The sequence below is a fragment of the Triticum dicoccoides genome, chromosome 1B (assembly GCF_002162155.2).
Source record: "Triticum dicoccoides isolate Atlit2015 ecotype Zavitan chromosome 1B, WEW_v2.0, whole genome shotgun sequence".
Classification (NCBI taxonomy): domain Eukaryota; kingdom Viridiplantae; phylum Streptophyta; class Magnoliopsida; order Poales; family Poaceae; genus Triticum; species Triticum dicoccoides.
In genome coordinates, this window is record NC_041381.1 from 237,525,204 (window position 1) to 237,578,765 (window position 53,562).

A 53,562-nucleotide genomic window follows, 5' to 3' on the forward strand; every position below is an offset into this window, starting at 1 on the left:
TCACGTGCCCCTCCTATGCTCCCCGCTGCACCGCTGCGCTGCTGCCCCGGCCTCCTCCACCCATGCGACCCTGCTCCGGTGCCCGCCCATGCGGCCCGGCTGCGGCCAGCGCCCGCCAGCTAGCCGCGTCCGCTCGCCCCACCGCCTGCTATCCTGCTCGCCGTGCCGCCTTGCTCCGGTTGTGGCCATGGCCGTTGGCGCCAGCCCGCAGCACCCGTCGCCGGTGGCGCCCGCTACCCCGTTTCGCCCATGCCCCGTTAAGGCCCCACTGGGCCAATGACAAGGGGGCCCACCCCCCTAAACATTTTTTTAATAAAGAAAGAATTAAAAAGGAATATTAAATGAAAATATTAATTAATTAATTAATTAAATTAACTTAATTAATCCTGATTAGACTAACCTAATCACTAATTAAACTAATTAATCTATTTTAGTTAATCATAGTCAATGACAGTGGGACCCACGTGTCAGGTTGACCAGATCAACTGTCAGAGTTGACCGCTGACGTCATACTGACATCTTGATGACATCATAAATGGAATTTTGTATTAAATTAATTTTGTTAATTCCAAAAATGATTTAAAACTTTGAAATTTGAAATAAGTTAAATCGTAGCTCGGATGAAAAAACTAAAACTTTGTACATGGGTGTTGCTCAGAACGACGAGACGAATCTGAAGGCGCAACCCATTCGTCAGCCACGCGTCCCTAGCATAGCGAACCTGCAATATTTCACCTCCGATTCATCTGTCCGAGAACGCGAAACATCGGGGATACTTCCCCGGATGTTTACCTCCTTCGCTGGTACCACCTACTGTCGCGTTAGGGCACACCTAGCACCGCTCATTGTCATATCATGCATCGTCATGCTTATGTTTGCATTGTATTTATTGTTTCTTCCCCCTCTTCTCTCCGGTAGACTATAAGACCGACGTCGCTGCTGCCCCGTTCGACTATGGAGTTGACGACCCTCCTTCTTGCCAGAGCAACCAGGCAAGCCCCCCCTGATCACCAGATATCGCCTATTCTTCCCTCTACTGCTTGCATTAGAGTAGTGTAGCATGTTAATGTTCGGTTTATCCTATTCTGTTGCATAGCCTATCATTGTTGCTACAGTTGTTGATACCTTACCTGCAATCCTAAATGCTTAGTATAGGATGCTAGTTTATCATATGTGGCCCTTCATTCTTGTCCGCCTACCTTGCTATACTATCGGGTCTTGATCACTCAGGAGGTGATCATGGGTATATACTTACATACATACATACTATTCAGATGGTGAGTAAAGTCAGGTCAGCTTGTTGAGTACCCGCGGTTGATTCACGAATTGGGGGCTGAAAGGACATACTTTCCTGACGGCCCTCTGTGCGAATCTTTGTGGCGGAGCAACAGGGCAGGTTGAGACCACCTAGGTGAGAGGTGGGCTTGGCCCTGGTCGCCGTCCATGGTTACTTCAAAATAACACGCTTAAGGAGATCTTGGTATTTGATCTGAGTCTGGCCACTGGCTGATACGCACTAACCAACTACGTGGGAACAATTATGGGCACTCGACGTCGTGGTATCAGCCGAAGCCTTCTAGATATCCGCGACTGAGCGGTGCGCGCCGGATTGGTCTAGAACGCATGCTCTTGTATTAGGGAGGCTAGGTCTGTTTCCGGCCGCCCACGCAACATGCAGGTGTGCAATGGGCGATGGGCTCAGACCCCTGCGCGCTCAGGATTTAGACCGGCGTGCTGACCTCTATTAGGCCTAGGTAGGGCTGCGACGTGTTGATCTTCCGAGGCCGGGCATGACCCAGGAAAGTGTGTCCGGCCAGAGGGATCGAGTGTGTTGGGAAATGTGGTGCACCCCTGCAAGGAAGTTTATCTATTCGAATAGTCGTGTCCCTCAGTAAAAGGACGACCCAGAGTTGTACCTTGACCTTATGACAACTAGAACCGGACACTTAATAAAACACACCCAGACAAGTTCCAGAGACAACCCGGTGATCGCTTTCCCAAAGGGCGATGAGGGGAGGATCACCGGGTAGGATTATGCTATGCGATGCTACTTGGAGGACTTCAATCTACTCTTTTCTACATGCTGCAAGATGGAGGCTGCCAGAAGCATAGTCTTTGATAGGACTAGCTATCCCCTCTTATTCTGGCATTCTGCAATTCAGTCCACCGATATTGTCTCTTTAAACATATACCGATGCATATGTAGTGTAGATCCTTGCTTGCGAGTACTTTGGATGAGTACTCATAGTTGCTTTGCTCCCTCTTTTCCCCCTTTTTCCTCTTCTTTTCGGATGCCGCAACCAGAGTTGGAGCCCAGGAGCCAGGCGCCACCGTCGATGATGACTCCTACTACACTTGGGGTGCCTACTACTACGTGCAGGCCGCTGACAACGACCAGGAGTAGTTTAGGAGGATCCCAAGCATGAGGCTTGCGCCTCTTTCGATCTGTATCCCAGTTTGTGCTAGCCATCTTATGGCAACTTGTTTAACTTATGTCTGTACTCAGATATTGTTGCTTCTGCTGACTCGTTTATGTTCGAGCACTTGTATTCGAGCCCTCGAGGCCCCTGGCATGTAATATGATGATTGTATGACTTATTTTACTTTTAGAGTTGTGTTGTAATATCTTTCCGTGAGTCCCTAATCTTGATCGTACATATCTGCATGCATGATTAGTGTACGATTGAATCGGGGGCGTCACAGTCGCGCTTGTGCATCGTCGTCCGTGTGGTGCGTGGAGTGTGTGCGCGCCATTGCTTGAGCCTCGAGGCTAGGCCATCATGGAGGGTCGTGGTTGTTGTCTGTAATGTGTTGTGGAGGACCGTTGTGCTCGTGTGTCGTTGTCCGCAGTGTGCGTGCGCGCCGTCTTGGAGGGCCACCAGCATGAAGTGCGTGTGTGCCATTGTTCGAGGCCAGGCCATCATGGAGGGTCGTGCTATTGTCCGTGATGTGTTATGGAGGACATCGCGCTCGTGCGTCGTCGTCCGGGGTGTGCGAGGAATGTGTGTGTGTCGTCTTGGAGGCCCCCACAAGCATGGAACGTATGTGCACCATTGTTCGAGGCTTGGGCGTCATGGAGGGCCTCCGCACGCGTGGATTGTGTGCGCGCCGACTGCGGTAGAGCGCTGAGAGCCAAGCACAACAATTGCTGCGGCGGAGGGGAAGCGACGACCACCACGGGGACAGGGCGGCCTGGGGGCGGCTAGAGATAAGGTGGGTGGTGACGGCCAGGGACCCAATTATAATTTAGTTTTCGTTTTGAAGGTGCTTTGTGCAGGACCCTGTTGTAAATTAAACTATTGACAAATGAGCTTCACATCTGACCTGAAAGGATTTTTACGGAATGTGTTCTGGCGACACAAATGCCATATTGTAGAAACGTGTTAATACATTTTGCAGTATACTGTAAACCACACTCAAAAAAAGGTATATTGTAAAGTGATTTTGTGGTATGAGAATATTCTTTTTAACTGGCACGAGAGTTTAAGATATGGTCTACAGATAATTTTAGGGAAATTTTTGTTTTTGTCACTCTAGATTTTGCCAATTTTCCTTATGCCACTCTAGATTTTGACATTTCACTTTTGTTACTCTTAGCTTTTGATAGTTAACAATTACCATTCCTGTGGCAAAATGGAAATTTTCGAAGTGACAGTTATGATAATTGTCAAAAGCTAAGAGTGGAAAAAATGAAATAAAATTATTTTTCTTTTGCCACAGAATGACAATTGTGACAATTATCAAAAACTAAGAGTGGCAAAAGTGAAATGTCAAAATCTAGAGTGTCATAATTTTTCGGAAACACTAACGCCCACACATGTGGGCGTTAGCCAACTCGCCCACACGCGTCGATCATCGTCGATTCCCTTTGGCACGAATCTTGGCATGAAGCTGTTGATTTTGTGTGCCACGTAGGATAAGTCGCATGTGTGGCATGTAAGAGAGTTCGCCCACACGCCATTTTCGTTCCGAAGTCAGCGGTTGCGAGTCGGGGCATGCGGTGGAACTTACGTCGCGCCCGCACGCCACGCCCGTCTTCGGTTGTCGTCTCCCATGTGTCGCCACTTCGCTCTCCCCTCGCGGTTTAGTTTACTCCCCTCCCCATTCATTACTCCCCAACCCACCCCTTTCACACCAGTTGCATTTGATTGCGAGGAGAAACCGAGAGGAGAATGCGACGGCGGCGGCGGCGGAAGATTCGACCGCATTCGCGGCCGTTGGTGGGGCTCGCCAGAACGGAGCGTCGTCACCGAAGAGCCGCAGATTGAAGGTAAGGCTCCCTCTCATGCTCACATTTCATGTCTGCGATTTTGCACCCCCCCTCCCTTTTTGGTCAATTTTCGCTCAAGTTTCATCGAGATTCCGGCCGATTCGCGGTGCTCCGGCGTCCCCGTCGGCGGTGGAGTCGCGTGCTTGCCATCTAGGGTGGCATTGCGCAGTTTTGTCACCGCCGCATCGGCAGTCATGCCGATGTGGGCCAAATCCATCCCCGTCCCCGTCTGCAGCCTAATCCGTTGTTTACCTTGCGATTGAGCGGGCGATTTTTCCAGATGTTAGTTATGATTTGCCTCAAAATGCTATGGCCATCAGTGTAGGGAGTATTTTGTTTGTTAAATTTCAAGGTGTGATAGTTGTGAATGAACCCTAGATCTAGGTAGTTGCATTTAAAAGTGTAGGATAAAGGCAGCCATGGCATTTTCAACAACTGTCATCATTGATGGCAACTAATTTCCTGATCAACTGTGTCAATTGCCACGAATATGCTTTCCATGTGGCAACTAATTTTGTGAACACACTATGTTGTTGCCATGCCACTATCATCACTGATGGCGACTAATTTCGTGATCAAGTGTGTTAGTTGCCATGAATATGCTTTACATGTGGCAACTAATATTTGTGAGCACACTATGTCTATTGCCATGGCACTATCATCACTGATGGCGACTAATTTCCTGAACAATCGTGTCATTTTTGCTGCATGGCAACTCCTGTTTGTTCTCCATGGCAATTGCTAACTATGCCACATGGCAATTCTTATTTCGCTCATATGGCAACTAGTAGCTCTCCACTGGCTTCCATCCCCTACATTTTTGTCTTGTGTGCTCATCCATACCTTGTTCTCAAATGGCAGCTCTGACACATCACACATTTTTTCATTTTTAAAGATGACTACCATGGCAAGTTTTTTGTTCAAATTTTCATACTCTTCATGTGCTTTCTTGTAGGGTGAAGAAGACTACTACACGCATGACCAAGCAGAACCATAGATATCCACTCGAACGCATTCATTCAAAGTTGTCGACAAGTGGCAACTCAGATGCTCATGAGGCGCTAGCCGAGAAAACTGCTGCTGCACCGTCCACTGTTCCCACTAGCTCTAATGCAAGCGGACGATCATCTCCGCCGGTTGCAGATGTGCAGGCTACAACAACAGGCATCCGTACATCTGGGAGTGATGAGTTAGTATCTGCCAGGACTGCTAAGATATTGCCCACTCTGCTGCCAATGAGGGATGCTGCTGTGACCCATGCCACCCGATCAGCAAGTGCTGAAGTGGATGCTCCCGATATCAATCTAGGCAAGGAAGATTCCCGCTCATCTGATAGGGATTCCAAGCGCGTGGCTGCTGGTACTTATGCGTCCACAAAAGAAGGGGTTGCAGCGACAATTCAGAATGAGATGCCATCCACAGGTGAGACTCATGGCACAACAACTCCAGCTTCTGGTGGCCCAGAGGATACTACGGTGACCGTTGCGCGAGCTGGTCTTCCACCTAGGTGTTGTAGCCCCCGCAAGCAACCTGCAGACATAAGTAGAAATGCACCAGATGTAGCTAGGAGCAGTAGAGATGACTCTGGTTATGTGCCTGCTTCCACACTGTTTCCACCACCTGCCAGAAGCAATGTTACGGAGAAAATGGAAGTCTGGAGTACAACTGATGCATGCAACAAGCCGGGCATGACTGACGGAGGTGAACGTCCGGAGCAGACTACGTCTCTCACCACCGTGGAGAACCCCAGCTTAAATCTGCGCACTTCTAAGCTCCCAGTCAACATTGGTGTCCCGTACAGCCCAAACAAGAAGATTGGCAAGAAAGCTGTGGATGATATCACTGGCAGCGCGCCCTGCCCTACTAATAAGCCTGATGATACTACAACAGATGAGGCAGAAATGTTTGTTAATCTGTCACCCCTGGATTCTGCCGGACAACTCGTTCGCGATCCAGCTGGTAGGGAGGAGAGGCACCCAATGGCCTTCACCCCACCGAGCTATAGCCTTGGCATTGATCGTTGTCAAGATGAACCAGTGGCGCAAGATCCTCTGCCATTTGCCTTTGCTTTCCCAGCAGGCATGGCCCCAATGATGGCGCAGCCAATGGCTGACGGCAGGAAGGCTGTGAAGTTTGCAGATAGTGCAAGGTACATTTGTTTGCTTGTTTACCATTTTGGTTTCTACATTTTTTTAGTCTGACATTTGTCACAAGCTTTTTTTGGTTTGACACTGGTGATGGCAAAATCTGATCTGATGCGCATGGCAGCTGGAGTTGCTGCAACATGGCACCTATAGTTTGTTGCCATGTTGCAATTCCATTCGCCAAGCACATGGCAACTGGAGTTGTTGCAACATGGCAACTTCATTTCAATGCACTTGGCAACTGTAGTTGTTGCCACATGGCAACTGTAGTTGTTGCCACATGGCAACTGAAGTGCACTACACAAGGCAACTGGAGTTGTCTCCACATGGCAACTCACTATTTTTGCACCTACATTTCATATTATGTATCCTTTTTTCACAATAACCTATTTGTTTCCAAGTATCCTAAACCATTGTCTTGATCCTTGCAGCCACCCCTGAGGAGATTTTGGCGTCACTTGATGCTTCTTACCGTAGGATTGAGGATGAAGCATTGAATAGGAGATCCTCATGGGGTCAGGGGCAATCAAGTTCTAACGTGCCTGCTGAGTTGGTATCCGAGGATAAAATTAGAAGTGCCACCCCTGGATCTATGAGGCTGCATAGGGTAGTTCACGCACCCCCCGCGTATGACTATGATCCCGAAGTCAAGGCCACAAAGGAGCAGAACCAGTTGTATGATATTGTCAAGCGTTTTGGAAACGGGAGGTCCAGCAGCAAGCACATGAAGGAGCTGAAAGCGTAACGTCCACACCACATAACCCCTCACTTGCGTTTCTCTTATTTTTTTCCTCTTGCTATTTCCAGCCATGCTTTGTTTACGTTTTATTTTTTATTTTTAATTAGTAGACATGATTCTTTCATGTTATATCATTATCATATAGCTCATGTTCGAACAGAACCAAAGTCATACAATGTGATGCGACGTACGTCGACCTGGGTGATCTGGCCGAGTCTGTGAGGCCACTTGGCAAAATGTCGAAGAATGTAGTTGCGTGTGGGATTGACTTCATCAACAGGCATATGGATATTTGTCCCGACAAAATGATCATGCAGTACAGTGTGACCTACAAAATATGGGATGGTGACTTCCACCATAAAATCCTGAGGAAGAATTTTGCCACGCATGGTGACTTCAAGCTCACACTGAAGAAATGCGTGAGTGTTCCTTCTTGTTCGCACATCTTTTTTCCCATGATATGTTTTGTTAGTAGCTATGCTTCACACTTTGGGCTACATACTGTTTTTGTGACAGATGTTTCATGTGGCAACAGCTGCCATGTAAATTAAGTTTGACTATTTTTTAAATGCAGCTTACTTGGCAACTTGAATTAAAATTCTGTGTAACTTTGTTCATACGTGGGTGGCAACTTCTTTTAATTACACATGGCAAATAAACATTCTCTGTGGGCGTATTTTTTGGTCACTTGCTGCTTTGTCATTCATGTACTTCTTACTGCATCCGGCAATATCTTTACATATCATTTTTCCAACTACATCATTGTTGTTTTTGATGTGAAATCTGCCTTTTCTTTTCCTGTTATTTTACTTGCAGGTATTGTTTCCCATGTTCCAGGAGCTTGCACCACATGACCCACATGAGAAGTGTGGCCACCACTATGTGATTTGCCTTGACCTGAAGAACCAACGATTTGAGGTGCTCGATTCAATGCGTTCAGAAGCTGATACAGACCTTACTACACATGCTGAATTCTTCATCAACAACCTCAAAGAGACATGGACCCGTCACTACGAAAACTCAAGGGTCCAGATCAACCATTTTCCAATCGAGTATGTCGCGACTACGAAGCAAGGAAACCGGTAATTACTATCTTTTTTCATGTGTCCTCCACACCAATCCTAAACCTTTTGTCACCTGTGCATCAAAGTTTATGATTTTTTCTGTTCTATCGAGTTGACCTTATTATTTTGTTTTATAGGCATGACTGCGGGTTTCACACGTTGGCCCCTGGCATGTAATATGATGCTTGTATGACTTATTTTACTTTTATAGTTGTGTTGTGATATCTTTCCGTGAGTCCCTGATCTTGATCGTACACATTTGCGTGCATGATTAGTGTACGATTGAATCGGGCGTCACAGTCGCGCTTGTGCATCATCGTCCGCGGGGTGCGTGGAGTGTGTGCGCGCCATTGTCTGAGCTCCAGGCTAGGCCATCATGGAGGGTCGTGTCTGTTGTCTGTAATGTGTTGTGGAGGACCGTTGTGCTCGTGCGTCGTTTTCCGCAGTGTGCGTGCGCGCCGTCTTAGAGGGCCGCCACAAGCGTGGAGTGCGTGTGTGCCATTGTTCGAGGCCAGGCCATCATGGGGGGTCGTGTTGTTGTTCGTGATGTGTTATGGAGGACATCGCGCTCGTGCGTCGTCGTCCGGGGTGTGCGGGGAATGTGTGTGTGTCGTCTTGGAGGCCCCCCACAAGCATGGAGCGTGCGTGCACCATTGTTCGAGGCTTGGGCGTCATGGAGGGCCACCGCACGCGTGGATTGTGTGTGCGCCGACTGCGGTAGAGCGCTGAGAGCCGAGCGCCGCAATTGCTGCGGTGGAGGGGAAGCAACGACCACCACGGGGACAGGGCGGCCTGGGGGCGGCTAGAGATAAGGTGGGTGGTGACGGCCAGGGACCCAATTGTAATTTAGTTTTTGTTTTGAAGGTGCTTTGTGCAGGACCCCGTTGTAAATTAAACTATTGACAAATGAGCTTCACATCTGACCTGAAACTATTTTTACGGAATGTGTTCTAGCGACACAAATGCCATATTGTAGAAACGTGTAAATACATTTTGCAGTATACTGTAAACCACACTCAAAAAAAGGTATACTGTAAACTGATTTTGCGGTATGAGAATATTCTTTTTAACTGGCAGGAGAGTTTAAGATATGGTCTACAGATAATTTTAGGGGGAATTTTGTTTTTGCTACTCTAGATTTTGACAATTTTCCTTATGCCACTCTAGATTTTGACATTTCACTTTTGTCACTCTTAGCTTTTGACAGTTATCACAATTACCATTCCTGTGGCAAAAGGGAAATTTTTGAAGTGGCAATTATGATAATTGTCAAAAGCTAAGAGTGGCAAAAATGAAATGAAATTATTTTCATTTGCCACAGAATGACAATTGTGACAATTATCAAAAACTAAGAGTGGCAAAAGTGAAATGTCAAAATCTAGAGTGGCATAATTTTTCGGAAACACTAACGCCCACACGTGTGGGCGTTAGCCAACTTGCCCACACGCGTCGATCGTCGTCGATTCCCTTTTGCACGAATCTTGGCACGAAGCTGTTGATTTTGTGTGCCACGTAGGACAAGTCGCATGTATGGCATGTAAGAGAGTTCGCCCGCATGCCGTTTTCGTTCCGAAGTCAGCGGTTGCGAGTCGGGGCGTACGGTGGAACTGCCGTCACGCCCGCATGCCACGCCCGTCTTCGGTTGCCGTCTCCCACATCTCGCCACTTTGCTCTCCCCTCGCGGTTTAGTTTACTCCCCTCCCCATTCATTACTCCCCAACCCACCCCTTTCACACCAGTTGCATTCGATTGCGAGGAGAAACCGAGAGGAGAAGGCGGCGGCGGCGGAAGATTCGACTGTATTCGCGGCCGTTGGTGGGGCTCGCCGGACCGGAGCGTTGTCGCCGGAGAGCCGCAGATTGAAGGTAAGGCTCCCTCTCGTGCTCACATTTCCTGCCTGCGATTTTGCGCCCCCTCCCTTTTTTGTCAATTTCCGCTCGATTTTCGTCGAGATTCCGGCCGATTCGTGGTGCTCCGGCTTCCCCGTCAGCGTTGGAGTCGCATGCTTGCCATCTAGGGTGGCATTGCGCAGTTTTGTCGTCGCCGCCGCGACAGTCATGCCGGTGTCGGCCAAATCCGTCCCCGTCCCCGTCCACAGCCTAATCCGTTGTTTTGCCTTGCGATTGAGCGGGCGATTTTTCTAGATGTTAGTTATGATTTGCCTCGAAATGCTATGGCCATCAGTGTAGGGAGTATTTTGTTTGTTAAATTTCAAGGTATGATAGTTGCGAATGAACCCTAGATCTAGTTAGTTGCATTTCAAAGTGTAGGAAAATGGCAGCCATGGCATTTTCAACAACTGTCATCACTGATGGCAACTAATTTCCTGATCAACTGTGTCAATTGCCACGAATATGCTTTCCATGTGGCAACTAATTTTGTGAACACACTATGTTGTTGCCACGCCACTATCATCACTAATGGTGACTAGTTTCGTGATCAAGTGTGTTAGTTGCCATGAATATGCTTTACATGTGGCAACTAATATTTGTGAGCACACTATGTCTATTGCCATGACACTATCATCACTGATGGCGACTAATTTCCTGAAAAATCGTGTCAGTTTTGCCACGATTATGCTTTCCATGTGGCAACTAATTTTTGTGAGCACACTATGTGTGTTGCCATGCCATATCCAGGACAATGGCACATTCATTGTACAATAGACTCAGTTTGAGTTTGCCATGCTGGCTTGTGATACCTGAATGTTTCTTGACTGCACTACATGGCAACTCATTTTTATGTGAGGCCAGGGTGTGAGTTGCCACATTACATGTTGTGTAGTGGAAGTTGTTTGCCTTTTTTTCAAATGCCTTGTGTTTGACACGGCAACTTTGAACATAGTACATTTGCTGCTTGTGAATACATGGCAACTCATTTTTATGTGATGCCAGGGTGTGAGTGGCCTTATTACATGTTGTACAGTGGAAGTTGTGTGCCCTTTTTTGGAGTGCCTTGTGTTTAACATGGCAGCTCAAACCTAGAAGATGTGTTCTGTACATTTTTTATGAAGCCAATGTGTTAGTTGCCACATCTCTTGTTGGACAATCCTAGGGGGTGGGTGTTCCTATGCTCTGCCTCATTTTGCCACTTTAATTGGAGCCAAAATGGCAAGTAGATCATGCTAGCTAGCAACTGCTTCCTTGAGAAACACATACACGTCCAGTTGCCATGTTTCTACGATTGCTCTTCCATTTGACTACTTTTCTGCCTTTTTGTGCATGTTCAGCACATGGCAATTATTGCCCTCTTCAGATGCTTAAACTTTGGGGTAACCATGGAGCTTTCATTTTTGTTCATCGATGATATCCAGTGAATATTTTACTTTATGCATTTCTTTTCGTATCCGTCGGATGTGTTTTCATTTCATCCTAACGTGTGTTTTGTTCTTATCGTAGCACAATGGCTCATGGCGACCATCAAGATGATGATGATGACTTCATGGATGCACCGCAACAGAATCACGCGACTGGTCAGGCAAAAGATGGCGAAGAGCTAACTTTCCACCCCCATATGTTTTCAATGTCACATTGTGTTTTCAATCTTCGGTTAGAACTAAATTTTTCATGACATTGAACATGGCAACAAATGATCCATTTTTTGTTATGCAGAAGAAGAAACGTCATCACAATAGGGCTTCGCAAGAACGCCTGACCATTTTGAATGATGGATTTATTGATGAGCAGAAGGGAGCTGCCAGTGCCATGGGGATGTAGGCTCTGAAGGATATTTGCTGCAAGAACCTAGTGAACCCTGTATGCGACTGGCTCGGTGAGATTTATGATCCTGCCTCCAGATAATTTGTGATTCCGAGATGGGGAAGACTGCCTTTGGATGAGGATTCGGTGTTCTGCACTTTGGGTGTGCCCCATGGAGAAATCAAAGTCCCGTATGAGGTGATTGAGGAAGCCTTGTTCCCCTGTTTGTTTCCTGGGATGTCAACCATGTCGAATACGACTATGCTCGCAACTTTGCTGGAGGGCATGACAACCCATGGCGAGGTATTTAAGATGAAGCTGCTCATGTACTTGATCTCCGCTGTCTTTGCGCCTACCACGTCTCTTCCCCCAAGCAACAAGTGCTTCCCCATCCTGGTGAATGCTCTTTCTTAACTTCTTTGTTCCCTTCAATTTTTTTGATTTTGATGTCATCTAGAAGCTAGTCACTGCCAGTTTTTTGATGTTTTCATTTGAATGCTGATGTGGCAACTTTTGTTGTCCTGAAATTTGTGTTGTGCAGGCGAAGCTAAAAGACGTGAAGAAAATGAATTGGTGTAAATTCATCGCTGACTTCCTGCATGATGCATTCTCAACCAAGATGTACCAGAAGGGTTGTCGCTTGCACCTAATGGTATTTTCCCCCACTCTTTTGCAAATGCTCTTATCACGGTTCAATGATTTTTCCTAAATCAACATCACAGTGGTTGATAAGTGTGAACCATACAAGATCGTGCATGGCAACCGCACAAGATCGTGCATGGTAACCCTTTGTTTCATTTTTTATGTGAATCCTTTTACATGTGAAAGTGACTTTTGTTTAATCCATGACAACTATAGTTGCTGCCTACAAGGCAATAGCATTTTTCAAAAACACAAAAAATTGTTCATTTCATACATTCAATCTTTTTTTATACAATCTGCATGGCAACCATGATGCTGAGGTGGTGGTGGCTACCAGCACAACAAGATGGCAACTGTCAACCAAGCATGATGGCAACTAACAAAGAGATGGCAAATCTTTTTCTTCATTCTCTTAAACTTGATGACTCAAGGAAACTACATAAGCTTCCTTTTCACCATAGCATGATTGCAACTGACATAGATTCCTTTCTTATTGTGTATATCAGCATTTTTCAACAACACAAAAATTGTTTCATTTCATACATTCATTATCTCTTATACAATATGCATGGCAACTACCAGCATAAGAAGATGGCAACTGCCAACACAAGCATGATGGCGACTAATATAGATAGATGGCATATCCATTCTCTTCATTCTCTTCAACTTGATGACTGAAGAAAACTACATAAGCTTCTTTTTTTCACCATAGCATGATTGAAACTGACATAGGTTCCTTTTTTTATTGTGTATACCAGCTCATGTACGTCGATGCTCTTGATGTGTCCACCGTTGACTTTACTGGGATAGGAGGCCCGCCGCCTGCACATAAGTCTTCTTTCTTGCACGGCATCCTTCAATTTAGGATGTTGCATAACATGTGAAAAATCCCCATACGACAATCATTTATGGCTAACAAGAGGTAAATACCTTTGGCAGCCATGGCTGTCTGCACATGGCAACCATGTTTGACCCCATATGGCAACTCCGCCATCCGTGTCGAAACTCCTTTTTCATTTCCTCTTTTTTGCAATACATGAATTGTTAGTCACTGCACCTTATTTTTCTCTCACATCTTAGTTGTTTTTTGCTGGTTTCCAGCTGATGGGCAAGAATGCTATAGACTACAGTGTGTTTGGTGGGCCACAAAACTTTGGCAAGTGGATGGATGTGCATTCAGCTCCATCTTGTCCTGCTAAGGTAATCAAGGATGCTTATTTTTTTTAAATCGTTTTTCTCTTTGCATTTTTGATATATATCTTATGGTTGTTTTGTTTTTTTGTTCTTACGCACGTGACTCTAATATCTTTGGTTTTTGCTACTTTTTTTGTTTTTGTGATCAGGCGAGGGCACCTGTTGAGCATCTAGTTGTGCAGTTTGCCTCCGGCATGACCAGCTTGCTCGGGAAGTTGGTTGAGGGTTGGACGACACTTAGTGGCTCTGACAGCGACGCGGTTGCAAGGCAGTTCACATCATTCGTTAAAGAACGGACGCATTGACCAACTGGTTGTCGTGGCCGGTAGGACTACAACAGCTCACAGGAGCTTCCCGACATGCAAGATGATCTAGATGGAGACCCTGGTCTCGACAAGGACGTGACGATGACATGGAGAATGTGCAACATGCAACCAACGACGATGAACATGGTGAAGTTCGTGTAGGTGGTAAGAAGGATAAGGCTGCACCAGATGTCCCTCCACCGGAGGAAACAATTGCGGGAGACATGGGGGTGTCGCCGTCAAAGAGGGGCAGAGCTCCAAAGGATGTTGGGCAGGGCTCTGTTGGCAAGAGGTCTAGGACCGATCCCGTAGCTGCTAGGAGGAGGTTCGACATTTATTTAGTGCTTTGTTTGTCTCTTCTTTTTAATAGACCGACCCTCTTTTTCATTGTTTGCTAAGCGCGGCATGATTTTTTGTGTCTCACACTTGGTATCCTTTTTGCCATCTTTTCTATGTCCAGCGAGGCGACAGCTGGTGGACGAGCAGTTAAGAAGAAGCAAGGACCAACGCCAACCCGCGCTTCTGCTCGATTGAACAAGGGTGCTCCCACTATTGGTGACACCAGTTCCACTAGGTCGTATCCTCGTACGTCGATGTCAAACATCGATGATCCTGTCGTGTTCGTAGACTTGAGGAAGACAAGCAAGAAGTAGGTTCTCCCTGTTTTTTCTTTGTCATAGTGCTATTCTTTTGTTTGATGCATTCTAGATCATACACAACTTTTCCAGTTGATACATTTATGTGGCAACTACCCCATCTGCTTTTCATTGTAGTTGTTCAGCTTGCCATATGGGCTACTGCCATCAGTCTCACATGGCAACTTTTTTTTCTCATGATTTATTTTTTTGCTGCATGGCAACTCCTGTTTGTTCTCCATTCTAATTGCTAACTATGTCACATGGCAATTCTTATTTCACTCATATGGCAACTAGCGGCTCTCCACTGGCTTCCATCCCCTACATTTTTGTCTTGTGTGCTCATCCATACCTTGTTCTCAAATGGCAGCTCTGGCACATCACACATTTTTCCATTTTTAAAGATGACTACCATGGCAACTTTTTTGTTCAAATTTTCATACTCTTCATGCGCTTTCTTGCAGGGTGAAGAAGACTACTACACGGGTGACCAAGCAAAACCATAGATATCCACTCGAACACATTCATTCAAAGTTGTCGACAAGTGGCAACTCAGATGCTCATGAGGCGCCAGTCGAGAAAACTGCTGCTGCACCGTCCATTGTTCCCACTTGCTCTGATGCAAGCGGCCGACCATCTCCGCCGGTTGCAGATGTGCAGGCTACAACAACAGGCATCCGTACATCAGGGAGTGATGAGTCAGTATCTACCAGGACTGCTGAGATATTGCCCACTCTGCTGGAAATGAGGGATGTTGCTGTGACCCATGCCACCCGATCAGCAAGTGTTGAAGTGGATGCTCCTGATATCAACCTAGGCAAGGAAGATTCCTGCTTATCTGATAGGGATTCCAAGCATGGCTGCTGGTACTTATGCATCCACAAAAGAAGGGGTTGCGGCGACAATTCAGAATGAGATGCCATCCATAGGTGAGACTCATGGCACAACAGCTCCAGCTTATGGTGGCCCAGAGGATACTACGGTGACCGTTGCGTGAGTTGGTCTTCCACCTAGGCGTCGTAGCCCCCACAAGCAACCTGCAGACATAAGTAGAAATGCACCATATGTAGCTAGGAGCAGCAGAGATGACTCTGGTTATGCCTGCCAGAACCAATGTTACGGAGAAAATGGAAGTCCGGAGTACAACTGATGCACGCAACAAGCCGAGCACGCCTGACGGAGGTGAACATCCAGAGCAGACTATGTCTCTCACCACCGTGGAGAACCCCAGCTTAAATCTGCGCACTTCTAAGCTCCCAGTCAACATTGGTGTCTTGTACATCCCAAACAAGAAGATTGGCAAGAAAGCTGTGGATGATATCACTGGCAGCGCGCCCCGCCCTACTAATACGCCTAATGATACTACAGCAGATGAGGCAGAAATGTTTGTTAATCTGTCACCCCTGGATTTTGCCGGACAACTCGTTCACGATCCAGCTGGTAGGGAGGAGAGGCACCCAATGGCCTTCACCCCACCGAGCTGTAGCCTTGGCATTGATCGCAGTCAAGATGAACCAGTGGCGCAAGATCCTATGCTAGTTGCCTTTGCTTTCCCAGCAGGCATGGCCCCAATGATGGCGCAACCAATGGCTGACGGCAGGAAGGCTGTGAAGTTTGCAGAGCCGATAGTGCAAGGTACATTTGTTTGCGTGTATATCAGTTTGGTTTCTACATTTTTTTAGTCTGACGTTTGTCACAAGCTTTTTTTGGTTTGACACTGGTGATGGCAAATCTGATCTGATGCACATGGCAGCTGGAGTTGCTGCAACATGGCACCTACAGTTTGTTGCCATGTTGCAATTCCATTCGCCAAGCACATGGCAACTGGAGTTGTTGCAACATGGCAACTTCATTTCAATGCATATGGCAACTGTAGTTGTTGCCACATGGCAACTGAAGTGCACTACACAAGGCAACTGGAGTTGTCTCCACATGGCAACTCACTATTTTTGCACCTACATTTCATATTTTGTATCCTTTTTTCACAATAACCTGTTTGTTTCCAAGTATCCTAAACCACTGTCTCGATCCTTGCAGCCACCCCTGAGGAGATTTTGGCATCACTTGATGCTGCTTACCGTAGGATTGAGGATGAAGCATTAAATAGGAGGTCCTCATGGGGTCAGGGGCAATCAAGTTCTAAAGTGCCTGCTGAGTCGGTATCTGAGGATACCATTAGAAGTGCCACCCCTGGATCTATGAGGCTGCATAGGGTAGTTCATGCACCCCCCACGGATGACTATGAGCCCGAAGTCAAGGCCACAAAGGAGCAGAATCAGTCGTATGATATTGTCAAGCGTTTTGGAAATGCGAGGTCCAGCAGCAAGCACATGAAGGAGTTGAAAGCGTAACGTCCACGCCACATAACCCCTCACTTGCTTTTCTCTTTTTTTTTTCCTCTTGCTATTTCCAGCCATGCTTTGTTTACGTTTTATTTTTAATTTTTAATTAGTAGACATGATTCTTTCATGTTATATCATTTTCATACAGCTCATGTTTGGACAGAACCAAAGTCATACAATGTGATGTGACGTACGTCGACCTTGGTGATCTGGCCGAGTCTATGAGGCCACTTGGCAAAATGTCGAAGAATGTAGTTGCGTATGGGATTGACTTCATCAACAGGCATATGGATATTTGTCCCGACAAAACGATCATGCAGTACAGTGTGACCTGCAAAATATGGGATGGTGACTTCCACCATAAAATCTCGAGGAAGAATTTTGCCACGCATGGTGATTTCAAGCTCACACTAAAGAAATGCGTGAGTGTTCCTTCTTGTTTGCACATCTTTTTTCCCATGATATGTTTCGTTAGTAGCTATGCTTCACACTTTGGGCTACATACTGTTTTTGTGACAGATGTTTCATGTGGCAATAGCTGCCATGTAAACTAAGTTTGACTATTTTTTTAATGCAACTTATTTGGCAACTAGAATTAAAATTCTGGGCAACTTTGTTCATACATGGGCAGCAACTTCTTTTAATTACACATGGCAAATAAACATTCTCTGTGGGCGTATTTTTTGGTCACTTGCTGCTTTGTCATTCATGTACCTCTTACTGCATCCGGCAATATCTTTACATATCATTTTTCCAACTACATCACTGTTGTTTTTGATGTGAAATCTGCTTTTTCTTTTCCTATTATTTTACTTGCAGGTACTGTTTCCCATGTTCCAGGAGCTTGCACCACATGACGCACATGACAAGTGTGGTCACCACTACGCGATTTGCCTTGACCTGAAGAACCAACGATTTGAGGTGCTCGATTCAATGCGTTCAGAAGCTAATACAGACCTTACTACACATGCTGAATTCTTCATCAACAACCTCAAAGAGACATGAACCCGTCACTACGAAAACTCAAGGGTCCAGATCAATCATTTTCCAATCGAGTATGTCGCGACTACGAAGCAAGGAAACCGATAATTACTATCTTTTTTCATGTGTCCTCCACACCAATCCTAAACCTTTTGTCACCTGTGCATCAAAGTTTATGATTTTTTCTGTTCTATCGAGTTGACCTTATTATTTTTGTTTTATAGGCATGACTGCAGGTTTCACATGTTGGAATACCTTGCTAAGTGGGAAGGCCGATGGGTCCCTATCGTCATAGTTGCAATGGTCGTTGAGCTTCGCAAAATATACACATGGAACCGGTTGATGACTGAGGATTTCAACACGTGGGCCAATGCACGAGAGTTCGTAGAGGAAGCTGTCAAAAAAGCCAACAAGAAGTACAAGTGATCACGTGGTGCTCCATACCGCACGCCTACCTTACATTCTATGGCTGATGAATGTAAGGTATCAACTTGTTCTTTTAAAACTATGTCCGTGTACTATGTTATGACTGCAACCCTTCCATAGTCTAGTATTTAGTGGTGGCGTGTGAGTGGCATTGAACATATTTGTAATATATGTGTGGATGTGAACCTACTTAGGTTTGACAGCAGCTACGTTTATGTTTCAATACTATTTATGTGTTTGTGGTTGGTAGTACCACTTGGGTGTTTGAATGTGTCTATGATGCCTGAAAACATGGCAAATATAGTTAATCAAACATAGTTAGTGAAAGTAATCGTTCTGTGTTTTGCTATTTTGGGCAACTGCATGATATATGACATGGCAACTGCACGATATTTGACATGGTAACTGCATAACATATAACATGGCAAACACAGTTTATTTAACATGGCAAATGCAGTTCATAAAACATGGCAACTGTAGTTTTGTGTCACATGTCAACTAGATACCATTTCACATGGCAACTGCGTTTTGATTACACATGGCAACTGTAGGTGATTTCACATGGCAACTACGATTTTTCATGCTTACAATGTACCCAGTTGCCATTTTTCAATAGATCAGCATGTCAAAAAATAGAAACAAAATGCATGGTGTGAAAACGAAAAATATGCGCGATGGCAGATTCAGTAGAAATCACATGGCGGATTCGATGGAACCTGCATGGCAGATTTAGCAGCACATGTGTGGCATACCTGCCATTTCTTTCAAATCCTGTTATCCACCAACAGTCATTGTCGAATTTTTAAAATCCTTACCATATACCTTATAAAAAATGTCACCAGCACATAAGTTACAATCCTCCACAATTGTTTTTCTGGATTGCCCGCCCCTTTCTTTGTTTTCTTGTGTTTTGCTTGAATTTCCAGCCCCGTTTTGTATCTTATCTCTTTTGGACGCCCTTTTGTGATGAAACGGGGCGGGTTTCTGACCTGGGTTTGCGTGCTTGCTGTTCCAGACCCTACCTCCGAGTTTTCAGATGATGGACCCGTGGACGAAGGCACACTTGAGGTGCGGGGGAACCTGTGTAAGGCTTCTTCGGCCTTTCTCTTTTTGATCTCATCAAGCTCTCTTTTCAGGGCTTTCCTGTGTTTTTCTGCCACCCTCGCTGTCTCATCGCTCTTGCATGCTTCATCTATTAGTTCAGCATAGTTCTTGGTCAACACAACGTGCCTCACGGCTTCCATGGTTGCCTTTGGTCTCTCGTCATGCAGAGCCAACACTGCATTTGATGTTTGTGGCCCCAACGCATCGTCAGCGTCCCAAGTCCATCGTCGCCTTATGAAATGGCGGGACAATTGCGTGACCGCGTGCATGTCCATTACTTTCAGTATGTGACAGCACACAATCCCGTCGCGTTCAAATTTGTAGTATTGGCAATAGTATATGTCTTCGTTTATCGTTGCCTTCACATAGTAGTTCCTTCCCTTGTCCGGGTCTTCAGGTTCTAAATCCGACATGCCCAATAGTGAACACACCTTGAACGTATATTCGTCCACCTGGTAAACCGTGTACATGCTGGCACGCTTTATTTCTTCCTGCAATCTGCATGTTTTTGTGCTTTTGTTAAACTCGTATATGATGTTTTGTAGCACCTTATGTTGAGGTAGGTTGTAACATAGCAACACGTATATCTAAAACTAATAATGGCATGGAAATCATGTTCTTTTTCCTACATCTGTTCTTGTGTTTTTTGTTTCCATATGGCAACTGCACGATATTTTTCACATGGCAAAATGCATAACATTTTGAATTGGCAAATGAATTTCATTTAACATGGCAAATGTAGTTTATAAAACATGGCAAACAAAGTTTTGGGCCACATGTCAACTACATATCATTTTCACATGGCAACTACAGTTCAACCCACATGGCAACTATAGTTCAACCCGCATGGAAACTACAGATCATGCTTACACTGTATTCAATGGCTATTTTCAATAGATCAGCAAGTCAAAAAAGATGATAACTGCATTGCATTCTATATGGCACCTACTATCTTCATGCTTTGTGCAAATAAGAGGGTAACATAATCGACATACTTGTTAAAAATCTTGTTGGTATATATCTTGCTCACCTGCCTCTCCATTGGCAAATATGTTAGCAATTTAGGCTGCTTGAGTGCGGTGTTCGCTTCTTGCTGTACCTCAGATCCCAATATCTTTTATTGCAAAGCTGTGTATTGCTTGGCAAACTGCAGCAATGAGTTGCCAGGGATCACGTACCGCTTCAAAACAGTGTTGAACCCCTCGCTGCGCTGTGTAGTCTGCAGAAATGGGAAGAAGCACTGCATGAAGTAGGCCGGCACCCAGTACATTCGCTTCTCCCACAGGCCAGTAAGTGTCTCGTTGTCTTGCACTTGGTATGTTTCAATCATAGCCGTCCAACTCCGTTCAAACTCCTCCACCGTCAGGCTGTGGTCCATGCATAACTCGAATGCCTTGTGCAGCTCTGGACGGTCAGCAAAAAATGGTCCTAGCATCTCCTCAGCCTTTTTAATAATATGCCACCTGCAGTGCCTGTGCACTGCCAACGGGAAGATCTCCCCTATGCCTGCACGCATGCTAAAATCCTGATCTGTTATTATGTTCATCGGAGCAAGTCCATCCATGCACTTCAAGAAGGTTTTGAACAACCAAGTGTAACCATCCGTATCTTCGTTCCGAACGAGTCCGCAACCGAACTGTAATGACTGATTGTGGTTATTTACTCCTATGAATGGAGCGCAGGGCATCTTGTACATATTAGTGAGATATGTCACGTCGAATGATATGCAATCACAGAAATGTTTGTAGGCCCTTCTTGCAGCACCATGCACCCAATACATGTTTCTGACATGGTCCTCATTGTCCAATCTTATCTTGTAGAAGAACTCAACATCTGCTTTTGCTTTCTCTTCAAAGTAGGCTATCGTGGCTTCTATGTCAGCCAGCCAGCTCTTTCTACGGTACTTTGCCTTTAGGTTTGTGACGTCTGCTGGTATGTAGGGCATGCTACTCAGTCTACCATCTTCGCTGTGTATCAGGGACATTATTTGGACCATTCTTGATGGACCGACGTTACGATCATGTAGCAACTTTACGAATTTCTTCTCGAGGGGGCTGAATCCTCTATGGGCGCTCAGAAATTTTACCAAATCAAACTTCTTTATGAGTTTGTGGTTGTGTTCGTCGAAATAGTTGGTGACCACCCACTGCGCTCCATCTGCGTTTAGTTTACACCGGACAGGGCATTCTGTCTTGACAATGATACCTCTCTTTCGTTCCGGCACGACATGGGCAACACCTTTCCCCTTCTCGTTCCTTCATGCCTTGTAGCACCTTATCTCACCTCTGCTGTTCTCATTAGTTTTTTTTTATTTTCCTATGGTATTCGGTGTTCACCGCAAACCCATGGAACATTGCATATGTCTGGTAGAATTCCTTGGCATCTTCAAACGAATCAAATCTCTGCCCAACATATGGTGGCTGAGGTACCATGATTTCTGATTGCCCATCTTCTTCATCCCCTTGTGCTCCATCATCAGTTTCATCATTCACTTCAGTATTGGCGGCTGTTTCATCTGCTTGAGTGTTGCTTGTGCTGGTGTGCAAAGGTGTGCTTGTCGGCATTGCTGGAACGATTGCCATTTCCGACACTGATTCTGCATTGTTTGTGGCAGGACTGTTGACTGGCTGGTGGAACACTTCTTCCGTGTGCTCAGAGGTTCCCGCAGTAGATGTCCCCGCGCCGCTATTGATTGTAGTCGAAGGCCCTGCAAAAAAAAGGTACGTGTGTAAGATTGCTTGAATGTCAAGCTTATTGTAACGGAATATAGCAACTGCATCTGATTTGGCAAAATATCATTCATACAGCAAGCCATGACATCTGCATCTGGCCATGCATGGCAATTGCAGTTTTTGAGCCATGACAGCTACAGTTCAACAGCCATGGCAGCTACTGTTGCCAATGCATGGCAACCAACATCCTTTATCATCAAAACATGCATTCTAGGTGCACGCGTCCACTTGGTAGCATTTTTGTTGTTTTCCGCCACCACCGTGACAAATCCATTTTCCCCAATGCTTTTCCACAAAAGCAAATGCACTATTGTTTTGCTAGTTCACATATTTTTTACCTTGTCATGCCGCATGTGCTAACCGCATCTGGTTTGTCATTCCAACTTGATGTGCTCTATCTGCAATAGCATTGGACTGCAACTGTGAAGCTTGCAATGAGATGTTTGCCAGTGTGGTTCCACCATAACAACCTATGATGATTTAGCAGTTGGTCAATGCATGGCAACTGCAGTTTGTACAACATGGCACATGTAGTAGTTCAACCATGCCACACAGATTTTTGTTCACACTTGTCATCCACAGTTGTCTAGACACATGAATCACATTTGATTAGGTATGACAACTACAATTGATTTGACATGGCAACTGCATCTGTACATGCATGGCACTGCATTTGTCCAGGCATGGCAAATGCAGTTGTGCATGCATGGCAACCCAAGAATAGCACTGCATTTATCCAAGGCATGGCAAATGCAGTTGTGCATGCATGGCAACTGCACCTGTCCAATCATGGCAAATGCAGTTGTCCAGGCATGTCAACTGCATTTGTCCTATGCTCATTCTCCTGAATCACCGTTCACAAATTCACTTCATTCGTCTAACCTATGTATGATGTTGATGGCAGGTACATGGTTGCCATCTGTTGCCACACGCTACATGAAGGCCCTGCGTTTTTCCATATAACTCGTAAGCCTTTGCCATCCTTGCAAGTTTAATTTCATGTCGACACCAGTATGTTTCTTTTCCGTACACGTTACCTTGATTTGCCACATTGGCTACTTGAAGTTGGTCGCCCATACATCTGTCAGCGTTTGCGCCATGTGCTTGCACTTGCCACGGTATCCCCGTGTGTGTGGTTGGGTCATAAGAACCTGCAAAAAATGACATTATAGGACATAAGTAGAATGCCATATTCCTCGTCACAAATATGGCAACCGCCCCTTTTTTGATGATGCATCATACCGATGTTTGCGTACTGCTCTAGTAGTGGCAGCAACGGCCCTGCGAAAATGAATTGATTGTACTTTGCTGCATCCCAAGGGGGCGTTTCTGGCCTTTGAGAAAACCAAGGATCAGTGCCGTCTTCATGATTCATTTTTCCTCTTTTTTCTCCCACTTTGTTTTCAGTCACTGCATGAACAAGAACGCATCAATATCCGCAAAATGCATTCTTTCTGTTTGTACATACAAGAAAACACAGCAATCTTATCACATTTCTTGCATAGACAACCAACACATTATGGCAAGTAGGACATGTACTTTCATTCTCTTTTCTAAAATCTGGATGCCAACTATCATTTAAAACCGACGGCAACAACGAACATAATATGATGACAACTAACAACACTATATTGTGGCAGCTGACGGCAAAGATAGGTGGCAATTATTTTTCTCCCTCTCTATGAATCACCAAAATCCCTCCTTTTCTTCCCCCCTGATTTTAGTGATTCCTACGCATTCTTATGCATCAACTACTCGCACCAACTCAACCCAGAAGCTTAACTCAACTCTAGGATAGAATATGGCAGATCTGGTGTACTTTGGTGGGCAAATTTGAATACACGCAAATCTGTGGTGTGTTTGTCATGACAGTGTGGATCTAGTCGCCATGTTCGTGGGCAATCTGCAATTTTCACTTTTCTGGATAGAAGAAGGACGAGAAACAGAAAGAGATCGGAGATCGACCTGTTAGCTCCTCGTCGCGGGGTGGGGGGTGGGGAGACGCTAGAGATTTGGTCCGGTTGCCATGGCAACCAGAGAAGAAAACGATGGCGGTAGAGGATCGAGAGGTAGGAGACGACGGCAGCAGGGCGGAATGGGGTTGGAAGGCAGGCCGGGACGACGGACGCATTAGGTCGTGCGGGCAGCGCGCTCGATCGCCGAACGTGTGGGCGGTTGTGCCCCACACCGGACGTGCGGGCTGTGGCTGGATGCGCCCGAACGCCATTGTGCGGGCGGGGTCGTCTCCGTGCCACACAGGACGTACGGCACAACCCCACTAGATGCCACACGTTTAACAGTTATCGGCGTCCTATTTTTTTTTTACAAAATATAGAGCGGCAAAAACAAAATTTTCCCATAATTTTATCACCGTCAATCTACGGGTCTCGACCGCCAACGGCGCACCGTCCGTCCGCAGTAGGTGGACCCTTTCGCACCCGTCCACCCAACTAAGCATCTCCCCTCTCTTTCCCTCGTCCTCTTCCTCCTTCGATCTCCACGGCAAAGGAAAAGAAAATCCCGTATTAATCAATTTACAGGTCGGTCTCTATCTGCTCCCATCTCCTGCTCCTCCTCCGCTTACGATCGCCGCGCACAATTCCTTCCAAGTTTATTTGATTACTTTGATTTTTCTCTATGGAATTCTGAAATCTGAGGCGAGTTTGTGTTAGATTGTGCCTGGGGGCTTGATTAGATTGTTTCGAGATGGCGGCGTGCCGGGGATTCTTCGAGTGCCTGCTCAGGCTGCTCAACTTTTTCCTCACCGTCGCCGGCCTTGCCATGGTCGGCTACGGGATCTACCTGCTCGTGGAGTGGATGAGGATCTCCGGCGGTGGCGAAGGGGCACCGCCGTCTCCGGCCCCGCCGGCTGAGTTGCTTACGTTTGGCCGCCCGATGCTCACGGTCGTGGCCCTTGGAGAAGGAGGCAGTTTCTTCGACAAGCTACCCAAAGCATGGTGAGACGATTGCGTATCCTTGTTTCTTTCTTGTCCCGCAATAGTTTGATGTTCCTGTTTGTGTGACTAGATAATGATTGAGATCGAGAGAAATTGGAAGCTTTGCTTAATAAGAATAACGGCATGCCTAGGATTAGAAGGCCTCTTCATCTGTCCATCCGCAGATTTAGTGATCACCAAATCTGCGATCTCAAACCCTAGCGTGGAATTGGCGGGGGCTCAGAGGATTGATATATTTAGTTTGACTCTGGCATAGGTTCTGTTGGGACGGTTCGAAGTTGCACTTTCAATTTTCCAGATTAGTTTGTGTTACGGGCTGATTTTTGGTGGAACTTGAGTGGGGAACGGAGGAGGTGGTGAGTTCTGGCATGGAAACGGACGGGATATCGCAATGACTTGCGCTCGTGTGCCAGTGGCGATGAAGCTCTGGGCTAAGCTTATTTGGAGAAGAAGATTTCTGTATCATTCCTCAAACGTACACGATACATGATCTTATATACCCAACTAAACTACCTGCTAACACCTGAACTTTTTTTAAGGGAGGCTCGCAGTCACACCTGAATTAGTGTCCAACATGGACATGTTTACCCCTCTATAGTTTCCTTATAAGATTAGTGCTTTCCTAATTGCTGTGCTTCCGCATGATACACTACCCCGATTCCAAAACATGTACGTGATTCCCAGAACTTCAGTTTGCATTGGTTTGGGCATGAACCTGACTTGAGCTGTGGCCCTTGCAGTGACACTGATAGACTTGACCGTGAAAAGAGTCCACAACACTTCCTCTCCAGAAAACAGCTCGTCCTCGAGCTGAAACAAAGGATAGCTGTCATGGAATGCTTGTGCTGTCATCCACAAAGTCTCTTGGTGGACTATCCCTTCCATTGCGCCAGCACCTCCCAAACACTTCTATTCGAACGAGCTTGCAATATTGCTTGTGGAATTGGAAGAACCCGACCATGCAATAATAAGTCCGGTAATGGCACAACAGTCTCAGGAGGCTCACCATGAAATTGTTTTAGCAGGGAGACATGGAAAATGTCATGAATATGAGCGCGAGCAGGAAGCCGCAGACAGTATGCTAGGGTGCCAACCCACTCACACATCTGATATGGCCCAAAGAAACGCGGAAAGAGCTTAGTAGGCATAGCCGTTGTGATGGTGGTTGCTTGTTGATGACGAAGACGTAACCAAACCCATTGCCCAAACACGAACGCAATATCTCAATGCCCATCATACTGTTGTTTCATTGTGGCTTGAGGCTGCAGCAAGTGCTTCTTGATGCTGGCTAAAAATCCATCTCTGCCATTGATGGCCATAGCTGTGTACCGCTTCGCTGCGACTTCTCTGCCGCCCAAGAAGAACCGAAGGACTGAAGCTCTTGTCTGAAATGATACAGCTACTGAAGAAAAACAGAGGAAGGAGGAGCCTGACAATACCCCCCGGAAAAGTTCAGACTTGTCCTCAAGGCTGAAAGTTGGGAAAGATCTTCTGAATAAATGCCGAGTCCTCCCATGTAGCTTCTTCAAGAGGTAGGTTCACCCACTTAACCAGCCATCGGAAACGGGAAATAGAGATATCTCCCTGTTGTCGGGGAATAAGTTTCCTTTCGAGGATAGCTTCAGGTTGCAGTTGGATTCACCCTTGGTCATCCACAAGAGGAAGATGTTTTGTTGGAATGACCTGGTCGCCAATGTGTTGCTTCAGTTGACTCACATGAAAGGTATGGTGTAGTTTACACCCTTCAGGCAGTAGGAGTTGGTAAGCTGTGTTGCCCACCTTTTTGAGAATACGGAATGGTCCATAGTATCTAGCGTGTAACTTCAAGTGTCTGTGTATGCTTAAGGAAGTGTGCCTGTAGGGCTGTATCTTGAGGTATACCATATCTCCTTCCTGGAACACTCTTTCCTTCCTTTTCTTATCCACATAGTGTTTCATCCTCTCTTGGGCTTCTGCAAGTTCTCTTTGATAACTTGGTTGGCCAAGTCCTTGTTAAGTAGAAGGTCCGGGGAGTCCTCACAAAGGAAATCAGGAAGAATTGATTCGCCCACCATGGGGGGAGGAAATCCATATAAACCTTGAAATGGGGTCATTTTCAAGGATGTATGAAAGGTAGTGTTGTACCACCATTCAGCTAGGGCCAGCCAGGTATGCCATTTAGTGGGCTGTTGAAAGGCCATACATCTCAAATAGTTCTCCAAACATTGATTTACTCTCTCTGTTTGCCCATCAGATTGGGGATGATATGATGTACTCATGTGGAGTTTAATGCCCAAGGTTTTGAAAAGTTTCTGCCAAAGATTGCTAGTGAAAATTTTGTCTCTGTCAGTGACAATCACACTTGGAAGACCATGTAGCTTGAAAATCTGGTCAGAGAATTGCCTAGCAACAGATTGGACACTAATGGGGTGCTTCATCGACAGGAAATGTGCATGCTTGGTAAATCTGTACACTACCATCAAGATAAGATTCTTGTTTTCTGACATGGGTAGCCCCTCTACAAAGTCCATACTAATGTGGCACCAAGCGAAGTCAGGTATTGGTAGGCGTTGGAGAAGGCCAGGATAAGGGGTGTGCTCAGACTTGTTGATTTGGCAGATAGGGCAAGCTTTCACATAAGCAATGACATCTTGTTGTATGCCGGTCCAATGGAGTAATAAATGCAGCCTCTCTGGTATGTTGCTCGTTCTCCAGAGTGACCACCCAGTTCAGACTTACGAAATGTTTGTATCAGGTCCTGCCTAAGGGAGGTATTGTTGCCAATGACAATCTTGCTCTTATATCTCAGAATGCCATGTTTGGAAGTGTAGTGTGGGTGTGCCTTCTCATCCACAGCAAGTTCAGCAATGATATTTTTATATTTCTGGTCTTGGCCATAAGACTTAACCACCTCAGTTATCCACATAGGTATAGCAGAGCTTGCACTTAAGGAGTGGATGTAGTATCTGATTCTAGACAGGGCATCCGCAGCTCTATTTTCTCTCCCTTTCTTATACTCGACAGTATAATTGTACCCCAGGAGCTTAACTAGTAGTTTGTGTTGAATTTCTTGTGTGAGCTTTTGATCCTGAATGTATTTGAGGCTCTCTTGGTCAGTTCATATAACTAGTTTAGACCCTGCAAAATAGTATTTCCATTTTCTGAGTGCTTCAATGATTGCCATGATCTCTTTGTCATAAGTACTCATGGCTTGTCCCTTGGGCCCCAAAGACTTGCTCATATAAGCAATGGGTCTCCCTTCTTGCATGAGCGCAACCCCCAAGCCATATCCACTAGCATCGGCCTCCAAGATGAAGGGTTTGGAGAAGTCAGGAAGTGCTAGGACAGGGGCATTTGTCAACTTCTGTTTTATTTCTTGAAAGGCTTGCTCTTGGGCAGGCGACCATTGAAATGAGTCCTTTTTGAGGGCATCGAATAGAGGTCTGCCGACAAGACCATATTCCTGTATGAATCTCCTCTAATAGCCAGCTAGCCCTATGAAACCCCGAAGTTCAGTAACATTCTTGGGAGCAGGCCAGTTAGAAACTGCTGCAATTTTGACAGGGTCAGTGGCCACACCCTCTTTAATGATGTGCCCCAAATACTCCACACTGGTCTGTCCAAAGGTGCACTTGAAGATGTTGACAAACAGCTGGTTTTGTTGCAGGGTTTGGAATACTTCTCTCAGGTGTTGTATGTGTTTTGTGTTCTTCCAGTGTTTCACTATACGCCAAGATGTCATACAAAAAAACAACCACAGATTTCCTTAGGTACTTAGCCAACTGCACATTCATGAGAGATTGAAATGTGGCAGGGGCATTCGTTAAGCCAAAAGGCATAACAATGTACTCGTAGTGCCCCATGTGAGTAGAGAATGCCGTCTTGGCAATATCCTCAGGTTTCATCCTAATCTGATGATAACCACTTTTGAGATCAATCTTAGAGAAATACTTGGCCCTGTGCAGTTCATCAAGTAGGTCTTCAATCACTGGAATTGGGTATTTATTCTTGATGGTCATGGAATTCAAATTTCTGAAATCATTGCATAGTTGCCATGTACCATCCTTCTTCTTAACAAGTATCACTGGGGAGGAGTAAGGGCTGGAACTATGTTGTATGATGTTCCTCCTAAGCATGTTCTTGATCAACCCCTCTAGTGCATCTTTCTGATGGTGGGGTAGTCTGTAGGCTCTCTGGTTAATGACTTTAGCATCAGGGACTAGTGGTATTGCATGGTCACAAAACCTTTGGGGGGGGGGATTTGTTGGTTCCTGGAATAGCTCTTCAAATTCCTTGAGTAAATGTTAGACAGGAGGTGGGCAAACAGGTTTGTGGTCTGTGCTGTCTTCAAGTACTGGTGCCACAAAGATCAGTGACCCACAGTCAGGGTTGTCCACCATTCTGGTGAAATGCAGGGTTTCAGGAGCTGGCTCACTAGATGGTAAAGTTTCATCTTGGAAGATTATGTGTCTTCCCTCTGTACCAGTGATTCTCATGGACATGGTTATGAAATTCATTTCTATGGGGCTGTACTTTTTGAGCCAGTCAGTTCCTAAGATAATGTCATAACCCTAGAGATGCAATATTCTGAAATTGTCAGAAAAAGATTCTCCTTGAATACTGTACGAGCAAGAATTACAAATGAATTTCGTAAACAAGGTTCCTCCATTTGCCACTCGGACTTCTGAGTTTTTTTGTGGGTACAATAGGGACAAAGATTTTATCAACCAGAGCAGGAGTCATGAAGGTTGATGTGCTGCCACTGTCTATTAGGGCTGTAGCAATCTCATTTCCAATTTTCACATTTACAATGAAGGTGTTACTTGTTGCAGCAATTCCCATAAGTGCATGCATAGAAATTTGGAGTTCTTCTCCTTGTTGTGCTTGAAATTCAGCTAAGTCTTCCTCACTTTCAAATATGTATACCACTCCAGGTAGCTCATCGTTTTGTTCTTGTAAGGCCAAGACTTGATTTCTCTGACTTAATTTGCAAATCTGCCTATAACCGGGCACCCATGGTTCTTTGTACCTAAAACAAATTCCTTTTTGCCTTGCTTGTTGTATTAGGGCTTGGTTAGAGGGTAGGGTAGCTTGAGGAGGTGTTGGAGTTTTTGGCAGATCAAAGTTAACTTGCCGTCGGACAGCGAAAGGGGCGAAAGGAGGCTGTTAGCAGCTTGCTCTAGTCTCCTAGCCATCCACATGGCATCTTGAAGGTCTTTAGGTTTGTTGCACTGGAGATGAGCTTGTATGTAATCGGATAAACCAGCAATAAAGCTGTTGGTGTAGTAATCATCAGGGAGACTAGGGTTGTCTCTCATCAAGTTAACCGCCCTCTCAAAGCTTTCAATGTATTGGCCCACTGTTCCTGCTTGTACTAAAGCATGGAATTGCTTGACATTGTCACAAATTGAGCTCTCAGCAAACCTATCCCCAAGGTACCTGCAAAATCTGTGCCCAGGAAGAGTTTGGGCATTGAATCCCGTGCCCCTCCACCACTGAACTACTGTTCCTTTAAGATATGATACAACAAATTCAGTTCTCTGTTCCAGGGGTGTCCTAGGAGTGTCAAAGTACCGTTCAATGGTTTGTATCCAGTGCTCATTGTCTTCCCCTGCGAATTCAGGTATATTCAGCTTGGCAAGTTTTACACTGACAATGCCCCTTCTAGCCTCATGTGGGCTGTTGCTTCTCTATTTTTGGTGTCTGATTCCATTGCCCATTGGTTCCTCATCAGGAATGTGCACAGGAGCTTCAGGTTTTTGATTTTGCACTGCCATGTTCCCTTGATGCCCATAGTAAGGGTGTCTGTAGGGTAACTTAGCAGGTGGCTCTTGTAGTTGGTCAAGAACCACAGTAGTGACCAGACCTGGTGATGTAGGGTAGAACCCTAGATGCCTGATCTTTCACGATTGGAGGGGATCCTACGAACAACACGAAGAACATGAAGGGGAAAGCGAGGGGAAACACAAGAGAAATCACTCAACCAACAAGATCCGGTTACACATATGCTAGATCCTCGAAACACAAAGAGTGATACACGATACAAGGTCAACAAAGGACGATACAAAGGGTCTTCTCCGTGAGGTCTTGAAGGGTCTTCCCGTAAAGGGTCTTGAATCCGCTTGGGGGATCTTCTCTGAAGAGGCGCTCGACTCCGATGGAGAAGTAACCAAGTGGATGAGCAAAGCTCTATCTCAAATATGAGATATCACAATGCTAACCCTAGAAAGAGGGCGAAGGAGGTCTATTTATAGTCTTAGTGGACGAAAGGGTAAGTGGTTTCGGCCCAACACGCGGGCGGTCACACAGGCGTCGGACGTCCGACGGTCACCGGTCGTCCGAAGGCTCGCGAGGGTCCGGGCATCCTGTGCAGGTCGGGCGTCCGATGTTTTGGCTCTGGTCAGGACTTGTCGGTCGTCCGGAGGTCTCCATTCTTTTGATGTTTTGGCTCGGGTGTGGTGGTGCCGGTCGTCCGGTGAGGCTTGGTCGTCCGAGCGCTGGGAGGGTCGTCCGGCTGCTGGAGCGTGCGCCGGCTGGGACTTGGCTGGTGGGTTGGAGCCTCCAGGCGTTGGGCGTCTGGGAGACGTCGGTCGTCCGATGACTGGGAGATTTGAACGGTCCTTCTTCTTGTCCTTGAACTTGGTGTCCTCGCCGTCTTGTCTGTTGGGTGTAGCTGATCCGTGGCTTTCCTCCAAATACTTGATCACACATAGGGTCTCTGCATGAGGTAGTAGCCATGTCTCATAGGTAGAAAGTGAGTTCACCTTATCTTCGATGGGCTTTGCTCGAGCTCTTTTCATTGGTTCAAGTGGTGTCGTGGGAGATGTAGATACGTTCATGGGGATGATCGTGGGATGCTCCGCATCATCTCCCCTCCCTTGGGAAAGATCCGACCGCGGATCGAAAGCTTCATCATCATGGTATGGCGAGAGGTCTTTGACATTGAAGATGTCGCTCACGTTGTACTTGTCGCGTGGGAGGTCGATCTTGTAAGCGCTGTTGTTGTAGCGTGCTAGCACCTTGAAGGGTCCATCGACTCGGGGTAGAAGTTTGGACTTGCGTTCGTTGGGGAAGCGGTCCTTGCGAAGGTGTAGCCACACAAGATCTCCGATGTTGAATATCATGGGTTGCTTGTTGATGTGGAGCTTGGTCGCGAGTCGTTGTACTTGGCGCTCGATGGTGTGCCTTGTATCTTCATGCATCTTCTTGAGGTAGCTTGCACGTGCACTCGCGTCCATGTTGGTGCGCTCTTGTAGTGAAAGAGGCAGAATGTCCAATGGGGACAACGGGTTGAAACCGTAGACGACCTCGAAAGGGGACTTGCTGGTTGTGGAGTGTCTTGCACGGTTGTAGGCGTACTCGGAATAGGTAGACACTCCTCCCACTCCTTGATGTTCCTCTTGATCAACACGAGTAGTAGAGTGGAGAATGTTCGGTTCGTCACCTCCGTTTGGCCGTCAGTTTGATGGTATGCCGAAGAGAATAAGAGCTTGATTCCGAGCTTGGCGCATAGAGTCTTCCAAAAGTAACTCAAGAACTTGACGTCGCGGTCCGAGACAATCGTCTTTGGCACTCCATGGAGGCGCAAGATTTCCCTACAAAAAAAGATTTGCAATATGTGAACCATTGTCTATCTTGTTGCATGGGATAAAATGAGCCATTTTAGAGAATCGGTCCACAACAACAAACACGGAATCCTTTCCATTTTGGGTTCTAGGCAAACCAAGTACAAAGTCCATGCTATTGTCTTCCCAAGGTTGATAAGGAATAGGAAGAGGCATGTAAAGACCATGGGATTGAACTTTTGACGACATGTAGAGTATCGGTTGGTGAAGCGTGAGACCTTGCGGAACATCTTGGGCCAAAAATAATTCTCGGAGAGCATAGCGAATGTCTTGTCGCGTCAAAAGTGTCCCAGGAGTCCGCCTCCATGAGCCTCTTGCAAAATGAGCAAACGAAGAGAAGACTCGGGAATGTAAAGTTTGTTAGCTCTCATAAGATAATCATCCTTGATGTAATATCGTTCCCAAGATGTATGCGTCAAACACTTAGCATATGGAATAGCAAAAGTAGGATCATGCGCATACAAATCTTTGATGTGCTCAAAGCCAATGACATTCAGTTCGAGTTTAGTGACTAGCATGCATATGCGGGAAAGAGCATCCGCCACTACATTTTCCTTACCTTTGATGTACTTGATGACATAAGGAAAAGACTCGATGAATTCACTCCATTTAGCATGACGCTTGTTCAACTTAGTTTGGCCGTTTAAATACTTAAGCGTTTCATGATCGGTATGAATGATAAATTCATGAGGGCAAAGATAATGTTCCCATTCACGCAGAACTCGCACTAAAGCATATAGCTCTTTGTCATAGATGGGGTAATTGAGTTGTGCTCCGGAAAGTTTCTCACTAAAGTATGCGATGGGGCGCTTTTCTTGCGTTAACACACCTCCTATGCCATTACCGCTAGCATCGCAATGAATTTCGAAAGGTTTGTCAAAGATGGGTAATGCAAGCACGGGAGCATGAGTAAGCAGATTCTTAAGCTCATTAAATGCGATATCTTGGGATGGTCCCCAAACAAATAGCGCATTTTTCTTACTCAAAGAATGTAAAGGTGAAGCAATTGTGCTAAAATTCTTCACAAATCGACGATAGAAACCGGCTAAACCAAGAAAACTACGCACTTGTTGCAAGTTGGTTGGTTGGGGCCAAGTTTTAATAGCATTGATCTTAGATTCATCTACATGAACACCCTTAGAAGACACAACAAAACCCAAGAAAACAAGCTTATCGACATCGAAAAGGCATTTGTCCATATTAGCATAAAGACGCTCTTTCCTAAGGGTTTGCAACACGGTTCTAAGATGGGTGACATGATCTTTGAGGGATTTGCTAAAGACAAGAATATCATCAAAATAGACCACAACAAATACACAATATAGGGTCGAAGAACGAAATGCATGACTCGCATGAAAGTACCGGGTGCTTCGAATAAACCCATTGGCATAACAAGCCATTCATATAAGCCAAATTTGGTCTTAAATGCGGTTTTCCATTCATCACCTTCTTGGATGCGTATTTGATAGTAGCCACTTCTAAGATCAATCTTAGAGAAAATGGCGGCTCCGCTAAGCTCATCAAGAATATTATCTAAGCGTGGAATAGGGTAACGATATCTAACGGTGATAGCATTGATGGGACGGCAATCGGAAACCATGCGATAAGTACCGTCTTTCTTTGGAACAAGAATGACCGGAACGACACAAGGGCTCAAGCTTTCATGTACTTCACCGTTGTCGACGAGTTGTTGTACTTGCCGTTGGATCTCCTTAGTTTCCTTGGGGTTGACGCGGTAGGGAGCCTTGTTAGGTACGGGTGCTCCGGGATGAGGTCGATTCGGTGTTCAATGCCTCGTAGTGGAGGTAGACCCGAAGGTAGCTCGTCCGGAAAAACATCTTGGAATTCCTGCAAAAGAGAAGACAACACTAAAGGTAGATTGTGAGAGGTGTTAGTTTTTGGTGCCTCGTCCTCGCACACAAGGACATAGTGCATAACACTTGATGGGTTCTCACACACTTCTCTCATCTCACTTTTGGTGGCAAATAGAACTAAGTTCTTCTTTGGCGCGGAGTGTTGGCCGACTAAAAGGCGACATGTTCAACAGTTAGGTGTGGCGGAGATGCGTATGTTGAGATGGATGTGTGGCCACACGAGGAAGGATCGAGTCCGGAATGATGATATACGAGATAGAGTTGGGGTAGCACCAATTGAGGAGAAGCTTGTCCAACATCGTTTGAGATGGTTTGGGCATATTCAGCGCAGGCCTCCAGAAGCTCCAGTGCATAGCGGACGGCTAAAGCGTGCGGAGAATGTCAAGAGAGGGCCGGGTCGACCGATTTTGACATGGGAGGAGTCCGTTAAGAGAGACCTGAAGGATTGGAGTATCGACAAAGAGCTAGCTATGGACAGGGGTGCGTGGAAGCTTGCTATCCATGTGCCAGAGCCATGAGTTGGTTGCGAGATCTTATGGGTTTCACCTCTAGCCTACCCCAACTTGTTTGGGACTAAAGGCTTTGTTGTTGTTGTATATAACTAAGTTTTTCTTGTCGCTCATCATGGAGGCACTCGATTTTGGCTTGTGGCGCTCACTCTCATTTTGTGGGTCACTCTCTCTCTTTTCTCCATGATGGGTGGCTTGCTTGTCGGCGATCACTTGACTTGGAGACATAGGTCGTAGCACGTACTCCTTTCCTTTCATCTTGAAGCTATAGTGATTGGTACGCTCGTTGTGGATGACGCCGCGGTCGAATTGCCATGGTCGACCAAGGAGGTGGCAAACGGATATCGGGACGACATCACACTCCAAAGTGTCTTCATATGCTTCGATTTGAAGGAAACTTTGACTGCATGCTCAACTTGGATAGTGCCGGAATCGCTTAGCCATTGAACCTTGTGGGGATGTGGGTGCTTCATCTTGACCAATTGTAGCTTGGAGCATAGTTCTTCACTTGCCAAGTTGTGACAACTCCCTCCATCGATGATGACCTTGACGGACCTTCAATTGATGCCGGCCTTGGTGTGGAAGATGTGGCATCTTTGGTCTTCGTCTTGTTGATGTTGAAGAGTCAAGACTTTGGAGGCAACGAGAGCGGGGCTCGAATCCTCATCACAAAAGACTTGATCATCTTCATCTTCGTTCACGCGCCGATGCATGGCCACGTGCTCAAGGGCTTCCATCTCCTCTTCACTCATGGAGTCATAGGTTCCGTCGTCGTTGAGGATCATGGTGCGCTTGTTGGCACACTCAAAGGACTTGTGGCCTCGACCGCCGCATGTGAAACACTTGAAGGAGCTTGTCTTGACGGTCTCATCGGTAGGAGTAGATGATGAAGCGCGGCTTGAAGTTGCTTGTAGTAGGAGGACGACTTGAGGTTGTCGAAGTTTTCTTGTAACTCAACTTGTCGCCGTTGTTTGTGGATGGCTTGGTTGAGGTAGAAGTTGTTGGAGCCGTTGAAGCTTGGTTGTTGGAGAAGTCGTAGCTCTTCGAAGATTACTTGCGTACTTGAAGTCATCTTGCACTTGGCGTTTCGCTTTGGTAGCTTGATGCACGAGCTCAATGAGGTTGGAGTAGGGTTGGAAGTCGGCAATCTTCTTGAGGGGATGATTGATGGGATGATTGAGGCCATTCAAAAAATGGACCATAGTTTGCTCATCATCTTCTGTGACATTGGCTCTTATCATGGCAATCTCCATTTCCTTGTAGTATTCTTCAACGCTCTTTGTTCCTTGCTTGAGGAGTTGGAGTTTCTTCAAGAGATCGCGGTTGTAGTAGGTGGGCACAAAGCGTGCGCACATGACATCTTTCATTTCTTCCCATGTGGTGATTGGTGGTTCACCTTTTGCTTCTCGCCGCTCAAGGACTTGTTCCCACCATATGAGCACATAGTCTTGGAACTCAAGGGATGCCATAGCGATCTTCTTCTCTTCCTCGTAGTTGTGCAAACGAAAGATCTTGTCGACCTTCAATGCCCATGAAAGGTACTCTTCGGGATCATTGCTTCCACGGAACTTGGGCATGGTGAACTTGAGCTTGCCATAGCGTTGCTCTTCATTGTGATTGGGTCGAGGGTGATGATGACGCCCTTGACGTGGAGGATTGTCAACCTCATATTGCTCTTGGCGTGGAGGATTTCCAAAGTCATCTTGTTCTTGATGAAATTGAGGTTGTGGAGGAGCTTGTCGAGCTTGGTGAGGAGCTTGAGGAACTTGATGATGCATTCTTGCTTGGTAGTTTCGCTCTTGAATTTCTTCGCGAAGTGCTTCCTCTTGATTGCGCCTATCTCGGTTGCGGTTGGCAATGGCTCGACTTGAATCTTGAAGGGCACGTTGCGCCTCAAGAGCTTGTGCTTCATGTTGTTGTTGTTGAAGGCGTTGAGCCTCGGCATCTTGTTCGTCTTGGTGTTGGCGCGCTCGCTCTTCCTCTTGGAGACGTTGACGTTGCCTTTTTTGTGCTTGTGCAAGAGGAGCTTGGTTTTGGCGATGACGATGTGCTTGCTCGTCGAATTGCTCTTGTGGATGATTGCCGTGTAGAGGATTGCGAGTTGCTTGACGGTCTTGACGCGCGGCTCGCCGTAGAGTGTTCGATGTCGGTGTACTTGAGCCGGAGAAGGTGTCGTCAGTGTGTCGACTCGAACGGCTCCGTCTTGAGTAGGACGAAGTGGAAGAATGGCGGTTCACCAACAAGGCATGAATCTCGTCCATTCTTGCATCGTTCTCTTGTTTGTGAGCGTCGAGCTTGTTGTCGAAGTAGTCTCTTGTTCGTTGCTCGGAGAGTCGCAAGTCGGTGGCGAGATTGTCGATGCGGTCGCTCATTGCTTGTTGTTCTTGATGCAAAGCTCTTTGTGCACCGAAGAGGTGGCTCTTGGTGACATAGGATGACATGTCGTCGTCTTGCTCGATGAAGAGTGGGTTGGTAGAAGAACTTGGCCTATCCATCATTCCAAGCAAATATGTGAGGGGGAGAAAGAGAAGAACTTATACCAAATGTACCTTGACCGATGTTGAAGATGGATCAATGATCACTCAAATGTGGAACAAGGAAATAGCACAATTGGTACCAATTCTTGTTGGTTCTCACACCTACACAAGTAAAAGCTTATGGTGAAGTTCGGTTAGGATGGTGGCACAAAATTTGTTGCAATTGTTAGTGAGCCTCAATAATGTTGGAAAAGATTCACAAATTTGCAAATGCAACAAGTAGACCAATAGCAAGATATGGTACACGGAAACACACACGCAAATAGGTAAGTAGGGTTGTGCAACCAAGGAATGAGCCAAAATGTGGAATCCACGAAAATGCTCTTGTTGCACAACACTAGAGAGACGCTAGCACGATTGCACAATAGGCAGATACGAAACTTGTGCACAACCTACTAGGCAAAAATGCAATGACTTCTATCCCAAGCATGGTTTTAAATAGCGGATAGCGGGCTGGTAGCGGATTAGGGTCCGTGTAGCGGAATGCACATAGCGGGTGATATTGCGGGCGCTATGTCTGCATAACGGATTTGTAAAAACACTAGATTATTGTGTATATCTCTATATCATTAACAAAAAGTAATGCCATTTAATTTGAGCAGTAGCGGACGCTATTGCGCTAGCGCTATTGTGGACACAATAGCGGATGCTATCTTCGCTATTTGAAACTATGATCCCAAGTATGCTATATGTATGGTATTTTGGTGATATGATCCAAGATGATTGAGTATGACAATCTTAATGTAGTATGATGCTATAGTTCTTGCTTATAAGCTCTTTGCTTATCTTCCCCTTTTGCGTAAAAGCTTGTTTGGCTCTTTCACTTTTGAGCTCTTTTCTCATGCAAAACTTCATGAACCAAGATAGCAATTGTGTATGCGATGACAACTTTGTGAGATAAAAGATGATACCAAGATATGCACCACGATGATATGGTATGTATGCTATGGTAAGTATGATCACTAATGTGCACAAGTCACGTTGCCGGCAATACTCAAAGGCTAGTCTCGATGGGAAAGCAACGCAAAATTGGGCTATGGTGGTTATCAATGCAATGGCAAGGAATGTACCATGAAAGGATACCACGATGCCAAAATGATATGGAGGTTACTGTTCTTGCTTACGGTCGAGGTGTCAAAATTGTGTAGCGGTCGATGTCGATGATGGATATGAGCGGTGGTGTTGTCGTTGTTGAACCGTCCCTAAGTAGCCAAAACACGTTAGGAAATGGAAACCGCCACTCAAAACTCAAAGACCAAAACGTGTCAAAATTTGTCGGAGTTGATAGCGGGTGAGCGATGGTGGTGCTTGCGGAAAGCGGTGGTGGTATGCAAGTGCGTATGCGGAAGTGGCGGTGGAACGGTGGGGGAAACCGAACTGAAAATATTCAGTTTCGTCAGGTATGGTTGGACGACCGATGGAGGTCGCATGACCGATGTTGGTTGGACGACCGATGCTGGTCGGACGTTCGGTGCCTGGGCGATTTCGGGCACGGGATGAACTCGGGAGTTCGAGATGGGGATGGCGAAAAATGGTCAGATATTGCAGATGGAAAAGGTGGAGATGATGGGGGAAAGCTAGATCCACTCGTGGCGAAGCAAATCCAAGGATCAAATCCAACAAAACTTCATCACACCAACAAATCACAAAAAAAAATTGGGGGGCTATTTTTGGCGGGGATTTTTGGATTAGGACGAAAAACAACAAAATCAAGCTAGAAAACAAAGGGTAGGGGCTCCAAATACGTGATCAACGTGGCTCATGGTACCAAGATGATGTAGGGTAGAACCCTAGATGCCGATCTTTCACGATTGGACGGGATCCTACGAAGAACACAAAGGGGAAAATGTGGGAAAACACAAGAGAAATCACTCAACCAACAAGATCCAGTTACACATATGCTAGATCCTCGAAACACAAAGTGATACACGATACAAGGTCAACAAAGGACGATACAAAGGGTCTTCTCCGTGAGGAGGTCTTGAAGGGTCTTCCCATAAAGGGGTATTGAATCCGCTTGGGGATCTTCTCCGAAGAGGCGCTCGACTCCGATGGAGAAGTAACCAAGTGGATGAGCAAAGCTCTATCTCAAATATGAGCTATCACAATGCTAACCCTTGAAAGAGGGCGGAGGAGGTCTATTTATAGTCTTAGTGGACGAAAGGGTAAGTGGCTTCGGCCCAACACATGGGCGGTCACACAGGCGTCGGACGTCCGACGGTCACCGGTCGTCCGAAGGCTCGCGAGGGTCCGGACATCCGGTGCCGGTCGGGCGTCCGATGTTTTGGCTCTGGTCAGGACTTGTCGGTCGTCCGGTCGGTCGGTCGTCTGGAGGTCTCCATTCTTTTGATGTTTTGGCTCGGGTGTGGTGGTGCCGGTCGTCCGGTGAGGCTCGGTCGTCCGAGCGCTGGGAGGCGTCGGTCGTCCGGTCGGCGTCGGTCGTCCGGCTGCTGGAGCGTGCGCTGGCTCGGACTTGGCTGGTGGGTTGGAGCCTCCAGGCGTCGGACGTCCGGGGGACGTCGGTCGTCCGATGACTGGGAGTTTCGAGCGGTCCTTCTTGTCCATTGAACTTGGTGTCCTCGCCGTCTTGTCCGTTGGGTGTAGCTGATCCGTGGCTTTCCTCCAAATACCTGATCACACATAGGGTCTCCGCATGAGGTAGTAGCCATGTCTCATAGGTAGAAAGTGGAGCCTTATCTTCGATAGCCTTTGCTTGAGCTCTTGCCAAGTGGTGTCGTGGGAGATGTAGATACGTCCATGGGGATGATTGTGGGATGCTCCGCATCACCTGGGGGTTTGGGGAGGGTCTGATTGGTGCTACCCTGTCCTGGTGAGACGCCCACATCCCTGGCTGTGTGCAAAACTTCAGGAGTTCCTGGAGGTCCTTCCGCAGCCAGCCGTTTTCCTAGATTTGGTTGTTCGGCAAAGAATCTTTCGAAGCTAGTCTGAATCTTCGGAAAACTGCTTTGTAGGCCAGCAAAGTTTTGGTTAACCGATTGAGAGTATTCCAAAAATTCCTGCTTGTCCGCTATACGATGCCGTTGCACTTGTTGAACGTCGAGCTGCAGTGATTTGAGCTCGAGCAGCCCGGTATCTGACGAACCAGAGTTTTGAGCCATGGTCCAGTAGGAATTACAGCACAAGCAGAGTGCTTGCGTACCTACAGGACTCAATCTGGGTGGGCGAGTAGGGAATTTTACAACCACGTCGTGGCAACCGTACCTACCGACCAGGTCCAGCCGCTGCCAATGCTCGCCGCCGTAGTGCACCAGAACGGCAGGGTGGGTGGAATTTTACTTCTAAAGAAGAGTTCTTCAGTAACCACGCCCATGTCGATCTTGCACTCGAGCTATCTACCGCCGCCAGCGCCACCGGTGTCTCGCCGCCATCGAAACCGGAGTAGGAAGGATTTGGCCGGCGAACCGACTCCCCTTGCCCCGATTCAACCCGCCGCCGAGGTCAGAGGGCTCTAGATACCAATTGTTAGACTAACTCACTGACAAACACGAACAGTAGGAATTTCAGAGGAAGCTCACTTTGATTTCAGAGGAAATTATCTAGGATTCTTACAAGAGAGGAAAGTAGAGGCCAACCACTCCAGTGGCGGCTAGGGTTTACAACCCGGATTACATTGATGCCTCGCTCCGATGGATAGGAGGGCTATATAAAGAGGGAAAGCTTTACTAGAAGTAAAAAGGAACAGCAACGACATGAGCAGAGACAGTCAGTGCGTGCGCCACAGTGTTTGATCGCAACCGCTGGATGGAGATCGCACGACGCGACGTTGATGGCCAAACGGCTCTGTGTACCGCTTCGCTGCGACTTCTCTGCCGCCCAAGAAGAGCCGAAGGACTGAAGCTCTTGTCTGAAATGATACAACTACTGAAGAAAAACAGAGGAAGGAGGAGCCTGACACCATGATCATGATGGCAGGGTGGAGGTACACCACGCGGCTCCTTGAAAACTAAGGCAAACTCCTGTAGCACTACTGAGGGCATAAGATCATCAACCTCACACGCCTGGAGCATTGGAGAATCTGGTGCAGCCGCTACTTCATGCCAAATGACCTTGTGACCTTTGTGCCAAAATGAAGTTCAAACCACAAGATTGTGCTCGGTGAACAAAGCCATTGGACACCGAGTACCACCTCAAAGCCTTCGAGTGGAATAGCATAACACTCGATTGGGAAGTGCTCATTGCCAGCGCCCACGCCCAAGCCTAGTGTACGACAGATGCGAGTGCTAGCAATCCGGTCGCGTTGGCCACAGTAATGTAAAGTCTAGGTCGTGGTTCCAACTGAGTGCCAGGTGGTGCATCCTGGGCAAATGCAGTTATGTGTCAAGCCAGAATCGAATAATGCCATGAGTGGCTCTGTTATGTGGGGAACCACATATTGTCAGAGGCCCCCAGCCTGGTCGCACCACCCCCTGGTCCAGCCCAAAGTGGCTAGGATTCCTGTACTGCTACAAGTAATTATTAAGGTTCAGATGAGCATTAGGTTCAGAGTCCAGATTAGTTAGTGGGTTCAGATTCGAAATAGGTGCAGAGTCCAAATTAGAACTTGTTCGAGAGTACAGATTGTATTCCCTTTGAGTCGGCTTGTCAGCCAAGCTATTCCTGTTATATATGGGGCTTCTCCCATGATCAATAAAGCATCAGAAGAGTATTACTATCTTTTAGGCCTTAGAGTAATTAGAGTTTGTTCCATCTGGTATTAGCGTCATCTAGGATGGTGGACGATGACAAAGAAGACGGTGGCAACATCAACCTCGTGCTCAAGGAGCTAGCGACCTAGCTGAAGGAGATGGTGGTGCAACGGGCCACGGATCAGGTCATCATCGAGGGCCTCGTCCAACGTCTCAACACAACAGCGCCCCAGCGCTCCACCTTCCACCTTGGTCGACCTGCGCGCGGCGTTGTCGGCAGCCAGTGGCTCCTCCGCTGCCTCCTCCACGCCGTCCAGTACCTCCGCCGCCCTCGCCACCACCGCCCCCACCACTATCCCCATCCTCCTGAGCGCATGATTTGATCCATGCTTTCCTCCATCGCCGTCACCGCCCCAATTTTCGGCCTCCCATTTCTTCCCATAACAACCTCTTGTTTACCCTCCGTTCAACCAAGCTTTCCACCACGCATTCTTGCCACCACTTCTCTACCAACAGCCACCCGCCAATCCTTACCAGCCACTTCCTCAAGCACTACAGACCCAGCCCACCTATGCCGCCTCACCATACCTCACGTCAATTGCCCCCTTCGCATACCAGCACCTTGGTTCTGGTTCCGGCTTTGGTGTCCCACACTTTCACAAGCTCGATTTTCCTACTTACGATGGTTCTGTCGATCCGCTTGGCTGGCTTCATCGGTGTGAGCAATTCTTTTGGGGACATCGCACAGAGGAGGCTGACAAGGTGTGGACAACGGCATACCACCTAGTCGGCAATGCTTAGTTTTGGTACCTCCAGTTTGAGTGTGATCATGTCATTCTCTCCTGGCAGCACTTCAAGGAGGCGTGTCACCTTCAGTTTGGGCCATCTGTACGCGCCAACCCCCTGGGCGAATTGCTTGGCTTCCGTTCACCTCTACCGTTGCCGACGACACCAGCAGATTTATGGCGCTGTTGTGCAGGACCATCGAACCATTAAACTCAGTCCAACAACGTTTCTTGTACACAACCGGGTTTCCCGAAGGCCTCAAAGTCGATTTTGAGCTTCAGCAACCGATGGACCTCCCACAGCAGTATCCCTCGCTAAGGCATATGAACAACGCCATCCGTTCCCACCACTCATGCTCCTGGCACGTTCCCGAGGTTCGAAGTCTTGGGCAAGGGGACCGACCTTGCCGCTTGCTACATGTACCATGCCACAAGGCGTTACTGCTGCAACTGCTGCCCCTACATCGGCGGCTCGCACTGCGTGCCGCCTCATGCCTACCGAGATGGCTGAACGCCGCCACCAAGGTCTTTGTTACAACTGCGTTGAGCAGTACGTCCCGATGATCGATGTGCACGCTTGTTCTCCATCGAGCTCGATGATTTTGCTCCTGAGGATGCACCTTTGGAGGAGGACCTAGAGACGCCACACATCTCGCTTCACGCCATCACCGGGCTTTGGAGTATGCGTGTGATTGACACCATACAACTGCGTGTCGTCATCGGCACTCATACCTAAACTGCCTTACTGGACATAGGCTCGACACACAGTTTCATCGACTCAGCTGTGGTCGACGCACTCGGCCTAACTCCAGAGACTTGTCCCGGTCTATGGGTCATGGTGGCCAACGGGGACACACTTGTTAGTGCCGGCCTATGTCGCAGCATCTCCATCAACATGGACGCATGCTTCCACTTGGCGGCTTCGACCTTGTCCTTGGTTGACTGACTCCGTTCCTTCGGACCGATTTTGTGGGATTTTGATCACCACAGCGTGACTGTTGTCCTTGCTGGTTCCCAAGTCACATGGAACGGATTGGTGGTGCCCGTCTTGCCTGCTGTTCGCACGATCACGAGCGAGGACTCTGGCCTCATGGCTGACATGCTCGACGAGTTTGCTGACCTCTTTGCCACTCCGACCATGTTGCCTCTAGGATGCTCTCGCGACCACCGCATTTGGCTTCTACCTAACACCACGCGAGTTGCTGTCCGGCCATACCGCTATGCGCAACTTCAGAAGGATGAGCTCGAGTGCCAGTGCACGGAGATGTTGGTCCGAGGCATCATTCGCCCTAGCGTCTCGGCCTTCTCTTCACCCATCCTCCTTCTCAAGAAATAAGATGGCTCATGGCGCTTTTGTGTCGACTATCGGGTGTTGAACGATCATACTGTGAAGGATAAGTTTTTGATTCTTGTTGTTGACGAGCTAGTGGATGAACTCCGGGGTGCCAGGTTCTTCACCAAACTTGACCTCCGCTCGGGGTATCATTAAGTACGGATGCACCCTGATGATGTTGCTAAGATGGTGTTTCACACACATGATGGCCACTATGAGTTCATTTGGCTTAACCAACGCACCGGCAACCTTCCAGGCTTTGATGAATGACATCTTGCGCCCATCTTTGCGCAAATTTGTCCTTGTTTTCTTTGATGACATCTTAATCTACAAATCATCATGGTCGGAGCACCTGCGCCACCTTCGTGTTGTCTTTCAGGACATGCGGTAGCAGTTCTTCTTCCTCAAGCGCAAAAAGTGTTGCTTTGGTGAGTCCTCCGTGGCCTACCTGGTTCATGTCATTGATGCTGATGGGGTGGCCATGGATAAGGATAAGGTGCGCGCGGTTGCATTGGCCTACGCCTCGTTCGGTCCGGGCGTTGCGCGGCTTCTTGGGGCTGGCCGGCTACTATCGCAAGTTCATCAAGGACTCCGGCATGCTCGCTACTCCTCTCACGCGCCTACTCAGCAAGGAGGGATTTCGGTGGTGCCCAGAGGCAGAGGATGCCTTCCAGGCGCTCAAGCATGCCCTTGGTCAAGACCTGGTGCTCCAGACGCTGGACTTTGACAATCGCTTCATTGTTGAGTGCGACGCCTCTGGGACTGGCTTTGGTGCCGTTCTTCACCAAGGTGCGGGGCCCTTGGCCTTTTTCAGTCGGCCCATTGCTCCACGCCATGCCAAGCTTGCTGCCAATGAGCGGGAACTCATTGGACTGGTTTAGGCTTTGCCGTACGCACCAACCACTATAGCCTGAAGTTTCTCCTCGACCAGTGGCTTTCGACAATCCCTCAACTCCAATGGTGAGCAATTTGTTTGGATTCGACTTCACTGTCGAGTTTCGCCCGGGGCGCCTCAACATCATCGCTGACGCCCTCTCCCGGCGTGATGCCGATGCAACATCTACGCTTTGTGCTCTCTCGCTGCCAATCTTCACCATCTTCGAGGACCTACGGTGTGAGATCGACGCTTCACCCGAGTTGACCTCCCTTCGTGATGGTATTCGCGCTGGTGATCGCGACCACCACTGGAGTTGTGCTGACAACTTGATTCTTCACGTTGCCCACCTCCCCGTCCATACCAATGATTTTGCAATGCTCATGGCGCTCATGAGGGGGTCCAAAAGACGCTTCATCGACTCCGAGCTGATTTCCATGTCCCTGGCGATCGCCAATTGGTTCAGGACTGGGTACATGCTTGTGTAATCTGCCAACACAACAAGACAGAAACACTCCTGCCTGCTGGGTTACTTCAGCCTCTGCCGGTCCCAACGCCCGTGTGGAGTGATATCTCCATGGAATTCATCGAGGCACTGCCAAGGGTGCTGGCAAGTCTGAGATCCTCTCGGTCATTGGCCGTTTCTCCATATATGCACACTTCATTCCATTGTCCCATCCATACACGGCTGCCTCTGTGGCCAAGGCGTTTTTTGAGGGCATTGTGCGCCTCCATGGACTTCCATAGTCTATCACCAGTGACCGAGATCCTGTCTTCACCAGCAATTTTTGGCGTGAATTATTCAACTTGTCCGGCGTTCAGCTTCACATGAGCTTAGCCTTTCACCCCCCGTCTGATGGGCAGACTGAAGTTGTCAACAAAATCATCGCAATGTACCTGCGTTGCCTCATTGGTGATCAGCCACGGCGCTGGGTCGAATGGTTGCCCTGGGCGGAATTCTGCTACAACATGTCCTACCACTCCGCTCTTCGTGCGACTCCATTCGAGGTTGTCTATGGTCAGCCACCGCCACGTCGTCGTTACTATGTTCCCGGCGAGGCCAAGGTGGCAGCTGTGGACACCGCCTTTCAGGATCGCGCCAACTTTGTTCGTGAGGTTGGTGAGCATCTCCATCAAGCGCAGCAGCGGGCAAAGCATTATAATGATGACAAGCATCGGGAGCTGGCATTGGCATCGGTGATTGGGTGTGGCTTCGCCTTCACCATCATGCGGCAGCATCGTTACCAGGTCACAAGCATGGCAAGTTGTCTCCTCTCTTCTATGGGCCTTTCCAAGTCACTGAAGTCATTGGTTCTGTTGCATATAAACTCGCGCTGCCTGCTCGTATTCGGCTCCATGATGTATTCCATGTCAGTCTCCTTAAAACATTTCATTGAGGATGGCCATGTGCTGCCTGCACCAACCAAGATTCTTCGATCCAGCATTCGACGCGGCGTGAAGCATGTTCTTGTGCAGTGGGTTGGCGCTTTTGAAGATGATGCATCATGGGAGCCGCTGGATGAGTTCATTGCTCGTTTTCCCACGTTTCAGCTCGAGGACGAGCTGTTTGTGGAGGGAGGGAGAGATGTTATGTGGGGAACCACATATGGTCAGAGGGCCCAAGCCCTGGTCGCACCACCCACTGGTCCAGCCCAAAGTGGTTAGGATTCCTGTACTGTTACAAGTAATTATTGAGGTTCAGAGTCCAGATTAGTTAGTAGGTCCAGATTCAAAATAGGTGCAGAGTCCAGATTAGAGCTTGTTCGAGAGTCCAGATTGTATTCCCTTTGAGTCGGCTTGTCAGCCAAGCTATTCCTGTTATATATGGGGCTTCTCCCACGATCAATAAAGCATCAGAATTCAGAGTATTACTATCTTTTTGGCCTTAGAGTAATTAGAGTTTGTTCCAGGCTCGCTGTTGACAAGCACCCTGAGCTGCATTGTCTTTCTGGTCCGGAACCCAGTCGGGGCATGCAGGGAAATTTGGACGTCATCCATGGTCATCCCCTGTCACATCGTCTTCATCAAGCTCGATCCAGTACATCCCCTTTAGTGTGCACTTGTGGTTGTGATGGAACTTCTCCGGGCAATTGAAGCATTGTCCTTGGGCTTTCCGATCAGCCATCTCCTCCGGTGTAAGACGGTGGAACCGGGAGGCTGGATTTGCCACGGCAGCCACGACCGCCGGAGCAGTTGCCGTGCGGCCAGGTATGCTCATGCTTGCTTTATGCCGGGGCCCTGCGCTCAGTGCAATACTGACTGGTGAGCAGGTGGGTGCTGGTACAGAATATGATATAAAGTTTGTGCAGACTAGTTGCCTGAGGAGTCACAACAGGCTTGGAATGAGGCTCATCCCACAGGGGTTGTTCATATGCCCTTGCAAAGCTCATAGCAGTCTGAAGGTTTGATGGATTTTAAGGCTCTACATCTGTACGCAATGGCTTTAAGAGTCCTGCTGTCAATATGCCAACTTGCTGACGAAACAATCTCTCACAGCAACAGATGAACAACATGAATTGTAGACAATATTCATCCATGTGCCTATATGCTTGGAGCTGGGTGAGTTCTCGGAGTGCGTTCCTCAAAGCACACCTTTTCCACCTTCCTCAAAAGGGGAGGAGAAACGATACATGACCTTATATACCCAACTAGACTACCGACTCACAGTTGAATTAGTGTCCAACATGTACATGTTTACCCCCTCTAGTTTCCTTACAAGATTAGTACTTCCCTAATAGCTGTGCTTCCGCCTGGCACACTAACTATGATTCGAAAACATGTATGTGACTCCCAGAACTTTTGCTGCTCCTAAGCTTGGACTTCAGTCCGCATTGGCTAGGGCCTGAACCTGACTAGAGCCGCGGCCCTTGAGGCGGCGCTGATAGACCTGACACAGAAAATAATCCACAACAGTTTGTCGATCATTTGTTTATTCTACCAAAGATTAAGTTCTACCTTGAAAGTGAATGATTGCATTCAGTAAAGAATTTCTGATTTCCTGGCAGGTTCATCTATTTGTTCATTGGTGTTGGTGCTGTTATCTTCATCGTTTCTCTATTTGGCTGCATTGGAGCAGGGACAAGGAATACGTGTTGCTTGTGTTGTGTATCCTGATAGTTGGTCTTCCATTTTATCAGTACTCACGTTTTTTATAGACGACCACTGAATGTACAAATAAAGGAAGAAAACAGTTATTAAAATCATCGGTAATTCCAAATATGGCATGCGTTAGATACATAACATGCAGTGCAAAAATGACACACTTTTGATCCAGCTGTGATGCAAGTGAAAAGGCATACACCATACTATGTTCTATTATATGAACATGAGTCATTCTAGAATCCATGCCGGCCAAGTATTTGGCCTGGAATATACAAATGTACATTTAAATTACTGACATGCAGTTGGTATTTTACGGGATTGATCCCAAAATGATATTTGCATAACATATAACTATTGTGATATAAAAATGTAGTTAAAAAAACCGTTGTCAAAGTGCTACCCTGTAAATTGTCAATATGTAAATGACTTAAAGCTGTATTCAGAGGCATAAAATGTAAAAGGTAGATAATGAGCAGGATTTAGCTGTTTCTGAGATCTGAATAATGTTTAGTGATTCCATTCAATAATGCATAAATTTGTTTCCTTTGAATGTTAAGTGATTCCATTCAATAATCCACAATTTGTTTCCTTTGATCTTTAGTGATTCCATTCAATAATCCATAAATTTGTTTCCTTTGATGTTTAGTGATTCCATTCAATAATCCATAATTTTGTTTCCTTTGACGTTATAAGTATTCTTTCTTGGTCATATTATTAATCCTTGCTGAGGCTGGAGGTGCTGCATTCATATTCTTTGACCATAGCTGGAAAGATGTGAGGCTTCTGTTTGGTGCTAATTTGGAAACTATGTTATAGTCTCATCCTTTTATTTAATCACTGTAAGTACTTCTTTGTAACTTCCTTTTCAGGTAATTCCAGTGGATAAGACACAAAACTTTGATGCCATGTATAACTTTCTGAATGAAAACTGGAAGATTGCAAGATGGGTTGCTCTTGGTGTTGTTGTTTTTGAGGTAGGAGCAAACTCAAGTCTATTCTTGTTGTTCCTTTTTTTGGATAGCACTGGGCCTTCCTAAACACTAATAGTTTATTAATCATGTTCCGAGTGTGTAGTTGTTACCGGCTTAAGGTTCATTCTTTTCATCTCACATATTTCATTCTACTGTGTCCTTGTCTTTGATCTGCTTGTTGTGAATAAGTTTAGTTTCGACGTACCCTGCGGTACTGGTGAGCGGGAAAACAGAAATTGGTGACGATTTTTAGTCGTGGACAGTCAGTTGCAGTGTGTACTCTTTTAGCTATAGTTGGTCTAGTGCAGGTAGACTAATGTTTACCAGTATGCAGGTATTGCTTTTCTTGTTAGCTCTTGCTGTCAGGGCAATGAACAAACCTGCCGAGTATGACAGTGATGATGAAATCATTGGAACTGTTCGAAGCACTAGCATCCGTCAGCCTCTTATCCATTCCCAGAATGCTCCGGCTACTGGTGTTCCCGTCCCAACACTTGATCAACGTGCGAGCAGAAATGATGCATGGAGCCAAAGGATGCGAGAGAAGGTACATACATCATAGATCGGTTTCAACATCATTGATCATTCTCATACATGTTTTGAACTCATTGATCGTACTTGTTATTATTTTTCATTACAAAACAACATGTAATTATTCTACCTGATGCAGTATGGTCTGGACACAAGCCAATTTACTTACAACCCATCAGATGCAACCAGATATCAGCAAAATGGGGCACCTCCAGCTGAAGAAAGGAGCCGTTGCATCGTAATGTGAAAATCCTTCACGACGTCATCCAAATTGATGGTTCTTGAACAGGCCATCTCAGCTTGCACAGTTTGGCTATACCGTGTTGTTCAGAGTGGTGTATGAATAGAGGTCCTTTTACCTTAATGCTCATCTTATCTGCTGTCTTCTGAACAACTCCATGCACCTGTAATTTTTGTGTGAACGAGTATTGGCCGTTGATATCTCATTATATTTCATGTTTTCCTCGGATTCCTTTTGTTGGCATTCCATTTTTGCCCTGTTTACCCTTTCAACTTGTATCATGAACTAGAGTAGATGGTGAACTCCGCTTCGCAGATTGGTCAATGTGTGCTTGATGCGGTTGGTGTTTAATTTGTTTATGGGTGAGAGAGTGTGCCTGGTGGAGTATGTATGTTGACAATTGAGATCCGTGATGGCAAATTGTCACTCCATCGTCAATTGTTATCTAATCTGTTAATACAATACAATTAAAAGACATATTTTTTATTGGCGGGTAAGACCACAATGTCGGCATGTTAGGTTAGAGGGTTAGTACATCTCTTGGGTTAGAGGTTAGGATAACATAACTTAACGTCTGCGGACATGTCTATGTCACGTGTTGGCAGACATCCGACCGGGCGCTCGTAATTCAACCGAGATCACCAAATGTCCGCCTCTTCCCTTTTTCATACTTCTAAGAGCAACTCCAACGGGGCGACCTATTTCGTCCGCCTGCGTTCGTTTGGATCGGCGCGGATAGAAAAGGCGGCCCAACGCGCCGACCCAAACGGATGCGAGCCCGTTTTTCGTCCGCGGGCGATCCATTCTCGGCCCATTTTTGAGCCTGATTTGCGTTGGCGCGGACACGCGACGGACGCGCGCGCGGTCGCCTACTCCTGTCCCCGGGTCCGTTGGTCTGTGGCACATTGACCTCTCCCCCCTGGCCAACAAGCAACCCTCGTCCCCCGCCTTCTCCGTCATCGATGCCGTCGCCCATTTTTTGCGGCGACTCTTCCAGCTGCCGCCGCCTCCACATCCGCCCAGCAACGCTGCCCCTGTCCCCAGTCGCCAGCCGCCGCCGGGGAGCAAACTAGTTCCCGCCGCTGCTTCCCCCATCGCACGGCCGCCCGTGACCAAGAAGACGCCTCGCCGCCCCCGCCACATACGACCGGCACGCTCGTCGGACGCCGTCACACTCGCCGGACGCCGGCCGGGCAGCTAGGTGGTCTGTGGGCGCCGCGTCTCCCCTCGCCGGTCGTCTCCTTCTTCGACGCCCGCAAGCTGTTCGACAATTTGCCAAGGTACGAAAATGGACTCCGCCGACGAGTTCTTTTTCCACAATTTCATTTGCGACTCCGACGATTCGTCGTCCGACGACGACGAGGAGATATTGGCTGCCTTGTTGGTCCATCACCACCTCAACAACCAGCGGCCGTTGTTCCGTGGCTCCATTCCGGGCCACCTTCTGGCGTTGAATCGTAATCGAGAAAGCGGACATTTCCTTCTCTAGGACTACTTTGATACAACAAACCCGTTGTTCAAACATCACAAATTCCGCCGCCAGTTCCGTATCAGTAGGCATGTTTTCAACCGTATTAGAGAGGGAGTGGTCGGCTATGATGACTACTTCGAGTGCAAAGAGGATGCTGTCTGCAAGATTGGTTTCTCCTCTTATCAGAAATGCACTGCCGCCATCCGAATGCTTGCATACGGAGTGCCCGGTGATCTCATTGACGAGTACGTCCGTATGAGCGAGTCTACATGCCTAGAGCCCCTGTATAAGTTCTGCAAGGCTATGATTGCTGTGTTTGGCCTTGAGTACTTGAGAGAGCCGACAACTGCAGATACAACCCGTTTGTTGGCGATGAATGCTAGCAGGGGCTTCCCGGGGATGCTTGGCAGCATAGACTGCATGCACTGGGAGTGGAAGAACTGCCCTTCTGCTTGGCAAGGGCAGTATAAGGGACATGTCAGGGCTTGCACTGTCATACTAGAGGCCGTTGCGTCTCAAGATCTCTGGATCTGGCACTCTTTCTTTGGCATGGCTGGATCACACAATGATATCAACGTGCTTCAGCGCTCGCCGGTGTTTGCTAGGCTTGCCGAATGCAACAACCCACCGGTGAACTTTACTGTCAAAGACCACAACTACGACAAAGGATACTATTTGGGTGACGGTATCTATCCTCAGTGGACCACTATTGTACAGACAATACCCAACCCTGTTGGAGAGAAAAGGAAAAGATTTTCCCAAGAGCAAGAGAGTGCTAGAAAGGATGTCGAGCGTGCTTTTGGTGTTTTGCAATCTCGATGGGGCATCGTTCGGTATCCTGCTAATACTTGGAGCACGCAGAAACTATGGGAGGTGATGACTGCTTGTGTGATCATGCACAATATGATCGTAGAAGACGAGCGCCCGGAACGTCTGTACGATCAAGGCTTTTAGTTTCAGGGTGAGAATATTGTGCCTGAGTATGGAGTAGCAGCAACATTTGAGCAGTTCACTCAGTTTCATGAAGACATGCGTGATTGGGAAACTCACGTGCAACTGCAAAATGATTTGGTTGAGCATATGTGGACTCATGTTGGCAACCAATAGATGTATCTACTTTTATTCGTTCGTAAAACTATGTGAAACATTTTTATTTTTATTTGGCCTGTAAAACTATACTATTTATTTGGGCGGACTATTTTGTTTGTTAAATTTTCATTTCACAATATGTTGAATGCAATGCAAAATTGGGCGGCCAGCCGGCCACGCCTGCACATATGGGTCGGCGCGTTGGGCGCGCTGCCGACTCATATGAAAAACAAGGCGGACGCCGGGCGGGCGGCCGACCCAAACGGACAAAAAGCGGACGAAATCGCCGTCCATTTGGGTCGGCCCGTTGGAGTTGCTCTAATACTGAAAACAACCGAAGATAAGTACAACAATGTATCAACAAAGATAAATATTTCAATAATAATAATAATAATATAATTGATAGAGGCAAAGGTGTCCCGTCTTTTGATGAGATGATGACTATCGTTTCGGAGGAGTAGACTTTGACGATCCAAGTACGTACGTGCGAGGACGTTGCACCTTAGCAATCGTTGAACCAACTTTGAGAGGTTATTGACCACGCCGGAGCACGATCAACTTGACCACGAGAGTCTATTTCCTGCAAGCAAACGAAGAACAAGCAAGAAACTGAGATTGCAATCAGGATATTACGAATATAAGATGAAAACTTTATTGATCAAGATGGGGTTCTGTGACATCTTGGTCTGGTCGTTGAACACAAATGAAGTACGTGAAGTTGCAGCTATGGCGAACTTTTAATCTAAACAAAACCCAAAGTCT

General features: G+C 47.0%; 1 protein-coding gene across 2 annotated transcripts; it reads left to right on the top strand.

The window, feature by feature from the left end:
- Window positions 1-24,670: 24,670 nt before the first annotated feature.
- Window positions 24,671-50,503, top strand: LOC119329893 (tobamovirus multiplication protein 2A-like). Of its 2 annotated transcripts, XM_037602995.1 has the most exons (7): window positions 24,671-24,816; window positions 24,949-25,233; window positions 48,401-48,500; window positions 49,191-49,271; window positions 49,367-49,471; window positions 49,803-50,015; window positions 50,139-50,503. In XM_037602995.1, exons 2-7 carry the CDS (start codon window positions 24,983-24,985, stop codon window positions 50,244-50,246), a joined length of 858 nt encoding a protein of 285 aa, XP_037458892.1. In that variant the 5' UTR covers window positions 24,671-24,816; window positions 24,949-24,982; the 3' UTR covers window positions 50,247-50,503. The 2 variants fall into 2 exon arrangements, with proteins under 2 accessions (XP_037458892.1, XP_037458897.1); XM_037603000.1 differs by lacking the exon at window positions 24,671-24,816 and having other exon boundaries at window positions 24,823-25,233.
- The last annotated feature ends 3,059 nt before the right edge of the window (window positions 50,504-53,562 follow it).

What these genes read in the sequence shown, in the direction of transcription:
- LOC119329893 (XM_037602995.1), top strand. Translation starts at nt 24,983, where the DNA reads ATGGCGGCGTGCCGGGGATTCTTCGAGTGCCTGCTCAGGCTGCTCAAC. An exon ending in ATACGTGTTGCTTGTGTTGT is followed by an intron (nt 48,501 to 49,190) that starts GTATCCTGATAG and finishes TGACGTTATAAG; the next exon opens with TATTCTTTCTTGGTCATATT. An exon ending in GCCAAAGGATGCGAGAGAAG is followed by an intron (nt 50,016 to 50,138) that starts GTACATACATCA and finishes TACCTGATGCAG; the next exon opens with TATGGTCTGGACACAAGCCA.